The sequence below is a fragment of the Triticum aestivum genome, chromosome 7B, assembly GCF_018294505.1.
Source record: "Triticum aestivum cultivar Chinese Spring chromosome 7B, IWGSC CS RefSeq v2.1, whole genome shotgun sequence".
In the NCBI taxonomy this organism is placed as follows: domain Eukaryota; kingdom Viridiplantae; phylum Streptophyta; class Magnoliopsida; order Poales; family Poaceae; genus Triticum; species Triticum aestivum.
In genome coordinates, this window is record NC_057813.1 from 144581442 (window position 1) to 144653530 (window position 72089).

The window sequence follows — 72089 nt, forward strand, 5'->3', positions numbered from 1 at the left end:
CTTCGACTACGCCGCCAAGGGAGGAGTCCCCGGCAAGGGAGCGCTCTCCGGCAAGGGAGAACTCCCCGGCAAGGGACAGTTCTCCGGCAAGGGACGGTACCAGTGATCCTCCGGCGGTTGAGACCGCGACCGCAGATCCTAGTACAGGTAATCTTCTTGCCTGAAATCTTCCCTTGGGTTCTTCTTCTTCTGAATTCCCTTTCTTGGATTTTTTCTTGACTTTTCTTCCTTTTTCTTTTTCGTTCTTCAGATCCATCTGCTGCGGAGCCAATGGAAACCGAGGACGCCGGCGAGGAAGGCGCGCGCGGCAACAACGACGACGCCGCCGCCACTGAAGAAGAGGCCAGTGCTGATGAGCCCGCCGGCGAAGAGGCCGCCAAGGCTGCCGCCGCAGAAGCTGGCGAGGGGTCGGGCGATCGCACTGACGGCCCTGAGGCCGCAGGAGCGCCAGGTGCTGCGCCGACCGCCGATCCCTCCGCTGCTGCCGCGGAGCCAGGCTCCGAAGAGCCCCAGCCCGGCGCCTACTTGAAGGCCGGCGACGGTATCTTTATCAAGCTTCCCTGGGCGTCAAGCTCCAGGGCGCCGGTCGAAGGAGAAGCTTTTGACGAGGAGGTGCTCGCCTCTGCTGGGCTGGCGCTGGTCGATGCGCCAAGCAGCAGCGGCGAGTCTGAGGAGGAGCGGCTGCTGCGGAAGCTACTGTCGCTCTACCGCGCCCGACAAACCAAGCTAGCATCCCGAGAAGCACTCGTCGCGAGGGCGGGAGTCGACATCGAGAAGCGCGCGGAGGAGCTCCGGGGTCTCAGGCAGGAAACTCTCCGGAGCTTGGCAGAGGAGCGGGAGCAAGTCGCCGAGGAGAGGAAAGCCTTCCTCCTCGCGAAGGCTGAGGTTGAAGAGCAGCAGCGGCTTGCTGCCGAGAGGCTATCTGTGCAGGAGGGAGAGTTGGCGCAGTGCAAGGTCAACCTTGACAGCCACGAAGAGGAGCTTGCCGATCACGAGCAAGCAATTGGCGGGGCGCTCAAGGAAGCAAAGGACGCTGCCGCAGCTGCTGAGGCCGCCAAGAAAGAGCTGGAGGCGAAGGTGGCGCAGCTGGAGGCAGATCTCAAGGCGAGCGGCGAGGAGCTTGCCGTGCTTAAGCGCGAGCGCGAGAAGGACGCTGCCACTCATGGTGAGCTGCAGGGTCTTCTCGCTGAGAGGGGCAAGGAGCTCTGCGCCGCCAAGGATTCCAATGCAGACCTGGAGTTGAAGCTGGCCACGTTGACTCAGACGCTGGACGTCACCAGGGAGCGACAGGTGACCTTGTCGGAGAAGGTCAAGACCGACGAGGCGCTGCTGGCGAGTGCTGCTGCCGCCCATGACGCCTTCAGGGAGACAGTGGAGCATTGGACTGAAGGTCTTGTGGATGCTGCCGCTGCCATCGACGGGGAGTTGGCGCAGCTGGGGATGGAGGATTTTGGGTATCCCTCCGACGAGCATCTCCAACCCAGCGCCAAGCTTAGCCTGTTCTTCAAAGGCGTGGCGACGGCCCTCCAGCGACTCCGGGACAGGATCCCAAAGCAGCTGGCCGACGAGTCGCGCAAGATTTGCGCGGGAGTTCTTCAGAAGGTGTTGGTGAAGGTAGCCTTCCGCAACCCAGGCCTCAACCTCACCAACGTCCTCAAATCCTTGCCGCCGGACGCCGATCTGGATGCGCTCAAGGCCCTTGTCGCACCCATTGTGGACAAGGTGAGCGAGATCAAGAGGGTTGAGGGCGATCGCGTAGATTAGGCCGCCCATTTTTTCTTTCTCCTTGTCGCTGCTGGTCATATTACGAGATCAATCTGTTAGAGCTGCGACAAGTTATCTTGTAATATAACTTTATTTCTAGTATCGATTGCTACGTTATTTCCTTTACTAGATTCCTTCCTTTGTATGTTTTTACCCTATGCTTTTAGGGAACTTGTCGGCGCAGGCACCCGAGCCGCGAGCGCTGAGTGTGGGACATCAGCAGCCTGCTGGCGGTGCCGCTTCCGACAAGAAACCTTGTCGCGACTAGTTGCAGCGCACTTAAGTTGTTGAGCGGACTCGAAACAAAGTAAGGGCGCAACTAGCTATGAGTTGGTTCCTCGGCGCACAGGTTTTCCATACAAAGCACGGTCGTTCGAGGAAGATAACTTAAAAAATAAAACTGACTACCCAAACTTTGGCAACTTAGCTTTTCTGTCGTTCGCTTCCCGGCAAGGCGAAATTTGCTTGAACGATGCCTGGTCCACATCATAATCTTCTCCTTTCCCCCCGGCAAACTTGTGTGCGAGGGAACCTTCCTTTCCTTTGTTGAAAAAAAGAAAGAAGAGAAAATAAAGATATGGAGCCTTTCAGCTCGTTATTGCTTACCGGAGGTATGTGCTGCACAAAGTGTGAGATAACACATGCAAGAAATTATATAATGCATGAAATTGACAAGATGTGCGGAGCACATGAGCTTTACTTATGCACGGGATCTGCGCCCGGCTTTGTACAAAGGATTACATGCAACATCGGCAAGACTTGTACAAAAGGTGGTTGCCGGAACGGGTTCCAGCAACCGCGCCCTACGGGTAAAATTTACGAAGATGCTCAAGTTCCAGGAGTTGCTCACCGGAATGCCATCTTCGGTCTCAAGGCGGACAGCGCCGGGCCTGGTGACTCGTTTCACCCGGTAAGGGCCTTCCCACTTCGGCGTCAACTTGTTGGAATTCTTGGCGGACTGAACGCGCCGAAGAACAAGGTCGCCTTCCTCGAAGCTTCTGGCATTAACTTTGCGGCTATGGTAGCGGCGCAAAGCTTGCTGGTATCGAGCAGCTCGTATAGCAGCCTGAAGACGATCCTCCTGAAGGAGCAGCGCGTCATCTTGTCGCAGCTGCTCTTGCTCAAGCTCATCATAAGCGAGCACTCGAGGTGATCCGTATACGAGTTCCGTGGGGAGAACTGCCTCTGCTCCATAGACTAGAGCGAAAGGTGTCTGGCCAGTGGCTCGATTTGGCGTCGTCCTGATCGACCAAAGAACCACTGGCAGCTCCTCCATCCAGTTCCTTCCGCACTTGCGCAGCCTGTCGAAAGTCCTGGTCTTGAGCCCGCGCAGCACTTCAGCATTTGCCCTCTCTGCTTGACCGTTGCTTCTCGGATGAGCAACAGAAGCGAAGCAGACCTTGGCGCCAAGATCTTGGACGTACTGCATGAAGGTGCGGCTCGTGAATTGCGTGCCGTTGTTGGTGATGATCCTGTTAGGGATCCCGAAACGGCAAACAATCGACCTGAAGAACTTGACTGCTGACTGTGCTGTCACCTTCCTCACTGCTACCACTTCCGGCCACTTTGTGGACTTGTCGATTGCAACGTACAAGTACTCAAAGCCCCCGACAGCTCGGGGGAAGGGGCCGAGGATGTCGAGCCCCCAGACCGAAAATGGCCAGGATAAAGGGATCGTTTGGAGAGCTTGAGCTGGCTGGTGTATCTGCTTGGAATGGAACTGGCACGCTTCACACTTGGTTACTTGTGCAGTTTCATCCTGGAGGGCTGTCGGCCAAAAGAAACCTTGCCGGAATGCTTTGCCGGCAAGTGCTCTTGCGCCAATGTGGTGACCACATATGCCTCCATGTATCTCTGCCAACAGCTTTTGTCCGTCTTCCCGGTGAATACACTTCAATTTCACTCTGTTGAGTCTCCTTCTGTACAGTGTGCTGTCGACAAACTGGTACATACTTGACTGCCGGGCTATTTTTTCCGCTTCTTCTTGCTCTTCGGGAAGTTCTCCTGTCTGAAGGAAATGGACAATCTGCTGTGCCCATGCTGGAGCTTGTGGCTCGACAACAAGGACTAAAGGCACATCTGCTGCTGCGGGAGCATCCGCTTCTACGGCGAGAACCTGCGGCTCTGCCGGAGCTTGATGTTCCCCGGCAAGCTTGCCGGAGCAAAGCTTGTCGGGAGCGTCTGCTACGACGGAACAAACCATAAGGCTTGCCGGAGCAGACTGCTCCTCAGCATCCTTGGCATTGATCTTGGGGACCTTCTTGGCGGCGGCTTCAGGGAGCTCTGCCGGAAAATAGTCACCAGAAATCAACTTCCTCTTCTTGTTCTGTCCAGTTGATGGCGTTACGGACGGTTGAGTCAGCTTGAGCACAAAGATCCCTGGTTCCACAGGTAACTTAAGTGCGGCGCACTTTGACAGGCCATCAGCGATGTCATTCTGAGCTCTCGGGACATGCTCCATCTGTAGGCCGTCAAAGTGCTCTTCTAGCTTTCTCACTTCATCAGCATATGCTTCCATCAACGGACTCTGATAGTTCTTGTTCACTTGGCGGACGACAAGCTGTGAGTAACCCCTGACAATGAGCTTCTTGATCCCAAGGTCTGCTGCAATCCTGAGACCGGCAAGCAATCCTTCATATTCTGCAGTATTGTTGGTTGCTTGCTCCTTGGGAAAGTGCATTTGGACTATGTACTTGAGGTGCTCTCCGGTGGGTGCGACAAGTAGCACGCCCGCACCGGCGCCTTGCAGCGAGAAGGCACCATCGAAGTACATCAGCCATTCTTTGCTTGCCTCCTTGACGGGGATGCTCGTTTCTGGAATCTCTTCATCTTGTGTTGACGTCCACTCTGCTATGAACTCTGCCAATGCTCTGCTTTGGATAGTTGAAGTGCTCTCAAACTTGAGGCCAAAGCTTGACAGTTCCAGTGCCCACTCTACAATCCTGCCTGTTGCTTCGAGATTTTGCAGTATCCTCTTCAGTGGAAAACGAGTGACGACTGTGATCTCATGTGCTTGGAAGTAATGGCGCAGCTTTCTCGAGGCCATGAGGAGGCCGAAAAGCAATTTCTGCACACTAGAGTACCTTGACCTAGCCCCCTGCAGAAGGGAGCTGACAAAGTAAACTAGGCGCTGCACCATTCTCTTCTGCATCTTTTCATGCTCTTGCGCAGATCCATCCTTGTCGGGATCAGAGCTTGCCGGCGAAGCCCCCTGTTTGTCGCTGGATGCATCTGCCGTGGTTGCTGGCTCATCATCCGCCTCCCTCTCTGCCACTAACAAAGCACTAACCACTTGATTGGTTGCCGCTATATACAGTAGCAACTTCTCTTGTGGCTTAGGTGCGACAAGTGTTGGAGTGGAGGACAGGTATTTCTTCAAGTCCTGCAGCGCAGCCTTCGCCTCCGGAGTCCATTTCATTGGACCTGCCTTTTTCAATATTTTGAAAAATGGCAGGGCGCGCTCAGCAGATCTAGAGATAAACCTGCTGAGAGCAGCCACGCAACCGGCAAGCCTTCGTACATCCTTGACGCGCTTTGGTGCTTCAATCTGCTCAATGGCCTTGATCTTGTCGGGATTGGCTTCAATTCCCTGCTGAGACACGAAGAACCCGAGAAGCTTGCCGGAGGGAACTCCAAACACACACTTCTCGGGGTTCAGCTTGAGGTTGATCTTGCGCAGATTTGCAAATGTCTCGTCTAAATCTTGAATCAGGGTCGCCCTATCCTTGCTCTTGACCGCTATGTCATCCATGTAGGCTTCCATATTTCTGTGCATTTGTGGCTCAAAATCATGGTGGACTACCCTTGCAAATGTTGAACCAGCATTCTTCAAACCGAAAGGCATCCGTACGAAACAGTACGTGCCACACGGGGTGATGAATACGGTCTTCTCCTCATCCTCTTCTGCCATGAAGATCTGATGGTATCCTGAGTATGCATGAAGAAATGAAAGCAAATCACATCCGGCCATGGAGTCAACAATCTGGTCGATGCACGGCAAAGGAAATGGGTCTTTGGGACAAGCTTTATTAACATCGGTAAAGTCGATACAAAGCCTCCATTTCCCGTTTTCCTTGCGCACGACTACAGGATTGGCCAACCACGTAGGATGGAGCACTCCTCTGACAAGGCCTGCTGCTTCCAACTTCTTGATTTCTTCTGCAATAAATTCTTGGCACTCCACTGCCTGTTTCCTGACTTTCTGCTTGACGGGCCGCGCATGAGGACTGACGGCAAGGTGGTGCTCAATTACTTTCCTGGGAACAGTGGGGATGTCGGACGGTTGCCATGCAAACACGTCGACGTTCGCCCGTAGGAAAGCAACGAGCGCGCTTTCCTATTTGGGGTCGAGAGTGGCGCTGATGGTGAAGGTACCACCAGTGCCGTCCTCCTTGGCGGACACCTTCTTGGTCTCTGGCGGAGCTGCCATTGCCTTCCTACACTTGCCGGTGGAGCTCGATGGTGCGTCCTCGACGGTAGCGCAGCACTCCGAAGAGGTGCGCTTGCCGGAGTGGGCATCAGAGCTCTTGCCGGACTTGGTCTTCTTCTTCGCCCCGGGAGCTTCAGCGGCAAGTGACTTGCGATCTGCTGCGGCTGCTGCTTCCCGGTAGATCTTGTCGGCGCAGATAAGAGCATCCTTCTTGTCGCCAGGGACAGAGATGACACTTATCGGGCCTGGCATCTTCAGCATGTTGTAGGCATAGTGAGAGGCTGCCATGAATTTGGCGAGTGCTGGACGGCCGAGTATCCCATTGTAAGGCAATGGAAAGTCAGCAACGTCAAAAGTAACCCTCTCAGTCCTGAAGTTCAACTCGCTGCCAAATGTTACCGGCAACGTGATCTTTCCCTTTGGCTTGCTCCTTCCCGGATTGATTCCTTGGAACGTACCGGTTTCTTCGAGCTCGCTGTCAGGGATCTGGAGTTTCTGGATCACCGCGGAGGAGATCAGGCTCGAGCCGGCCCTGCCGTCAACTAACATCTTAGTGACCTTGAGGTTGCGGATAGTTGGTGAGACCAACATCGGCAAGCACCCGACCGCAGTTACGCGATCAGGGTGGTCCTCAATATCAAAGATGATAGGCATGCTGGACCATTTTAGAGGCTTGCGTGACTCGACGGGTGGTTCTGCTGCATTAACTTCCCGCACCCACTGCTTGAGCTGACGGTGCGAAGTATGCAGAGAAGCACCGCCATCAACGCACAGGACCTCTGTGGCTTTCTGGAACTCCTGCTCATCAGTCTCCTCATCATCCATGTCTTCATCGTCGTCATCATCTTCATCCTTGTCGCGGCCGCGAGGAGGTCTGTCTCCTTGCCGCTGCTTGGCCTTGCCGCGGCGCCCTCCTTGGCCGGGACGTTTCTTGCCGGATCCTCTAGCACCTTCCTGGGCTTTCTCCTTGTCGCGCCGCTCGTATTCAGCTTTCTGTTGCTCAACAAGCTGCTCGACTTTCTTACAGCTCTGGAGGTCATGGCCCTTAGTGCGGTGGATCTTGCAGTACTGCTTGTTGGTGTCGTCCTGCTTGTCGGCAACTGCCACGGCTGCGGCAACCTCCTTGCCGGAGTTACCAGCTTTGGCTTCTTTGCCGGACTGCTCAACGGCTAGCACCTCTTTGCCTTTCTTTTTCCTGTTATTCCGCCGCCGGTTTTTCTTTGCCGGGGCAGCATCATCACTGTCAGATCCTCCTGCTCCTATGTTCTCTCCGGGGAGTCTCCTCCCTTCCTCAGCATGCGCACATTTGTCGGCCAGGGCATATAGCTCACTGACGTCTCTGATCTTGCACATCGCCATCTCCTCCTGCATCCTGCGGTTTCGCACGTTCTGATGGAACGCGCTGATCACCACGGCAGGGTGGACGTCTGGGATGTTGTGTTGTATGCTGCTGAATCTCTGAATGTACTTGCGAAGGGGCTCTCCTTCCTTCTGGGCGAGCAGGTGAAGGTCACTCTCTTGGCCATGAGGCTTGTGGCCGCCTGTGAAGGCGCCGAAAAACTGATGGCATAGATCGGCCCAAGAGGATATGGAGTTGTCCCGCAAGTGCATGAGCCAGGATCTGACGTTGGGCTTGAGCACCAGCGGGAAGTAGTTGGCAAGGATCTTGTCGTCCCGTCCCCCGGCAGCTTGCACCGCAATGGTGTAGATGCTGAGGAACTCCGACGGATGCGTCTTGCCATCGTACTTCTCCGGTACATCTGGCTTGAAGTTCTTCGTGCTGGGCCACTGGACTTGTCGCAGCTCACGAGTGAACACAGGGCAACCTACCGTGTACGGCAAGTCGCCTGGTTCCCCTGGCGCATGCATGTCAACAGAAGGCCCAGCGCGCTGGTCAGATTGACGTCGCGCTTCTCTTTGGCGCTCGATGCGAGTACGAGCGTCTTCTTGCTGTCGATCGCGAAGAACTTGGCGTTGATCGCAACGAGCTCGTGGATCCGATGATGCGGTGGAGTCGCTGTCGAGGTGGATCCGGCGAGTCGGCGATCTTGGCCTTCGGGGTGGAGAGTGCATGGTGGTCACACCCTCACCGGTCTTGTCGCCATCGGCTCGCGCCTGGCAACCCTGCCGCGGCAGCGACGTGCTCGGCTGTCATGGAGTGTCGCCGTTGGCGAAGCCGATGAGACTCTGAATGGTGGCCCTCCATTGATCGGTCTTGTCCGCCGTTGGAGGGTAATCCAGGAGCAGTTGAGCTCATGCCAAAGCTTCTGCTGGAGTGGTGGGCGGCAGTGGCGAACGGTGCAAGGAGTGGGATGTGCTCGGACTTCTAACTATGTTAGAAGGAGCAGTACCCCGTCCAGGCGACCGTGTCTCGCTCGTGCCAGCACGTTGGCGTGCATGATGGTCTTGAGCACCCCGAGATCCACCAGCTCGATCTTGGCCCAACAAACGTATGGTACTGCGAGTACCATGACGCTGTCGGTCCTATGCCTCCTGAGATGGGCGCGGTACATGCACGGACGCTGAGGTCTGCGCGGCCCTTTCCTTGGATCTGGTAGCATCGTGAGCTTCCTCGTCGACGTCCGCTCTTCCGTCGGCGCCTACTCCACCACCCGTCTGCTCCGGTGGTGGTGGAAGTGACGTGGACGGAGCAGCTGCCGCCGAAGTCTTCTTCTTCGGTGGCATGTCGATGAAGAAAATGAAGATCTAGCTCGTGTGAACGCCGGATCGGGTTCACGCAATCTCGACGCCCCCTACCTGGCGCGCCAAAGTTGTCGGGGAAACTGATCCACGAACACCTATGGGGCCGGCGGACCGTGGCCCCTTTCGGTTCGGCGGGGGGCGGAGGTCGCACGAAGAGCGGATCGAGGCGAAGCACACGAGCAGTTTACCCAGCTTCGGAGCTCTCCGGAAGATAACACTCCTACTGCTGCTTGTCTGATTCTATTCTGTTTTTGCTCGAGGGTGAGCTAAGTGTTTTTCTGGCTTCCGAATGAGCCGAACCCCCTCTATGTTGCGCGTGGGCCTCCTTTTATACGCTAAAGGGGTCACCGACAAGTGGCAACGTAGACAAGGGTACAAATGTAAAAAGAGAGGTGGTTGGTACAGTTACTTGTATAGTGTATCCTACCTAACCCTGACGGCAGGGGACAAAGGCATTAAATGCCCATCTGTGTCGCCCAAACAGTGCAGAAAAAGGACCGTCAGGGGCGCCACCGCTCGCCACGATGGCAGTCTTGTCAGCTTCGCATGCCACCGTGCACCGCTGGCTGCACAGCCTCCCGCCACGCGCACCTGGAAAGGCCCCCAGAGCGACACCTTGGTGGATGTGCTGGAGCGTGGGTACAGAGTGGCCGCCTTCCGCGGCAAGCGCCTTGCCGTGGCCGTCGTCTTGTCGCGCCTGGAAGCTTGTCGCCCACCAGGCCTCGAGATGCCCTGGTCGGTCTTCCCGGCAAGCTCCTCTTGTTGGGGCCTTGTTGCCTTGCCAGGATGCGTGGCGCGTCGCGGCAAGTTCCTTAGGATGCCTTGGTTGGCCTTCCCGGCAAGCTCCTCTTGCCGGGGCCTCGTCTCACTGGCTTGAATACTTTGTTCTGGAATGGCTCCAAGGGAGCCACGGAGGACCTTGGCGGTCGCCCGACAAGCCTTGCTGCGGGGTGCTGCAACTGCCCGTGCACAAGTTCGGGGTACTAGGGTACCCCTATTCTAGTACACCGACATCATGCCCTAATCATGAGCTATCGAGAGAAATTATTGTTCAGAATTTTATGCTCGTCTTTCTCGTAATGATGAATCCATGCTCGATACTTCTTGTACTGGTTCTTTTATGAAAAAGACTATTGAATTCTGGTGGGATCTTTTAGAAATAATTAAATGCAACTGCGAAGATTGGGAACTCGACGAAGGTAAAGAGTCAGGTATTGAACCTAAGTTTGATTGTGTTAAATCTTTTATGAATATCAATGCTTTTCGAAAGTTTAGCACTAAATATGGACTTGACTCTGAGATAGTAGCCTCCTTTTGTGAATCTTTTTCTACTCATGTTGATCTCCCTAAGGAGAAGTGGTTTAAATATCACCCGCCAATTAAAGAAGAAGTTAAAGAACCAGTTGTTGGCATGCATGTTTTCTCAGTTAAGATAGGATATCACTTTTATCATGGGTTATGTGACCTAGGTGCTAGTGTGAGTGCTATTCCTTTCTCCTTATATTAAGAAATTAAAGATGAAATAGCACCTACTAAGATAGAAGACATAGATGTTACTTTTGAACTTGCTAATAGAGATACTATATCAACAATTGGGATTCTTAGAGATGTTGAAGTCTTGTTTGGGAAAATTTAATACCCAACTGATTTTCTTGTTCTTAGCACCCCACAAGATGACTTTTGCCCCATTATTTTTGGTAGACCTTTCTTGAACACTGTCAATGCTAAAATAGATTATGAGAAACAAACTGTCGGTGTTAGCTTTGGTGATGAATCTCATGAGTTTAATTTTTCCAAGTTTAGTAAACAACCTCATAAGAAAGATTTGCATAGTAAGGATGAAATTATTGGTCTTGCTTCTATTGTTGTGCCTCCAGTTGATCCTTTGAACAATATTTGCTAGACCATGAAAATGATTTGCATATGCACGAAAGAAATGAAATAGATAGAATATTTTTCCAACAACCACCTTTGCTTAAACACAATTTGCCTATTGAAACTCTAGGAGGTCCTCCTCCACCTAAAGGTGATCCTGTGTTTGAACTAAAACAATTGCCACACACTTTGAAATATGCATATCTTGATGAAAAGAAGATATATCCTATTATTATTAGTGTTAACCTTTCAAAACATGAAGAAGAAAGATTATTGAAAGTTCTAAGGAAGCACAGGGCTGCTATTGGATATACTCTTGATGATCTTAAGGGCATTAGTCCCACTCTATGTCAGCACAAGATTAATATGGAACCTGATGCTAAACCCAGATCACCAACGTCGGTTAAACCCGAAAATGAAAGAAGTGGTAAGAACGGAAATATTGAAACTCCTGGAAGCAGGTATAATCTATCCTAGTAGATGGGTAAGTCTTGTTCATTGTGTCCCTAAGAAGGGAGGTATTACTGTTGTTCCTAATGATAAGAATGAGCTTATTCCACAAAGAATTGTTACGGGCTATAGAATGGTAATTGATTATAGAACATTAAATAAAGCTACTAGAAAAGATCATTACCCTCTGCCTTTTATCGATCAAATGTTAGAAAGATTATCTAAGCACACACATTTTTGCTTCCTTGATGGATACTCTGGCTTTCCACAAATACATGTTTTACAATCTGATCAAGAAAAGACCACTTTTACTTGTCCTTTTGGAACATTTGCTTATAGACGTATGCCTTCGGGTTTATGTAATGCACCTGCTACCTTTCAAAGATGTATGACTGCTATATTCTCTGATTTTTGTGAAAAGATTGTTGAGTTTTTCATGGATGACTTTTCGGTTTATGGGAAGTCTTTTGATGATTGTTTAAGCAATCTTGATCGAGTCTTGCAGAGGTGTGAACAAACAAATCTCGTCTTGAATTGCGAGAAGTGCCACTTTATGGTTAATGAATGTATTGTCTTGGGCCACAAAATTTTTGAAAGAGGCATTGAGGTGGACAAAGCCAAGGTTGGTGCAATTGAGAAAATTCCATGTCCTAAAGATATCAAAGGTATTCGTAGTTTCCTTGGTCATGCTGGTTTCTATAGGAGGTTTATCAAAGACTTCTCTAAAGTTTCTAGGCCTCTTACTAATCTTTTGCAAAAGGATATTCCCTTTGTGTTTGATGATGATTGCATGGAAGCCTTTGAAACACTAAAGAAATACTTAATTACTGCACATGTTGTTCAACCACCTGATTGGAACTTGCCTTTTGAGATTATGTGTGATGCTAGTGATTATGTTGTTGGTGCTGTTCTAGGACAAAGAGTTGATAAGAAACTAAATGTTATTCATTATGCTAGTAAAACTCTAGATGGTGCTCAACGAAACTATGCTACTACTGAAAAAGAATTCTTAGTAGTGGTGTTTGCATGTGATAAATTCAGATCTTACATTGTTGATTCTAAAGTAATTGTTCACACCAATCATGCTGCTATAAAATATCTTATGGAAAAGAAAGATGCTAAACCTAGACTCATTAGGTGGGTTCTTCTGCTACAAGAATTTGATTTGCATATCACTAATAGGAAAGGAGCAGAGAACCCCGTGGCTGATAACTTGTCTAGACTTGAAAATATTCTTGATGACCCACAAACAATTAATGATAGCTTCCCTGATGAACAACTAGCTGCAATAAATGTTTCTCATAGTGCACCTTGGTATGCTGACTATGCTAATTATATTGTTGCTAAATACATACCACCTAGCTTCACATACCAACAAAATAAAAAATTCTTCTATGATTTAAGACAATACTTTTGGGATGACCCACATCTTTATAAAAAAGGAGTAGATGGTATTATTAGACGTTGTGTACCTAAGCATGAACAGGAATAAATCCTACGGAAATGTCACTCCGAAGCTTATGGAGGACATCACGCGGGAGACAGAACCGCTCATAAGGTATTGCAATCTGGTTTTTATTGGCCTACTCTCTTCAAGGATGCCCGTAAGTTTGTCTCATCATGTGATGAATGCCAAAGAATAGGTAATATCGGTAAGCGTCATGAAATGCCTATGAATTATTCACTTGATGTTGAACCATTTGATGTTTGGGGATTTGACTTTATGGGACCTTTTCCTTCTTCTAATGGGTATACACATATTTTGGTTGCTGTTGATTATGTTACTAAGTGGGTAGAAGCTATTCCAACTAGTAGTGTTGATCACAACACCTCTATTAAAATGCTTAAGGAAGTTATTTTCCCAAGGTTTGGAGTCCCTTGATATTTAATAGCTGATGGTGGTTCACACTTTATTCATGGCACTTTCCATAAAATGCTTGCTAAATATGATGTTAATCATAGAATTACGTTACCTTATCATCCTCGGTCTAGTGATCAAGTTGAACCTAGCAATAGAGAAATAAAAGTAATCTTACAAAAGACTATCAATAGGTTCCGGAAGAATTGGTCTAAGAAATTAGATGATGCACTTTGGACTTATGGAACAACATATAAAAATCCTATGGGTATGTCTCCATATAAAATGGTTTATGGAAAATCTTGTCATTTGCATCTTGAATTAGGACACAAAGTATTTTGGGAAATAAAAGAACTCAATTATGATTTCAAACTTGTTGGGGAAAAGAGGTTATTTGATATTATCTCATTAGATGAATGGAGAACCCAGGCTTATGAAAATGCTAAGTTATTCAAAGAAAAAGTTAAAAGATGGCATGATAAAAGAATCCAAAAGCGTTAATTCAAAGTAGGAGAATATGTTATTTTGTACAACTCTTGTTTCAGATTCTTTGCAGGAAAACTCCTCTCCAAATGGGAAGGACCCTATGTCATCGAGGAGGTCTAACGATCCGGAGCTATCAAAATAAATAATGTCGAAGGGACTAACCTGAAGGTTGTCAATGGGAAACGAATAAAACACTATATCTCAGGTACGCTCATTAATGTTGAAAGCAATGTTATCCAAACTTCGACACCGGAAGAACACATAAAAGATTCCTTCTGAAACACTCCAGAATCGTGAAAATAAGGAGGTACGTGATACGGTAAGAAAACGGACTCCAAAAAATCCGCAAAAATATTTTTTGTCAGTTTTGGAAATATTTAGAAAATTAGGAAAATAAGAAACTTCTAGGAAAGTGACCCTGCTGGGCACGATACACCAGGGCACGTCAGGCTTGTCTGGCGCGCCCAGGTGGGTTGTGCCCACCTCGGGTACTTTCCGGTCTCCATTTTTCTTCCATTCTGCTTGTTCCCCAAGATAAAAAATCTATATATACCTCTCGAACCTATTAACCTCTGTATCACGGAGAAATCTCATGTTTTCTTTTCTTGTTGTTTTATGTCAGATCCAATCCACCATGCACTCTTCAAGATCCTCCAAGGACAAGTTCTTCGTCAACGTCATCAACCCATATCTACGGGAGGTGATGCAGCACCCTCAAGCTATCCAGATGCACGATGGGGTGCTGCGCATTCGCGATGTGCAAGGACCCAGGGGGACTGGATCCATGGAGGCCAGGCTTGGAGCCATGGAGCAGGACATCTTCAAGTGAAAGGGGATGGTGGAGCGTGGACTCAATGCCAATCACCTCATGATCGCGGACTATACCCGTGATCTCAAGGTGGATGGCAAGCCCATAAAGGACATCATCTTCTCCCTCAACAAGCAAATCAACTTCCTCCATAGCCAGATCCACGACCTTCAGAGCCAAGTCTTTGAATATGAGGCAAGGTTTAAAGGTATGAGTTTGGCTACTAGTTGCAGGATCCGGGAGACTCACTCCTCCTCCTATGATGGTGAGCCTCTGTCGCGGAAACCCGAGGACAAGAAACCATCTACTTCATCACCACCATCTTCTTCATCACCACCAAAAGAAAATTGAGTATTGGGTATGGGCACTCCTCTTGGCTTTCGCCAAGCTTGGGGGAGGTGCCCCGGTATCGTATCAATCTCCACAACCTTTTGCCTTTATTTTCTTAGTTCGATCAATGGCTATCTTTTGCTATTAGATGAATAAAAGTTTAGTTTGATCCTTTCTTTTTATGAGTTTGCTTAGTGATCAATCCTTGTAATCGTGTGTGAGATATAAAAGTTTAGTTTGAGTTTTGCCTTATTTACTTTCTTGCTGCAATAAAAATAAAGGAGATAAAATAAAAAGATCATATGCTAATCTTATGGTGAGTGATGACATTACACAAGGAAAAGTGTAAGTAGAAAATTTTATTGTAGATTGACAAACATAGCATTGGTCAATGATGCAACACATGAAAGAATTAATAAGGGACGAGAAGATTCACATATAAATACACTATCATGGAAATCTTTTGTGATTGTGAGCACCCGTCAAAATATTATATGCCAACATTGTTGACGTTGGACAAGGAAGACAACTTAATGATTTATGTTTGTTCATATTCACAAAGAAGTCATATTGTCATAGATCCTTCAACATGTGGTGCTCTCCCCTATCTTTGCTAGCCAAAAACTCTGCACTAAGTAGAGATACTACTTGTGCATACAAAACCCTTAAACCCTATCTTGTTTGAGAGTCCACCATACCTACCTATGGATTGAGTAAGATCCTTCAAGTAAGTTGTCATCGATGCAAAAAGGGCAATAAAAATTGCTTATAAAAATGCGAGATCATTTAGTGTAAGGGAAAATTGAGCGTTGTACGAACTTGTGATGGTGAAGAATAAAAGCGAAAAACTGCATAATAATGGTAGCCATCACAAGGGGCAATATAACGTGATGTTCTCTTGCACTAAGGGGTTGAGCATACAAACAGAAAGCGCATGGCAACCTCTGCTTCCCTCTGCGAAGGGCCCATCTTTTACTTTCATGTATTTGCTTTTATGCAAGAGTCAAAGTTTTTCTCTCTATTCCATTTATTTTTCTCCTTTGGCAAGCATCATGTGGTGAGGAAAGATCTAGGCACATATGTCCAGTTGAATATGGGTGGCATAAGTTATTATTGTTGACATCACCCTTGAGGTGAGTGTGTTGGGAGGCAAACCTATAAGCCCCTATCTTTCTTTGTGTCCGGTTGAAACGTTTTGTTCATGTGTACGTGGTGAGTGTTAGAAATCATAGAAGACTAAATGATGGCTGAGTATGTGGACTTGCCTAAAGGCTCCGATATGTGACCCTTCTTGAAAAGATGATGAATTGTAGTTGCAAAGTTGACTGAGAACATAGTTTGTTGGTTTCCAATAGAGTTTACGCTTTATACTTCAACATTGTGATGAATTGTCACTTGTTCATGAGAAGTCTATGATAAAAGTTCTATAATAAAAGTTATATATTAAAGTTTGTTGCCGTTATAATAAGTAACATGATGCTGCTATGTCCGTATTTTTTTTATCGACACCTCTCTCTCTAAGCATGTGAACATGTTTTTCTATTTCGGTTTTTGCTTGAGGACAAGCGAGGTCTAAGCTTGGGGGAGTTGATACGTCCATTTTGCATCATGTTTTCCTACTGTTATTTATGTTGTTTTATTGTATAATAATGCTTTTTGGAGTAATTCTAATGCCTTTTATCTCATAATATGCAAGGTATGCACTAAGGAGGAGAATTCTGGCAGCTGGAAATTGGGACGTGAAAAAGCTATGTCAAGCCACCTATTCTACACAACTCCAAATGAGCTGAAACTCCCCGAGGATTTTTTATGGAGTATTTAATAAATATTGCAGCAAATAAGTACTAGAGGAGGGCCACCAGGTGGGCACAACCCACCTGGGCGCGCCAGGAGGCCTAGGCGCGCCCTGGTGGGTGCTGCCCTCCTCGGCCCACATTCGGCGCCCATATTCTGGTATATAAGTCATTTTGACCTAGAAAAAATAAGGGGAGGACATTCGGGATGAAGCGCCGCCGCCTCAAGGCGGAATTTCGGCAGGAGCACTTTCGCCCTCCGGCGGAGCGATTCCGCCGGGGGAACTTCCCTCCCGGAGGGGGAAATCATCGTCATCATCATCACCAACAACTCTCCCATCTTGGGGAGGGCTATCTTCATCAACATCTTCACAGCACCAACTCCTCTCAAATCCTAGTTCATCTCTTGTGTTCAATCTTTGTATCAAACTATAGATTGGTGCTTGTGGGTGACTAGTAGTGTTGATTACATCTTGTAGTAAATTACTATATGGTTTATTTGGTGGAAGATTATATGTTTAGATCCATTATGCTATTTAATACCCCTCTGATCTTGAGCATGTTTATCATTTGTGAGTAGTCACTTTCATCCTTGAGGTCACGGGAGAAATCATGTTGCAAGTAATCATGTGAACTTGATATGTGTTCGATATTTTGATGGTATGTATGTTGCCATTCTCTTAGTGGTGTCATGTGAATGTCGACTACATGACACTTCACCATATTTGGGCCTAAGGGAATGCATTGTGAAGTAGTTATTAGATGGTGGGTTGCGAGAGTGACAGAAGCTTAAACCCCAGTTTATGTGCTATTCCGTAAGGGGCCGATTGGATCCAATAGTTTAATGCTATGTTTAGAATTTATTCTTAATACTTATCTCGTAGTTGTGGATGCTTGCGAGAGGGTTAATCATAAGTAGGAGGTTTGTTCAAGTAAGAATAGCACCTAAGCACCGGTCCACCCACATATCATATTATCAAAGTACCGAACACGAATTAAGCCAACATGATGAAAGTGACTAGATGAAATTCCCGTGTACCCTCAAGAACACTTTGCTTATCATAAGAAACCGTTTTGGCCCGTCCTTTGCCTCAAAAGGATTGGGCTACCTTGCTGCACTTTTGTTACTACTATTGTTACTTGCTCGTTACAAATTATCCTGCTATCAAACTACTCCACTGCTCATAATTTTAGCACTTGCAGACATTACCTTGCTGAAAACTGTCGGTGTACTAGAATAGGGGTACCCTAGTACCCCGAACTTGTGCACGGGCAGTTGCAGCACCCCGCGGCAAGGCTTGCCGGGCGAACGCCAAGACCCTCCAAGGTTCCCTTGGAGCCATCCAAGAACAAAGTATATAAGCTAAAGAGACAAGACCCCGGCAAGAGGAGCTTGCCGGGAAGGCCAATCAAGGCGCACCAAGGAACTTGCCGCGACGCGCCACTCGCTCCGGCAACGCAGCAAGGCCCCGGCAAGAGGAGCTTGCCGGGAAGACCAACCAAGGTACCTCGAAGCCCGGCGAGCGACAAGCCTCCGGGCCCGACAAGATAGCAGCAGCGGCAAGACACTTGCCGCGGCAGGCGGCCACTCTGCGTTCACGCTCCAGCGCATCCACCAACGTGTCGCTCTGGAAGCCTCCCCGGGCGCGCGTGGCAGGAGGCTGTGCAGCCAGCGGTGCGCAGCGGCATGCGAAGCTGACAAGATCGCCATCGTGGCGAACGGTGGCGCCCCTAACGGTCCTTTTCTGCACTGTTCGAGCGACTCAGACGGGCATTTAATGCCCTTGTCCCCTGCCGTCAGGGTTAGGTAGGGTGCACTGTACAAGCAACTGTATCAACTACCTCGCTTTTTACGTTTTTACCCTCCTCTGCGTTGCCACCTGTCGGTGACCCCTTTAGCGTATAAAAGGAGGCCCATGCGCAACGTAGAGGGGGTTCGGCTCATAGGTTCGAAGCCTCAGACAGTTTGCATCGATCCATCCGTAGCCCAGAGAACATCACACTCTCGCTTTGGAGAGCAAGAACACCAGATAATAGAACCAGACAAGCAGCAATAGGAGTGTTATCTCTCCGGAGAGCTCCGAAGCTGGGTAAACTGCTCGTGTGCTTCGCCTCGATCCGCTCTTCGTGCGATCTCCGCCCCCCGCCGAACCGAAAGGGGCCCGGTCCTCCGGCCCCATAGGTGTTCGTGGATCAGTTTCCCCGACATCTTTGGCGCGCCAGGTAGGGGGTGTCGAGATTGTGTGAACCTGATCCGGCGTTCACACGAGCTAGATCCTTATTCCCTTCATCAACATGCCACCGAAGAAGAAGACTTCGGCGATAGCCGCTCCGTCCACGTCGTCTCCGCCACCGTTGGAGCAAACGGGTGGTGGTGTGGACGCCGGCGGAAGAACAGCCATCGATGAGGGTGCTCACAGTGCTGCCAAGTCCAAGGACAAGGCTGCACAAACCTCGGCAACTGTACATGTTCCGCGCCACTCTCAGGAGGCGCAAGATCAGCAGCACCATGGCGCTCGCAGCACCATGCGCATGTTAAACCAAGGCCAAGCTGGTGGATCTCGGGGCGCTCAAGACCAGCATGCACGCCAGCATGCTGGCACGAGCGAGGCGCGGTCGCCTGGGCGGGATACTGCTCCTTCAAACATAGTTAGAAGTTCGAGCACGTCCCGCTCCTCGCGCCGTCCGCCACTGCCACCCACCACCCCAGTAGAAGCTTTGGCGCGAGCTCAACTTCTCCTAGATTACCCTCCAACGTCGGACAAGATCGACGAATGGAGGGCCACCATCCAGAGTCTCATCGGCTACGCCAATGGCGACACTCCACGGCGGCCGAGCGCGTCGCCGCCGCGGCAGGACCGCCGAACGCGAGCCGGTGGCGACGAAATGGGCGGAGGTGCAACTACCATGCAATCACTGCCCCGAAGGCCAAGATCGCCGACTCGCCGAATCCACCTGGACAGTGACTCCACTGCATCGTCGGATCCACGAGCTCGTCGCAATCAGCGCCAAGTTCTTCATGATCGACAACAAGAGGACGCTCGAACCCGCATCGAGCGCCGAAGAGAAGTGCGACGTCAATCCGACAAGCGCGCTGGGCCCTCTGTTGACATGCATGCGCCAGGGGAACCAGGCGATCTACCGTACGCGGTGGGTTGTCCTGCGTTCACTCGTGAGCTGCGGCAAGTCAAGTGGCCCAGTACAAAGAACTTCAAGCCAGACGTACCAGAGAAGTACGACGGCAAGACGCATCCGTCAGAGTTCCTCAGCATCTACACCATTGCGGTGCAAGCTGCCGGGGGACGAGATGACAAGATCCTTGCCAACTACTTCCCGCTGGTGCTCAAGCCCAATGTCAGATCCTGGCTCATGCACTTGCCGGACAACTCCATATCCTCTTGGGCTGATCTGTGCCATCAGTTTGTCGGCGCCTTTACCGGCGGACACAAGCCTCATGGCCAGGAGAGTGATCTTCATTTGCTCGCCCAGAAGGAAGGAGAGCCCCTGCGCAAGTACATTCAGAGATTCAGTAGCGTGCAGCACAACATCCCAGACGTCCACCCTGCCGCGGTGATCAGCGCGTTCCATCAGAACGTGCGGAACCGTAGGATGCGGGAGGAAATGGCGATGTGCAAGATCAGGGATGTCAGTGAGTTATATGCACTGGCCGACAAGTGCGCGTGTGCTGAGGAAGGGAGGAGACTCCCTAGAGAAAATATAGGAGCGGGAGGATCCGATAGTGAACATGCCGCCCCGACAAGGAAAAACCAGCGGCGGAACAACAGAAGGAGGAAAGGCAAAGAAGTGCTAGTTGTTGAGCAGTCCGGCAACGGTGGCGGCACCAAGGAAGCCAAAGCTGGTAACTCTGGCAAGGAGATTGCCGCGGAGGTGGCGGTCGCCGACAAGCAGGACGGCACCAACAAGCAGTATTGCAAGATTCACCGCACCAAGGGCCATGATCTTCAGAACTGCAAGAGGGTCGAGCAGCTTGTTGAGCAATAGAAAGCTGAATACGAGCGGCGCGACAAGGAGAAAGCCCAGGGAGGAGCTGGTGGATCCAGCAAGAAACGTCCCGGCCGAGGGGGACGCCGCGGCAAGGCCAAGCAGCGGCAAGGAGACAGAGCTCCTCGCGGCCGCGACAAGGATGAAGATGACGGCGACGATGAAGATATGGATGATGAGGAGACCGATGAGCAGGAATTCCAGAAAGCTACGGAGGTCCTGTGCGTTGACGGTGGTGCTTCTCTACATGCCTCGCACCGCCAGCTCAAGCAGTGGATGCGGGAGGTTAATGCAGCAGAACCACCCGTCGAGTCACGCAGGCCTCTGAAATGGTCAAGCACGCCTATCATCTTTGATATTGAGGACCACCCGGATCGCATAACTGCGGTCGGGTGTTTGCCGATGTTGGTTTCACCTACAATCCGCAACCTCAAGGTCACTAAGATGTTAGTTGACGGCGGGGCCGGCTTGAACCTAATCTCCTCCGCGGTGCTCCAGAAGCTCCAGATCCCTGACAGCGAGCTCGAAGAGACCGGCACGTTTCAAGGAATTAACCCGGGAAGGAGCAAGCCAAAGGGAAAGATCATGTTGCCGGTAACATTTGGCAGTGAGCTGAACTTCAGGACTGAGAGGATCACGTTTGACGTTGCCGACATTTCATTACCTTATAATGGAATCCTAGGCTGTCCGACACTCGCCAAGTTTATGGCAGCCTCTCACTATGCGTACAACGTACTGAAAATGCCAGGCCCAATAAGTGTCATCTCTGTCCCTGGCGACAAGAAGGATGCTCTTATTTGTGCCGACAAGATCTACCGGGAAGCAGCAGCTGTAGCAGAACGGAGGACACTTGCCGCTGAAGCTCCTGGGGGAAAGAAGAAGACCAAGTCCGGCAAGAGCTCTGATGCCCACTCCGGCAAGCGCACCTCTTCGGAGTGCTGCGCTACCATCGAGGACGCACCATCGAGCTCCACCAGCAAGTGCAAGAAGGCGATGGCAGCTCCACCTGCGACTAAGAAGGTGTCCGCTAAGGAGGATGGCACTGGTGGTACCTTCACCATCAGCGCCACTCTTGACCCCAAATAGGAAAGCGCGCTCATTGCTTTCCTGCGGGCGAATGTCGATGTGTTTGCATGGCAACCGTCTGATATCCCCGGTGTTCCCAGGAAAGTGATTGAGCACCACCTTGTCGTCTGTCCTCATGCGCGGCCCGTCAAGAAGAGAGTCAGGAAGCAGGCAGTAGAGCGCCAAGAATTCATCGCAGAAGAAATCAAGAAGTTGGAAGCAGCAGGCCTTGTCAGAGGAGTACTCCATCCCACGTGGTTGGCCAATCCTGTTGTTGTGCGCAAGGCTAATGGGAAATGGAGACTTTGTATTGACTTCACTGATGTTAATAAAGCTTGTCCCAAAGACCCATTTCCCTTGCCGCGTATTGACCAGATTATTGACTCCACAGCCGGATGTGATTTGCTTTCATTTCTTGATGCATACTCAGGATACCATCAGATCTTCATGGCAGAAGAAGATGAAGAAAAAACCGCATTTATCACCCCGTGTGGCACGTACTGCTTCGTACGGATGCCTTTTGGTTTGAAGAATGCTGGTTCAACATTCACAAGGGTAGTCCACCATGCTTTTGAGCCACAAATACACAGAAATGTGGAAGCTTACATGGATGACATAGTGGTCAAGAGCAAGGACAAAGCAACCTTGATTCAAGATTTAGATGAGACATTTGCAAATCTGCGCAAGATCAACCTCAAGCTTAACCCCGAGAAGTGCGTGTTTGGAGTCCCTTCCGGCAAGCTTCTCGGGTTCTTCGTGTCTCAGCGGGGAATTGAAGCCAATCCCGACAAGATCAAAGCCATCGAGCAGATCGAAGCACCAAAGCGCATCAAGGATGTATGAAGGCTTGCCGGTTGCGTGGCTGCTCTCAGCAGGTTTATCTCTAGATCTGCTGAGCGCGCCCTGCCGTTTTTCAAAATTTTGAAAAAGGCAGGTCCAATGAAATGGACTCCGGAAGCGGAGGCTGCGCTGCAGGACTTGAAGAGATACCTGTCCTCCACTCCAACACTTGTCGCACCTAAGCCGCAAGAGAAGTTGCTGCTGTATATAGCAGCAACCAATCAAGTGGTTAGTGCTACGTTAGTGGCGGAGAGGGAGGCGGATGATGAGCCGGCAACCATGGCAGATCCATCCAGCGACAAGCAGGGGGCTTCGCCGACAAGCTCTGGTCCCGACAAACATGAGTTTGCGCAGGAGCATGATAAGATGCCAAGGAGAATGGTGCAGCGCCCAGTTTACTTTGTCAGTTACCTTCTGCAAGGGGCTAGATCAAGGTACTCTGGTGTGCAGAAGTTGCTTTTCGGCCTCCTCATGGCCTCGAGAAAGCTGCGCCATTACTTCCAAGCACATGAGATCACAGTCGTCACTCGCTTTCCGTTGAAGAGGATACTGCAAAATCCAGAAGCAACAGGCAGGATTGTCGAGTGGGCGCTGGAACTGTCAAGCTTTGGCCTCAAGATTGAGAGCACCTCAACTATCCAAAGCAGAGCATTGGCAGAGTTCATAGCAGAGTGGACGCCAACCCCAGATGAAGAAATTCCAGAAACGAGCATCCCCGTCAAAGAGGCAAGCAAAGAGTGGCTGATGTACTCTGATGGTGCCTTCTCGCTGCAAGGCGCCAGTGCAGGTGTGCTCCTTGTCGCACCCATCGGAGAGCACCTCAAGTACGTAGTCCAGATGCACTTTCCCAAAGAGCAAGCAACCAACAATACTGCAGAGTATGAAGGACTGCTTGCCGGTCTCAGAATCGCAGCAGACCTTGGGATTAAGAAGCTCATTGTCAGGGGTGACTCACAGCTTGTCGTCCGACAAGTAAATAAGAACTACCAGAGTCCGTTGATGGAAGCGTATGTCGATGAAGTGAGGAAGCTAGAGGAGCACTTTGACGGCCTACAAATGGAGCATATCCCAAGAGCTCAGAATGATATTGCTAATGGCCTGTCAAAGTGCGCCGCACTAAAGTTACCTGTGGAACCAGGGATCTTTATGCTTAAGTTGACTCAACCATCCATAACACCATCAATTGGACAAAGCAAAAAGAGGAAGATGGTTTCTGGTGACTACTTTCCGGCAGAGCTTCCCGAAGCCGCCGCCAAGAAAGTCCCCAAGATCAACACCAAGGATGCTGAGGGGCAGTCTGCTCTGGCAAGCCTAATGGTCTGTTCCGTTGAAGCAGATGCTCCCGACAAGTGTTGCTCCGGCAAGCTTGCCAGGGAACACCAAGCTCCGGCAGGGCCGCAAATCCTTGTCGTAGAAGCAGATGTTCCCGCAGCAGCAGATGCGCCTTTAGTCCTTGTTGTCGAGCCACGGGCTCCAGCATGGGCACAGCAGATTGTCCATTTCCTTCAGACAGGAGAACTTCCCGAAGAGCAAGAATAAGCGGAAAGAGTAGCCCGGCAGTCAAGTATGTACCAGTTTGTCGATAGCATACTGTACAGAAGAAGACTCAACGGTGTGAAATTAAAGTGTATTCGCCGGGAAGATGGACAAAAGCTGTTGGCAGAGATACATGGAGGCATATGTGGCCACCACATAGGCGCAAGAGCACTTGCCGGCAAAGCTTTCCTGCAAGGTTTCTTTTGGCCGACAGCCCTCCAGTATGCAACTGCACAAGTAACCAAGTGTGAAGCGTGCCAGTTCCATTCCAAACAGATACACCAGCCAGCTCAAGCTCTCCAGACAATCCCTTTATCCTGGCCATTTTCGGTCTGGGGGCTCGATATCCTCGGCCCCTTCCCCCGAGATGTCGGGGGCTTTGAGTACTTGTACGTTGCAATCGACAAGTTCACAAAGTGGCCGGAAGTGCAGCCAGTGAGGAAGGTGACAGCACAGTCAGCAGTCAAGTTCTTCAGGTCGATTGTTTGCCGTTTCGGGATTCCCAACAGGATCATCACCGACAATGGCATGCAATTCACGAGCCGCGCCTTCATGCAGTACGTCCAAAACCTTGGCGCCAAGGTCTGCTTCGCATCTGTTGCTCATCCGAGAAGCAACGGTCAAGCAGAGAGGGCAAATGCTGAAGTGCTGCGCAGGCTCAAGACCAGAACTTTCGACAGGCTGCACAGGTGCGGAAGGAACTGGATCGAGGAGCTGCCGGTGGTTCTTTGGTCGATCAGAACGACGCCAAATCAAGCCACTGGCCAGACACCTTTCGCTCTAGTCTACGGAGCAGAGGCAGTTCTCCCCACGGAACTCGTATACGGGTCACCTCGAGTGCTCGCTTATGATGAGCTTGAGCAAGAACAGCTGCGGCAAGACGACGCGCTGCTCCTTGAGGAAGATCGTCTTCAGGCTGCTATACGAGCTGCTCGATACCAGCAAGCTTTGCGCCGCTATCATAGCCGCAAAGTTAAAGCTAGAAGCTTCGAGGAAGGCGACCTTGTTCTTTGGCGCATTCAATCCGCCAAGAATTCCAACAAGTTGACGCCGAAGTGGGAAGGCCCTTATCGGGTGAGACAAGTCACAAGGCCTGGCGCTGTCCGCCTTGAGACCGAAGATGGCATTCCAGTGAGCAACTCCTGGAACATAGAACATCTTCGTAAGTTTTTCCCATAAGGCGCGGTTGCCGGAACCCGTTCCGGCAACCACCTTTTGTACAAGTCTTGCCGCTGTTGCATGTAATCCTTTGTACAAAGCCGGGCGCAGATCCCGTGCATAAGTAAAACCCCATGTGCTCCGCACAGCTTGTCCATTTCATACGTTAGTTCCTTTCTTGCATGTGATTATCTGACACTTTGTGCAGCACTTACATCCGGTAAGCAGTAACGAGCCGAAGTGCTCCATATTATTATTTTCTCTTCTTTCTTTTTCTTTTAAAGGAAAAGAAGGTTCTCTCGCACACAAGTTTGCCGGGGGGAAGGAGAAGATTGTGGTGTGGGCCAGGCGTCGTTCAAGCAAAGACTTGCCTTACCGGGAAGCAAATAACAGAAAAGCTAAGTTGTCAAAGTTTGAGCAATCACTTTTTTAAAAAAAATTGAGTTATCTTCCTCGAACGACTCTGCTTTGTATGGAAAACCTGTGCGCGGAGGAACCAACTTGTGGCTAGTTGCGCCCTTACTTTGTTTCGAGTCTGCTCAACAGCTTAAGCGTGCTGCATCTAGTCACGACAAGGTTTCTTGTCAGAAGCAGCGCCGCCAGCAGGCTGCTGAAGTTCCGCACTCAGCGCTCGCGGCTCGGGCGCCTGCGCCGACAAGTTCCCTAGAAGCGTAGGGTGAAAACTTACAAAGGAAGGAATCTAGTAGAGGAAATAACATTGCAATTGATAACGGAAATAAAGTTATATCACAAAGATAACTTGTCGCAGCTCTAACAGACTGTTTTCATAACATGACTAGCAGCGGCAAGGGAAAAGAAGAAATGGGCGGCCTAATCTACACGCCCGCCCTCGACTCGCTTGATCTCGCTCACCTTGTCCACAATGGGTGCGACAAGGGCCTTGAGTGCGTCCAGATAGGCGTCAGGCGGCAAGGATCGGAGGACGTTGGTGAAGCTGAGGCCTGGGTTGCGGAAGGCCACTTTCATCAGCACCTTCTAGAGCACCCCAGCGCAGATTTTGCGCGACTCGTCGGCCAGCTGCTTCGGGATCCTCTCCTGGAGCCGCTGGAGTGTCGTCGCCACGCCCTTGAAGAATAGACTGAGCTTGGCGCTGGGTTGAAGGCTCTCGTCGGAAGGATACCCAAAGTCCTCCATCCCCAGCTGCGCCAGCTCCTCGTTGATGACGGCGGTGGTGTTCACCAGACCCTCGGTCCAGTGCTCCACTGTGTCTCTGAAGGAGTTCTGGGTGACTGCAATGCTCTCCAGCAGCGCCGCATCAGCCTTGACCTTCTCCGCCAAGGTCTTCTCCCGCTCCTTGGCGGCCTCCAGCGTCTGCGTCAGCGTGGCCAGCTTCAGCTCTAGGTCTGCCTTGGAATCCCTGGCGGTGCTGAGCTCCTTGCCCCTCTCAGCGAGAAGGCCTTGCAGCTCACCATGGGCGGCAGCATCCTTCTCGTGCTCACGCTTGAGCGCGGCAAGCTCCTCGCCACTCTTCCCAATTTCGGCCTCCAGCCGCGCTACCTTTTCCTCTAGTTCCCTCTTGGCGGCCTCTGCAGTTGCCGCGGCATCCTTTGCCTCCTTGAGCGCCCCGCCAAGTGCTCGCTCGCGCTTGGCGAGCTCTTCCTCGTAGCTGTCGAGGTGGACCTTCCGCTGCACTAACTCGCCTTCCCGTGCGGACTGCTTCTCGGCAGCAAGCCTTTGTTCGTCCTCAGCCTCGGCCTTCTCGAGGAGAAAGGCCGTGCGCTCCTCGTCTACTCGCTCCCGCTCCTGCGCCAGAGACCGGAGAGCTTCTTGATTTTGGCCCCGGAGCTCCTCCGCGCGCTTCTCCATGTCCACTCCCGCCTTCGCGACAAGCGCTTCCCGGGAAGCCAACTTGGCTTGCCGGGTGCGGTAGAGTGACAGCAGCTTCCGCAGCAGCTGCTCCTCCTCAGGCTCGCCGCTGCTGCTGCCAAGCGCGTCAACCAATGACAACCCAGCAGAGGCGAGCACCTCCCCGTCAAAAGTCTCCCCCTCGACTGGCGCCCTGGAGCTCGACGCCCAGGGTAGCTTGATGAAGATGTTGTCACCGGCCTGCAAGTAGGTGCCGGGCTGGGGCTCCTTGGAGCCCGGCTCCGCGGAAGCGGCAGAGGGTTCGGTGGTCGGTGCAGCGCTCGGCGCTCCTGCGGCCTCAGGGTCGTCAGTGCGATCGCCCGATCCCTCGCCGGCTTCCGCAGCAGCAGCCCCGACGGCCTCCTCGCCAGCGGTCTCATCAGCACCGGCACCTTCCTCACCGGTGCCCTCAGTCTCCATTGGCTCAGCCGAAGATGGGTCTGAAGAACGAAGAAGGGAGGAAAATCAATTAAAAATTCAAGGAAAGAAAAACAGAAGAAGCAGAACCCAAGGGAAAGTTTTTGGGAAAGTGGATTACCTGCGCCAAGATCTTCAGTAGCGGCCTCGGTCACCGCAGGATCAGCAGTGCCGTCCCTTGCCGGAGAGTCCCCCCTTGCCGGAGAGCGCTCCCTTGCCGGGGACTCCTCCCTTGGCGGCGCAGTCGAAGCAGGTGGCACTTCGGGACCGGCCTCCGGGCGCTCCTGATGAGGCTGCTCTGCTCCTACACAAGTCAATAAGCAAGATATCAACAAAGGAAAAGGCACTCAAGCGCGCCCGACAGCAGAAGGCTAAACTATGAACTTACGCTGGGGGCTGCGCTGGGGGCTGCTCCGAGGGGTGATTGCCAGGTCCGTCAAGGTGGTCTCGGACCCACCGCCTGCCGACGCGATGGGATCATCCTCGATGACGATCACCGCGGCCTTGGCCCTCTTCGCCGCTCTCTGGGCCAGTGTTCTGGAAAGAAAGGAGTCCAGATTGGAGCAAGTCAGATACAAGATATAAACAGCAAGCTTGAAGGATTATAAGGGCGTCAAAGAAACTCACTCTTCTTCCTCCTCATCGGAGCTGAGCGCGGAAAGATCGAAGTCCGGCCCTCCTCCGGTGCGGCGAGGTGGAAGAGTAGGATCCCTTGCCCGCTTGGCGGGGGCGGCGGCGGTGGCCCGGGAAGATCACGCTCCAGTTGTTGCTGTCGCGTGAGGCGCTCCCGCGGTAACATTGCTTGCCGCGGTAGAGCGCGTCGCGCGGCTCGATGGCTGTGGAGCCGGCTGCCGCCCTGCTGCGTCCCCGGCCCTGCGAAGGCGCCTCCTTGGCGGGGCCGGGGGCTCCGCCTGCGGCAAGCTCTCTGAAGGCTCAGCCTCCTCCTCGCCGGCCTCGCTTGACTCGGCTTCGGAACCAGCAGGCTCGTCCTCGCCCATGAACTCCGCACGTTCGGCAAGGTTTGCCGCCTCTGCGGCCTCTGCCTCCTCCACGGTAAACCCAAACACACCCGCAGCAGCTGCGGCCGCAGCCTCTTCCGCCCTGGTAGCAATAAGCTGCAGCTCCTCGTCGGTGGTGTCACGAGTGAGGCTCTTCTGCTCGTCAGCGCGGACCGGCAACTCCTCCAAGGTGTCGAAGAACGCTCGCACAACGTCGTACGCAGGCTCTTGCCAAGTCGGGACGATGCCGTGTGAATCGCACAACGGCATCATGGCGCGGATCCGGTCAAGTGAAGAGTTATTGCACAAAGGAACTACGCCCCTCAGCAATGTGAATGGATGCTGGGGGTCGCGTTTGAATAATTTCAAGAGCATTGCGTCCAACTCCAAGACAGTGAAGTTGTAGTTGAGGCCCGGCCGCAGCCTCATGATGTCCGCTGAATTCTTGAATTCCCAGGCGGGCCTCCTCCTCTCCTGCAGGGGGGCAATGCGGCGGCGGAGGAAATCTGCCTCGACAGCACCTACGGTGAGCCCGGCAAGCCTGAGGCGAAGAATCCTAGTGATGGCGATCTTCAGCCTCTCGTCTTCCGGGGCCATGTTGCTCCAGTCATTGCCGTGCACTATTGGAGTTTGGCGCACGGTGGTGAAGGGCTGCGGATCCTCCTCGACGATCCAACACCACTCCGCTCTCCACTCCTCCCACTTGCTGCAAAGCTCACCCTCCAAGTACGCCTCTTTCTTGCCGACTCTCGAGACCCAGGCAATCCCTCCGGCAAGCGGCTCTCCTCTCTCTACCCGAGGTATGAAGAAGTGGCAGAAAAGGGCTACACTAGGGTGGACTCCGACAAAATTTTCGCACAAGTGTGCGAAAACTACCATGGTCAAGACAGCATTGGGGGTGAAGTCGAGGAGGCGGAAGCCATACGTGTTCGTAATGTCGCAAAAGAATTCCGAGAAGGGTGGGCAGAGCCCGCAGTAGAAGAATAGCGGGAAGAACGGGTACCCATTTGGAGCCGACTCCGAGGCAGCAGCCGGCAGCACCCTCGTGCGCGGATGTGCACGCGTCTCCGTCGCCCAAAAGAGGTAGAAGTACTCCCTCAGCTCCTGCACTCCGAGCTGGGGGGTGAAGATCGCCCGCTCCTTCCGCAGCGCCGCGAGCCGTTGCGCCTCGGCCGACTTCACGCCCTTTCCCTTGTCGCCTTTCGGAGCCATGGCGGAGGTGGTGGAGAAGGTCGACGGCGTGGTGATGCTGGTGGCAATGGGGGGGGCGGAGCGCTGCTCTCTCGGCTTCGAGAAGAAGAGGGGAGCGGCGGAGTTTGTGAAGAAAGAGTAGCAGGAAGCAGCGAGGGGGAACGAACTGCCCCTTTTCCTCTACTTATAAAGAGGGATAGGGCGGACGTTTCGGCCTTCCACTTAAACAACCACCCACGATCTCTCCCACGATGCCGCAATCAACGCATGCCATTATGGGTGAGCGCGGTGGATACGGAGCGAGATTTGGTGTAGCCCAGCCCGCGTGTGCCCGTGCCCTGTCTTGGGCCTGGCCCAACAGCGCTCGGCACCGTGTCTGGCCTAGGCCCGGGGGCTCCTGTCGGTGTACTAGAATAGGGGTACCCTAGTACCCCGAACTTGTGCACGGGCAGTTGCAGCACCCCGCGGCAAGGCTTGCCGGGCAAACGCCAAGACCCTCCAAGGTTCCCTTGGAGCCATCCAAGAACAAAGTATATAAGCTAAAGAGACAAGACCCCGGCAAGAGGAGCTTGCCGGGAAGGCCAATCAAGGCGCACCAAGGAACTTGTCGCGACGCGCCACTCGCTCCGGCAAGGCAGCAAGGCCCCGGCAAGAGGAGCTTGCCGGGAAGACCAACCAAGGTACCTCGAAGCCCGGCGAGCGACAAGCCTCCGGGCCCGACAAGATAGCAGCAGCGCCAAGACACTTTCCGCGGCAGGGGGCCACTCTGCGTCCATGCTCCAGCGCATCCACCAACGTGTCGCTCTGGGGGCCTCCCCGGGCGCGCGTGGCAGGAGGCTGTGCAGCCAGCGGTGCGCAGCGGCATGCGAAGCTGACAAGATCGCCATCGTGGCGAACGGTGGCGCCCCTAACGGTCCTTTTCTGCACTGTTCGGGCGACTCAGACGGGCATTTAATGCCCTTGTCGCCTGCCGTCAGGGTTAGGTAGGGTGCACTGTACAAGCAACTGTATCAACTACCTCGCTTTTTACGTTTTTACCCTCCTCTGCGTTGCCACCTGTCGGTGACCCCTTTAGCGTATAAAAGGAGGCCCATGCGCAACGTAGAGGGGGTTCGGCTCATAGGTTCGAAGCCTCAGACAGTTTGCATCGATCCATCCGTAGCCCAGAGAACATCACACTCTCGCTTTGGAGAGCAAGAACACCAGATAATAGAACCAGACAAGCAGCAGTAGGAGTGTTATCTCTCCGGAGAGCTCCGAAGCTGGGTAAACTGCTCGTGTGCTTCGCCTCGATCCGCTCTTCGTGCGATCTCTGCCCCCCGCCGAACCGAAAGGGGCCCGGTCCGCCGGCCCCATAGGTGTTCGTGGATCAGTTTCCCCGACAAAAACCACTTGGCATTTCCTTCTGCTCCTCGTTGGGTTTGACACTCTTAGTTATCAAAAAGGGCTACAATTGACCCCATATACTTGTGGGTCATCAACATGGCCTTGTGATAGGGCATCATGGCCTTGAGAAACTTGTGCTATCCAATTGTCATATGTATCCTTGCTCCCATGATCTCGGAGTGAGACCGCGAGAGTGGTTAATCTCCGGTAGAGCTCATGAGGTTCTTCATCTTCATTCATCACAAACTCATCAGCTTCATCTTGCACCACTTCAAAGTTGGAGCGTTGAATGCTTGCGCTTCCCTTGTAAATGGAAACAATATGTTGCCATGCTTCCTTGGCCATGGTGAAAGTTCGTATATGCGCAATATCTTCGGGTGGAATTGCATCTTGAATAATGAAGAGAGCAGACTCGTTGAATTGATGATCCGCGGCTTCTCTAGGAGTGAGGTTTCTTGGGTCATGCGGGTAGAAACCTTGCTCAATAATTCTCCAAAGATTAGTAGAACTATGATTTAAATGACGTTTAAAACGGTAGACCCGAGAAGCAAAATCCTCAATTTTTACAAACTTAGGAGGAGGACCAACATAATTCAAATGAGTGAAGGAACCGGTCCTCCATAAGTAAGAGGTGGTTCAACATGGGCAAAGATGCCATTTCCACTTCTACCACTAGGCAAAGGAATTTTATCACTAGAAGCTTCCCCCTTATCGGAGTTAGCATCCGTCACCTTGTTAGTGGGAGCGACCACTTCCAACGATGCGGTGGATAACTTAAGACCATCAAGAAACTCCTTGAACATGCCTTTGACCTCGGTCATCATGGAGGTTTTCAATGTGTCCAAAGCCGCATTGAATTCCCCACGAGAGACCAAGGATCCCCCATCGGTCGTAGACGAGGATGGATTCACACCGTGGTGCTCCTCCTCACCGTCTATGGTGTCAACCATACTCTTTGGACGGTGAATTCCTTAATAAAGAGACGAGGCTCTGATACCAATTGAAAGGATCAATATATTTGACTAGAGGGGGGTGAATAGGCAACTAACAATTTTTAGCTTTTCTTTACCAAATTAAACTTTGCATCAAAGTAGGTTGTCCAGATATGCAACTAGGTGAGCGACCTATATGATGCAACAATAACAAGCACACAAGCAAGCAAGGGACACAACACAATACAAGCTTGCACAAGTAAAGGTGAGAGATAACCAAGAGTGGAGTCGGTGGAGATAAGGATGTGTTACCGAAGTTCCTTCCCTTTGAGGGGAAGTACGTCTCCGTTGGAGCGGTGTGGAGGCACTATGCTCCCCCAAGAAGCCAGTAGGGCCACCGTATTCTCCTCACGCCCTCACCCAATGCGAGATGTCGTGATTCCACTATTGTTGCCCTTGGAGGCAGCGACCGAACCTTTACAAACAAGGTTGGGGCAATCTCCACAACTTAATTGGAGGCTCCCAATGACACCACGAAGCTTCACCACAATGGAATATGGCTCCACGGTGACCTCAACCGTCTAGGGTGCTCAAACACCCAAGAGTAACAAGATCCACAAGGGATTAGTGGGGGAATCAAATTTCTCTTGATGGAAGTGTAGATCGGGGCCTTCTCAACCAATCCCTAGAGAATCAACAAGTTTGATTGGCTAGGGAGAGAGATCGGGCGAAAATGGATCCTGGAGCAACAGTGGAGCTTACGGATGGAAGAGGTGGTCGACTTGGAGAAGAAGACCTGATGACCCACAAGTGTAGGGGATCTATCATAGTCCTTTCGATATGTAAGAGTGTCGAACCCAACGAGGAGCAGAAGGAAATGATAAGCAGTTTTCAGTAAGGTTTTCTCTGCAAGCACTGAAATTGTAGGTAATAGATAGTTTTGTGATAAGATAAATTGTAACGAGTAACAAGTAAATAAAGTGCAGCGAGGTGGCCCAATCCTTTTTGTAGCAAAGGATAAGCCTGGACAATTTCTTATAATAAGAAAAGAGCTCCCGTGGACACATGGGAATTATTGTCAAGCTAGTTTTCATCACGCTCATATGATTCGCGTTCGGTACTTTGATAATTTGATATGTGGGTGGACCGGTGCTTGGGTACTTCCCTTACTTGGACAAGCATCCCACTTATGATTAAACCCTATTGCAAGCATCTGCAACTACAAAAGAAGTATTAAGATAAACCTAACCACGGCATTAAACATATGGATCCAAATCAACCCCTAACGAAGCAACGCATAAATTAGGGTTTAAGCTTCTGTCACTCTAGCAACCCATCATCTACTTATTACTTCCCAATGCCTTCCTTTAGGCCCAAAATAATGGTGAAGTGTCATGTAGTCGACATTCACATAACACCACTAGAGGAAAAGACAACATACATCTCATCAAAATATCGAACGAATACCAAATTCACATGACTACTAATAGCAAGACTTCACCCATGTCCACAGGAACAAATGTAACTACTCACAAAGCATATTCATGTTCATAATCAGAGGAGTAATAATATGCATTAAGGATCTGAACATATGATCTTCCACCAAGTAAACCAATTAGCATCAACTACAAGGAGTAATCAACACTACTAGCAATCCACAGGTACCAATTTGTGGTTTGGATACAAGATTGGATACAAGAGATGAACTAGGGTTTTGAGATGAGATGGTGCTGGTGAAGATGTTGATGGAGATTGACCCCCTCCTGATGAGAGGATCGTTCGTGATGACGATGGTGACGATTTCCCCCTCCCGGAGGGAAGTGTCCCCGGCAGAACAGCTCCGCTGGAGCCCTAGATTGGTTCCGCCAAGGTTCCGCCTCGTGGCGGCGGAGTTTCGTCCCGTAAGCTTGCCCACGGTTTTTTCCAGGGTAAAAGCCTTCATATAGCAGAAGATGGACACCAGAGGGCCACCAGGGGGCCTAGGAGACAAGGGGCGCACCCAGTAGAGGTGGGTGCGCCCCCACCCTTCTGGCCAGGGTGTGGGCCCCCTAAGGTGTTTCCTCCGCTCAATAATTCTTATAAATTCCAAAACTAAGTTTCGTGGAGTTTCAGGATTTTTGGAGCAGCGCATAATAGGTTTCCAATGTTTGCTCCTTTTCCAGCTAGAATTCCAGCTGCCGGCATTCCCCCTCTTCATGGTAAACCTTGTAAAATAAGAGATAATAGCCATAAGTTGAGATATAATGTGTAATAACAGCCCATAATGCGATAAATATTGATATAAAAGCATCATGCAAAATGGACGTATCAACTCCCCCAAGCTTAGACATCGCTTGTCCTCAAGCGGAAGCCGAAATCGAAAAATATGTCCACATGTTTAGAGATAGAGGTGTCGATAAAAATAAAATACGGACACGAGGGCATCATGATCATTCTTATAACAGCAACATAAATAGATTTTATCATATGATTTCTTATGCTCAAGTAACGATCAATTCACAATGTCAAGTACGGTTCAGAAACTTCATTGGGAACTAACAAACTAAAATCTCAGTCATTGAAGTAATTGCAATTTATCATAACATCAGAAAGAGTCAAGAATAGAGCTTTTCAGCAAGTCCACATACTCAACTATCATGTAGTCTTCTACAATTGCTAACACCCACGCAATACTTGTGGTTATGGAGTTTCAACCGGACACTGATAAAGATAAGGGCTTATTCTGTTGCCTCCCAACGTATTCACCTTTAGGTGATGTCAACAATAATAATCCATGCTAACTTACATCCAATTGGATATATATATATATATATATATCATGATCTTTCAAACATGAGGAGCTTGCCAAAGGATATAAATGAAAAAGGGAAAGGTGAGGATCACCATGACTCAAGCATAAAGTAAAAACATAAAGTAAAAGATAGGCCCTTCGCAGAGGGAAGCAGAGGTTATCATGTGCTTTTAGGGTTGGATGCATGAAATCTTAATGCAAAAGAACGTCACTTTATATTGTCACTTGTATGTGGACCTTTATTATGAAGTCCGTCGCTTTTATTACTTCCACAACAAGATCGTATAAAGCTTATTTTCTCTGCACTAATAAGTCATACATATTTAGATAGCAATTTTTATTACCTGCAACACGACAACTTACTTGAAGGATCTTACTCAATCCATAGGTAGGTATGGTGGACTCTCATGGCAAAACTAGGTTTAAGGATATTTGGAAGCACAAGTAGTATCTCTACTTGGTGCAAGGAATTTGGCTAGCACGAGGGGGAAAAGGCAAGCTCAACATGTTTGGAAGGTTAATGACAATATACTTTAACTGAGATGTGAGAAAACATAAACCATTACGTTGTCTCCTTGTCCAACATCAACTCTTTTAGCATGTCATACTTAATGAGTGCTTCACAATCATAAAAGATGTCCAAGATAATATATTTGTATGTGAACCTCTCTTTCCTTATTACGTCCTACTAATTGCAACGATGACCAAAACTACGTTTATTAACTCTCAACAACTTTTATGCCTCATACTTTCTATGTGTGAAGTCATTACTATCCATAATATCAATATGAACTCTTTTATCTACTTTCTCAAGATCATAGCAAGATAGCAAAGCCCTTGACTCAACACTAATATTTATTATAGATAGCTCACGGACTCAATTACATAAAGAGATCACAAAGCAAAACTCAAAACTACTTGATACTAAAAACTTCAATCTACTAGATCAAGATACTACTAAAAGGATCGAACTAAATAAAACGGTAAAGGTAGGAGTGTGATGGTGATACGATACCAGGGCACCTCCCCCAAGCTTGGCAGTTGCCAAGGGGAGTGCCCATACCCATGTAATTATGTCCTTGGAGGTGATCGAGGTGGTGATGATGATGGTGGATAATCGCACATCGAGCGCAAAAGCTCCACCAACTTGCGGATAATGCCCTTGAGTCCGGTGATATGATCCTTCGGCAAAATATTCTCCTGTGTGAGATACTTATTCTGTATGCGAGCTAACTCAATCATCTTGAAAACTTCAATCTCTGTTGGAGTAAAGAGGTTAGGTAAGGGTTGAGGGATGTCTTCTTCTTTCACCGCCGGAGCTTGAACCTCCATGGCCTTCTTGATCCCTTCATCCTTGTTGATCTCTTCCGGTTCTTCTCTTTTCAGCTCTATCTTCAATAGCCAAGCATCCTTGTCTTCATTGTTGAAGGAGGGCGACGTCATGGTGCTCTAGATCTGCAACAAAAACGGCTCGAAACGAAAACAGAGGATATTTGACGATGGTCAAAACCTTCGGGAGTTTATATAATGAATTTTTACCGACCAAAATACGTAACGTGCAAGAAAACAGAGTCCGGGAGGCACACGAGGTGGCCATGAGACAGAGGGCGCGCCTAGGAAGGGTGGGCGCGCCCTCCACCCTCGTGGAGGCCTCGTGTCCTTCCCGGACTACCTCTTTCTTCCTAAAATTCTTAAATATTCCAAAACTGATAAAAATTGCCATTAGAATTGTTTTGGAGTCGGTTTAATTACCGTACCACATACCTATTCCTTTTCGGAGTCTGGAACATTCTGGAAAGTGTCCCTTATGTATTCCTCCGGGGTTACGGTTTCAATAATATTAGTTTCAACATTGATAGGATTACTTGAGATATAATGTTTAATTCTTTGACCGTTCACCACCCTCGGACTCGTGCCTTCGAAATTGTTGATTTTTATGGCACCAGAACAATAGACCTCCTCGATAACAAAAGGACCTTCCCATTTAGAGAGAAGTTTTCCTCCAAAAAATCTTAAACGAGAGTTGAATAATAACACATAATCACCTACGTTAAACCCACGCTTTTGTATCCTTTTGGCATGCCAGCGTTTGACTTTTTCTTTGAATAGCTTGGCATTCTCATAAGCTTGGGTTCTCCATTCATCAAGTGAGCTAATATCAAACAACCTCTTCTCACCGGCAAGTTTGAAGTCATAGTTGAGCTCTTTAATAGCCCAATACGCTTTATGTTCAATTTCAAGAGGTAAATGACATGCTTTTCCATAAACCATCTTATATGGAGACATACCCATAGGATTTTTGTATGCAGTTCTATAGGCCCATAATGCATCATCAAGTTTTGTGGACCAATTCTTTCTAGATCTATTGACAGTGTTTTGCAAAATTAATTTGAGCTCTCTATTGCTCAACTCTACTTGACCACTAGACTGCGGATGATAAGGAGATGCGATTCTATGATTAACATCATACTTAGAAAGGATCTTACGGAAAGCACCATGAATAAAATGTGAACCATCATCAGTCATAAGATATCTAGGGACTCCAAACCTCGGAAAAATAACTTCTTTAAGCATTTTAATAGAAGTGTTATGATTAGCACTACTAGTTGGAATAGCTTCTACCCACTTAGTAACGTAATCAACAACAACTAAAATATGTGTATAACCATTAGAGGCAGGAAAAGGTCCCATATAATGAAAGCCCCAAACATCAAACGGTTCAATAAGAAGAGAATAATTCATAGGCATTTCTTGACGTCTACTAATATTACCAATTCTTTGACATTCATCACAAGATAAGACAAACTTACGAGCATCTTTGAAGAGAGTAGGCCAATAAAAACCAGATTGCAGTACCTTATGTGCAGTTCTATCTCCAACGTGGTGTCCTCCATAGGATTCAGAGTGACACTTGCGTAGGATCTGTTCCTGTTCGTGCTCAGGTACACAATGTCTAATAACACCATCTACTCCTTCTTTATAAAGGTGTGGGTCATCCCAGAAGTAATGTCTTAAATCATAAAAGAACTTTTTTCTTTTGCTGGTATGTGAAACTAGGAGGTATAAATTTAGCAACAATGTAATTAGCATAATCAACATACCAAGGAGCAGAATGAGAAGCATTAACGACCGCTAATTGTTCATCAGGAAAGCTATCATCAATAGGTAGTGGGTCATCAAGAACATTCGGTAACCTAGACAAGTTGTCTACAACGGGGTTCTCAGCTCCCTTTCTATCAATAATATGCAAATCAAATTATTGGAGCAAGAGAACCCATCTAATGAGTCTAGGCTTCGCATCTTTCTTTTCCATAAGATATTTAATAGCAGCATGATCTGTGTGAATAGTAACTTTGGAATCAACAATATAAGGTCTAAACTTATCACATGCAAACACAACTGCTAAGAATTCTTTTTTAGTAGTAGCATAATTTCTTTGGGCAGTATCAAGAGTCTTACTAGCATACTGGATAACATTCAATTTCTTATCAACTCTTTGCCCTAGAACAGCACCTACGGCATAATCACTAGCATCACACATAATTTCAAAGGGTAAATTCCAATCAGGTGGCTGAACAATAGGTGCAGTGATCAAAGCTTTCTTAAGTATTTCAAATGCTTCTACACAATCATCATCAAAGATAAAAGGAATATCTTTTTGCAATAAATTAGTCAGAGGCCTAGAGATTTTAGAAAAGTCCTTAATGAACCTCCTAAAAAAACTGGCATGACCAAGGAAACTTCTTATACCTTTTATGTCATTGGGACATGGCATCTTTTCAATAGCATCAACTTTGGCTTTATCAAGTTCAATACCTCTCTCGGAAATCTTATGCCCCAAAACAATGTCGCATAAAAATCAATGGAATTTAAAATCTTGTAATGAAAAAAAATGAAACTAATTCCCGGTTTGATATGTTTTAAAAATGTGCAGCCCATTTCTGGGCAAACCGAATGAAACTCTCCTCGTCTTGAAAGATTTGCAGCCCAGCAGGGCCGATAAAGCAAGTAGGCCTTGTTTGGGTATTTCTTTTAAAAAATAGAACTGGGCTAGCCATTTTCAACAAGAAAAAAACACAACTGGGCTCATGATGTGGTAAACATAAATAAAACCCTGGCTAGATGGGCCACAGCCCCCGCACAGCCCCGTTGTTACCTTGATCTGTCGCTAAAACTAGTATAAATAACAAATGCATGTTCCTCAAAAAAATGCGCAACCTGCTAGGTCCCTGGTGTCAGCCGCTCGTAGTGTAATTCTCTCATTTATTGACTACGTTGACAATGGCATGAGCCCCAGATTTCCAACCATTAGGAGGAACCATATTTTTGGGCTTGTAATATAGAGGCACTTGCTTGCGTACTGCCATGACGCTGGTGGGTCCCTACTGTCATCCTCTCCAACAGTCATCTCCTTGTTCCTCTCGGTTGTTGACGATGTTGACAACACAAGAGGGCGGCGCACCGCGCACGGCGAGCGAACCAAGGCCGCAAGGCGGAGGACGATGGCGAGGCCTCGGACGGAATGAACAGGAGCCGTGCAAGATGCGTCGGTCCAGTCGCAGGCGGAGGGGAGTATGAGGGTTGACTGGTTCAGGTGCGGGTGCGTGTTGGAGCTGACGTCGCCGGAGAATAATAGGACATGTGGGGGAATAGAGGGAGGGACTGGCCAACATTGGAGGGTATGTACGGTAGGGCGGCAGAGGCGCAGCCAGCCATGGGAGGCGGGAGCAGGCGGAGCCGACTGGGTGGTTTCGTTTGGGCGGCTGGAGGAAGAAGAAGACAAGAGATAGAAGATACACGACAGATGTTGGATGTCAATCCAACGGCTGGTAGGCAGAATCATTTGTTGACTGGCTAGTAAGTCGACACCACCTTGGATAGGCTATTTCCTCGCGGGTCCCAGATGTCAGAATCCAAATCTGTCACGGTCATGCAGCCTTTCCTATGAAAATTTACAGCCCATTTGATGTGCTAGTTCGAAATAAGTTTGTGGGTGCTGGTGGGGGCTAATCACTTGGCTTCTGTAATGCACAGTGAGCTCAAGCAGCCGGCGAGAGTGATGTTATTTCCCTTGGTTGGGATTTGTTACAATATTTCACTCTAAATTAAATGAATGGCAAGCCATTTGCCTTGTTTCAAAGAAAATATGACAGTCACAGCCGAGTTGAAAAGGGCAGGAACATCTAACTCCAGCTTACAAACTGTACAAAAGCACGAGGGTTAATTGTTCATCAGGTTTACAAAAAAACCCAGGTTGAAAAGGGCAACAACATCTAACTCCAGCACTGTTTTCGGCAGTCACAGTCAAATGGATCGGTCAGGTCCATAGAATGAACATCCTGGGTCGTAAAATTTACTGGATTATGACCACAATATGTTGTAAATAGAAGCCCGGCACGTTCAGAAGCTCTTTTGCCCACCTGAAACTCCTTTTTTTGCTCTTCGACATACCCATCCGTCAAAACCATGCTGCTGATAAACTTAAGCCTGATGGACAATAGTAACCTCGCATTCAGCAGGAAGAATGTGACAAATCTAGTGTTTGCACGGTTGGCTACATATCGTTCTAGCGTTATTGTCTTCAATCGAATCTCATGAGAAGTGAGAAAATCCCGATGCTTACGAATCCACCGATTGGTTATAACTTTCTTACCCCGTCCTGTTGCCTAAATAGACATGAAGATTGAAAACAGTTAAGGTCTAAAAGAAGAGTGTCGAAAGAGCAACAGCTGAACGGTTAATTCTAGTACACTATATGCGGGCTTCCAATGTGCGTGAAATTATCACCTTTATATACAACTTCTCCAGACATGGAAAGCATTGCAGCAAGCCAATAATCTTGTTCAGATCAAAACTATTCATTTGGATATATAAGATCTTGACAGAATCCAGCACCATTGATAGGCCATCCATGGAGAAACTCTTCATTGAGCATAGAACATAATATTAGTACAAAATGTGTACTCCAAGATGATATATAACTTATGCGCAGAAATTTAAAATGCAGCTTATGGTTACAAGTGTAGATGATAATATAAAGTACCTGAAGAACTGTGGAGCCAAACACCATATTGAAATGAGCACAGAGATCATGTATTACACCCAAGGTCTCCAGTTTAGGCGCAGAGAGGACGGTTATTTGCAACGGTGAATAACTAGAATCAAGGATCAACCTTTGAAGTGAAGGGGCATCTTGGATGATGAGCTGCCTTCCGTCAAAAGAAATTCCAATTCTTACAAGGTTAGGCGACTTTATTTGGAGACAACCGATTCTAACTGTGAAAACAAGCACCAAGCACTCCAGGGCAGGGCAACTGGAGTGGATGATGTTGTGCAATGAGGCCTCCGATATACGAACCCGCACAAGTGAAAGTTTCTTGAGAAATGGGAGTCGAAGGTTTAGTACCAGATTGTCTGGTAGGTAGCACAGCGCAAAGGTGGCGGTGTGGAGAGAGGAGGAAAACCGCGAGATGGACATCGGTGCTGAGGGCACAAGTTCATGGCGTTCGGTATGTGGTATGTGATTTCCAGGGGAATAGTAGAACTCAAGCAGCTGTAGTTCTGTGAATTCAGGGGATTTCAGCCAGGCGTCCACCGTGCAGGGCATGGTATGCTTGCTCAGGTAGCATGACGGGATGCAGAGGCTTTGAACGGAGCCCTGGTGGGAGGAGATGATGGCTCTGGGGATTTCAAAATCATTGAAGAGAGATAGCTGACGACAGTCGAGATTAAGGGGCACGACGCGCCATAGAGGGCGCCACCGAATTGAGAGGACTTGGGTGCGGCAGCAATCCTTGGTGGGGAGAAGCGAGATGATCTCCCCAAGGACGGCGTCCGGGAGATCGCTGATGCGGTCCACCCGAGATTCTACGGGTTCCTGGGATCCGGTGGGGGCGGGGTCGCCGCTTCTCCCCGCGCTGCCGGGTGCGGGATCTACAACAGGCGTCGCCGCTGGCGGGAGCCTCATCTTCTTGGCGCTAGGGTCAGCCGACTCCATTTTCCTCGAGGGCGTCGCGTCGTGCTCACGGATTTGAGCAGAGTAACGAATGACGAGCCTAGTTGTAGTGCGAGTGAAGAAGAAGGGGAGCTGGGGTTTTCTGTAGGAGTGAGGAAGAAGGGGAGCTGGGGTTTTCTGTAGGAGTGAGGTGAGGAATTTGGGGGTACGAGTGGAGCGAGCTGACGTGAGGTGGGTGGGAGCGAGTAGGAAGAAGAGCGCCCAGGTTTTTTTGGGGGGCGGTGTGCTGGGTGTGGGTAGCGCCTCTCATTCAGTAAATATATGGGCTTTTGAATTGATTTTACTATTTACTAGTGTGGATGGGCTGTTTTGTCTTGGGCCCAGAGAAACAATTACTACTAGTACAGTGGAGACACTCTACAGCTACCCAGAAAAACAATTACTACTAGTACAGTGGAGACACTCTACCGCTTCTGGCTCCTCCTAGGTCATTGAAACGTCTCCCTCTACTGAATGCCGTTATACTTTTGTTCACCGACATGCGGCCATGCAGCGCGGCCCAAATGCCATCCACCAAATTAGAAGGCAGTATGCAGGCGGAGAGTCACCCCGGTCGTAGCGCGGCAGTAACGAGCCGTCGTATCACAAAACCCCACCTCCCCGCAGTCTAAGTTTGACGGACGAAGCAACCATCATTTCACTCTTCGTTGAATCCCCTTCTCCCTCACCGTCTTCAAGAAAGGCAACACTCGCATCTGCCACTGTTCTTCTCTCCCAACGAAGGGAAGGTAAGCGGATCCGTGATGTTGGTATATTTTCGTTCAGAGAAAAAAAAGAACTTTTGCAAAGCAGTAACCGATCCTCACTCTCTTTTTTGTTTCATTGTCATTGCGATTGTGTTTTCCTTTCAGTGGTCTCCTAGTATTCGTCAGTTTCATGATGGACCAAGGAGAACCAGGCAAAGATCTGCCGATATTGGAGCAGACGCGGGAGGCTGATCCCCACGAGACAGAGAGCTCCAAGAAGATGGAGGCAGCCACCGAGCCGACCCCAGATACGCTCACGGCCACTACTGAGATTGTCAACGCCCCGTTTGAGGTTACAGCCCCCGTGGCACTGCAGGAGCAGTTTTCCCCCTTCGAGGATGTGTCCCCCCCCCCCGCTGAGCTGCCCAAGGTGATTTTCTTCTTTGCCGATCTCGATTGTGGTTTTTCATCTAAGTATGTGGTGATTAATAATGCAAAATTTTATTAGCTTCGATGCCATGCTATACATAGTGGTTTAAATAACTTGTGTTTCTTATACTGAAAAGTAATTCAGAATTTGTTTCTGTTTCAATTAGAGCCCTGATGCAGACAAGGATTGTGTGGTTGTACATGTCACTCGCTATGAGGCGGATGACCTGAATATACGCACTGGGAAAACAGAGTTCTTAGGCTGTTGGATCCTGGAAGCCATTTGCGGTTATACCAATGAAGAGTTGTATTCCAGCCTCACTGTTGTCAGGCGTGTTGTCCAGGGTGTACTGAAGCACAAGAAGTTCAAAGCTACTCCTTCGTTTGTGAGGCATACTGTTCTTGTCAAGCTTACGCAGGAAGATGACGTGGCATGCCTCCACAAACAAGTTTATCAGTGGCAAGGCCACAAGGTTGTCTTCATGAAGGTTCACAGGATTGAGCTGCTGCGGGACGTCCTCGATGATGTTCATGGCAAGGTCCGTCTTGTGTCCAGCCCAAATTAGATCGAGGCATGAAATAGTTGCCCCAGCTAGTGTTTAATAGTAGTTTGGATTGTGTCTAATTATCCGAACCTTGCCTGTTATCGACCCCTCTGGGGCTAGTACTCTGTTTGAATCCGTCTATGGGAACTGCTGCTACTTTTGTGTGCCCGTGAATCATGTGAGAACCATCGTAATTGTTGCCGAAACAGATGCGTCCTCGCTAGTTTTTTCATGAATATGGCATGGTAAGACATAAGTTGTCACGGTTTATCATACGAGCAGTGTGTGTTTTGATGAAATAGAGCACTCGTTCGAGAACTGTGCGCCGACGTATACATAAGTACTTGTAAACACTGTTGGTGCTACCCCACTTGTAAGCAGTTGTGCAAAACACGGCACATTGGCTCAGCTCGCTTCAACACTAGGCTATCGACCAGCTAACAATCAACAATCTGTTGTCTGACATATAAGCAACTATGTATCTTGTTACAGTGGTTCATGCAGTTAACTGAGGCCACAATGTAAAATTCCAAACGTTCACACGCTAGTCCAGCGCTCATGTGGAACACTCACATTAAACTCGTCTTCATAAAAAACTTGAAAAGCATAAGTTAAGCAATTTTATACATCTCAATGATTCATAGAACATAACAAACATATACTAGTTCACAGCAAAAGACAAAGTTGTGAGAAGGTTTACAATTCAGGAAAAAACAAGCAGGGCTTCTCTGAGCAAAGGGCCTCCCGGCAGGCTTAAATTTCCTGGAGTTCACTCTGGTTTTTCTTGTTGCCACCATCCAGGGTTAGGTTCTCTCATTCCAGAATAACCAATTATAATTGTGGTCTCAGCTGGAATGCTGAACTGAACCATGCAGTGTACTGACCAGGTGAAATTCTTGTGCATTCCACTAAATTTAAGCACCGCTATTTGCAGAAATAAGCAGACCACAATGCCTCTTGTCCGCGCACCTGTCCAAAAACCGCCGTGCAGCCGTGCCAGCTAGTCCTTGGTCCATGGATGAACTTGTAGAAAGTGCATTCCGGACTAGGATGCAGTTGTTTTTGCTCCTCCCTGCACTGCAATCAGGAAGTAAAACGTACGAATCAGCTTCTTTTAGATTGCGTTGGTCATTCTACCTTAGTTACTACCAATGTAGGAATACCTTGAAGACGGGAGGTTAGACGATGGAAACGGGGGACAGCCATCTCATTTTGCGTAGTTGTACTAAAACTGAGGTGTGTGCTTTTGATTGCGCGGATAGAAACGATACAGAGACAGCATCCCAAAATGATTTGGAGACAGACATTTAAACAGTGACAGATATTTAAATAGTGACAGATATTTGCAGTGGCGTATGATTAATAGCAGCATCTATTGTGTTATAATTGGCACTAGATTGACAGTATGAAGAGTCCTTAAGTAAGTAGCATCACGTCACATCAACAATGCCACTAGATTAACATGCAGAAATAGCATTAGTATTACTGTCATGAGAGTAGCACATGGTCAATAAATGTGCAATCAAATCTGTGAAGTTCCACTGGGATGAAGCAATGTTAGCGCTGTGAGATTTAAGTGTAACTGCAAAAACACAATTCATGGGAAATAAAGCAAGATGGAAGCACTTCATCAAATTGTGGTGGCATTGCTTCAATTTATCGACGGCACTAGACCATTACTTATAGTGACATTAGGTGGCATTGCTTAATGCTTCATGTGATTTTACATTAACGGTAGCGATATGGGCATAGGGACAGCAGGGACATAAAGTGGTGAGGCAGATGTGGCTGCCGAGAGCGGCAAACACTCAGGCAGCATGTCTACATTTGTCCCATTTTTTATCTCCTCGGCCACATTTTCCTATGTGAGCACAAGAAATCTAGACCTGCTCATTCTCATTTGCGTTGTCCCCCAACACCCGTCACTTTCTTTCCTTTTTCAACCAAGAGATAGGTCCACTTCCCCCCACCCTTCACCACCCACCATGCTTTCTTCGTCTTTTCAACCAAGAGACTGGTTGGGTAGCCAGTATCTACTACTTTCCCCCGTTTTCTCTTAGAACCAAGTCCTAGATTCATGCTACAGCTTTCCCACTTTCTTCCCTGTTTGAACCAACGCTTAGAGTCGACTGTATGAACTAGCTTTACCTCTAATAATAGTAAAAGTCTAGGTGGCTTTGGAACAGCGGACGGAAGTAGAAAAAGATCCACACGAAGGGAGCTGGGGCAGTAGAGCAAGGCAGGTTTCGAAGGAATATATACCTGAGGGTCGTCGGCATGTGGCAAAGACGGCGTCGGGAGGCCGCATCTTGGCCACAATACCGCAGGGAGGAAGAAGGGGTCGGAGGCCCTCCCGAGCCGGCGCTCTCTCGGAGAGAACGGCACGGCCGCCGATCGGGACGCGCGGGCAGCCGTTGGTCTCCTCCCTCGCCGCCGACGACAGCGTGAACGATGCACCTACACCCCTGCCCCGGTCGAGGTTGTCCGGCCGGATTTGTGACCAGCCGTGAGCTGAGAGAGAGTGTGGCCACCTATGTCTTGCTTAGATCTGGAGAGCATGAGAGAGTGAACGAGAGGAACCCTAGTAAAGCAAGCGCTAAGGCTCCTGCTTATATATATAGTGGAGTGATTTTGTTGTACCAGCTTCAAAAAAATGCGCTCCTACGTGTACCCGCGAGTGGGTGTGAGAGAACTAGTGCGTGCGTGCACCGCTTCTCTTCGTGAGAGTACAATATACTATGCCCAAAGAACGTTCGCCGCAAGAGTAATAGTATAAGTGTGTGACGTGTGAGCTAAAATAAAATGTGCGCGACGTCTTTTGTTTTTTAGAAGTTCTGAGGGTAGGGTGTGAAGAGCACATATGTGCGTGACGTCTACCTGCAGATAGACGGTGGGTGCGACGTGCGAGTCTGCGAGAGGACTCGGGAGAGTCGTGACTCGTGAGGGTGCGTGTGCGTGAGAGAGAGGGGGGCACGTATCAATGCAATGCATGTGTCCGTAAATCATTATCCGACAAACGTTCGCCACAAGCCTTTTCCTGACGAACGCCGTAAGAACCGTTAGATCGGCATCCGACAGTGTCAGTTTTGCCATGTCATTTAACAGAACAGCCACTCCTCCTACACACAAATCTTCCACGTGAGTGTTAGCAACTGCCGTATGCTCCCTCCGTTCCGAAATGCAGTGCATATAGCTTTATTGAAAATTCGAACCTCGCAAACTTTTACCGAGTTTTCGTGTACCAAATTGCACATGTAGAATACCCTGTATATATCATTTCATTCATCTTCGAGAGGTAACTATAAAGATGGGGAGGAGTCTACAAAGAAAGACCATCGTATCACCCGCAGCAATTTCAACCATCCTTTGGTGTCGAGGAATATCATAGGAACTCTATATGATATGATTTTTATAGGATTTTTTCCTTTAGAGCCAATTGGTTCATAGGAATAGATTCATATACTCCACATTTCAAAGGAAATAAACATGATATCATTTCTATAGCTTTAGAGCCACTTGGTTCATATGAATGGATTCCTATACTCCCTTAATTTCAAAGGAAAATAAACATTAGCGTATATTCAATAGAAAAGTTCCTATGATATGAACCAAATTACATCTCTTTTCTAATCCCTCCTCATAGGAATTGAGATACATGTCATCTCTAGATTCAATAGAAAAGTTCCTATGATGTGAACCAAATGACATCTCTTTTCCAATCCCTACTCATAGGAATTGAGATGCTCCATGTCATCTCTTTCCCTACAACTTCCATGTATACATCTTCTATTCCTAAATAGATAGTACAACCCACTAGTAGCTTTTTTCCAAAACATGCAACTATGGCACAAGAACTATATAGTGTGCCAATAACTTTGAAAGATGGTCGCTGGATGAAGCTAATCCGACAGTGCAGAGATGGCAAATCCGAGCACTACTGGCCGTTGGATATCATCAACATTCCACCAGATCTGCCACATGTACAATTTAGAAGACTCCATGGTTGAACTTAAGCATAATGCACAAACCTCAAAACACAAGCACTTCTCCTTTGTTCTAGAATCTTCTGTATCATAATTGATTTTTTTCTAAATGAATTGCCATTATTTGTTTTTTACTTTATGCTTTACAATGCACAACCCCATGAATCTTAACATTTTTATAAAACTAATTGATTTTGAATGAGATGAACTATAAGAACTAAACGAACATCTACATCATGCATATATGACTCAAAGCTTTACATGCTATAGTGTGTATTTATTCATAATTTGGTTTCGAAATCTCATGCGTTCAATGCATGTGTACCTTACTAGTTTTGAGTAGAGTAGCAAATTTCACGCGGCCCCGGGTATATCAAAATGCAGGGCCCATGCATCATTGCCTTTCGGTCGAACCTACGTCCACAATTTTTTGTACGTACTATATCTCCACTGGTCCCCGAACCCAAAATGCTGCCTCGTTCCCGTAAAACCAAGCGGCCCACACATATTTAAGGCGTCGACTCGAACCCGTTTACTACGACGTGGCCCCGCACGCCGTAGTACTCCTACAAACCCTACCGCCGCACTCATCATCGGTTTTCTTCAAGAGGACGAGGGAGAAGCCGATTTGTAGTGGAGGCGCTTTCAAAAAAAGGATCTGTAGTGGAGACCCCTACCCTAGGGTGCCCTAGGTAGCTGCCGCACGCATCATTGTTTTCTCTTTTCTTTATGCTCTTGCGCCCTAGAGTGAAATGATGGTTGCTTCGTCCGTCCAGCTTAATGCGGGAAAGGTGGGGCTTTGTGATTTGACCCCTCATCGCTCATTTTCTACTACTGCGGCGCTACGACCGGGGTGCCTCCAATTCCAACCGCTGCTCCGAACTGTAATTTGGTGCATCACACGTGGAACAAGACGGTGGATGAGCCACATGTCGGCCAAAGGGGTCCTGTTAAGTGTGTCGCCATTTCGTGTGCGGACTGACCCTGCTTGAGTTGCTACGCCAACACGACAGGAGCAGCCTACCACTTGGTTTTGCTCCTTGGTGAATCCCGACTATATTGATCTAAAAAGATACGTGCTGAACTACCCTCTCCGTCTCGGTTTTTTATTTTTAGGCGTCTCGGTTTATAGGGCGTGCACGTAGTTCTAGGTCATCCATTTGACTAACTAAATATGAGTTACTATGTCACAAAAAGTATATCATTGGATTCTTAAGCGGATGTAGTTGTATTTAAAAGTCGAGGGCGGGGCTTTTCCTGCGCGGTAGGTGGGGCAGTTCCGCCTAGTCGGTTCGACAGAGACGCGAGAAGACGAGGGAGTAGGCTGCTGCAAACGTAGGGCTGTGTGATTTGACAGCGAGTTACTGCTGGACAGGTGGGGCCCCGTGATTTGACTTGCCATTATCATTTTAACTGCGGCGCTACGACCGGCGTGAGTCTTCTGATTCCTGACCACCTCCATACAGGTGCCTCTCCCAATGCTCCACCATGTAGTAGAGGCTGGCTCTTGCATGAGAGCCCACTTCTCCACTTTTTCCTTGCCTCTCTTTCCTCCACATATGCAAAAATGCCATGTAAAGCGCACTATTGTACTTACTTGCTCCTACAGGTGCTAAGCTTGCCACATAGGCATAAAGTCTGATGTGGCAAGTTAATCAAGAAGAGAGAGACTAGTTTGGTGACCCAAGGAAGAAACGGTGCTAAGCGCGTGTACCTAGGTGAAAAGACAATTTTGAGTCTATAGCTAATTAAATGAAGCAAACTTAGCAACAAAAAACTAATAAGCACACCATTTCATTGGAAGAGGTCACTCCTTGGCAAATGCAATAAATACTAGTACTCCCTGTGTCCCATAATATAAGAACGTTTTTGGCACTACACTAGTGTCAAAAACGTTCTTATATTATGGGACGGAGGGAGTACGAAGAAAGAGATAGAGAGAAGTAAAAAAACACTTATAGCCAACCTTATAGCTAACCTTGTTGTAGTATGAGTGACTAAGTGATGACTATGTATGACATGCCAACATCAGATAGCCTAACGCACCGTGTTAAATCTCCAAGGGCGCGACCGCGCGAGCGACGCGACGGTCGTGGTAGGCGCGACCATGATACGGGCTGCTGGCAGCCCTTGGATCTGAGATCAAACGGTCGCATGCTAAGTTGCTGAAAATTTGCAGAATAACCCTCCAGGATAGGATATTCACCCATAGGTCTAGAATCACGCCATGCAACCGTTCGATCTCAGATCCAAGGGCTCTCGGAAGCCCGTATCATGGGAGAATGGAAAGCCACTACCCTGCCGTTCGCACGCTGGCAGTTCGCTCCTACTCGTCCCCGCACGTCCTTTAATACTACGGCGGTTCGCTCCTAGTCGTCCCGTCCTTTCACATTACGGCAGTTCCACTAATCCTAACCCTCCTCCCAAATCCATGGCGTCCCAAATCTCCATGATCGGCGGTGAGTACAAGGTTAGAACCATCACCGGCGATGAGTTCGACGTCATCTACACCCGTTCTTCCGCGACGGTGAAAGGATGCCTTTCTCGCTTCAGACGCATGTTCGAAAACTCAGATGATGAGTGGGTCGCTGGGCTAGATGTTGAGTACACCACAGTCCTGGGACGAGAGAAGGATCTAAAGGACGAAGAGAGGAAGAAGCCCGCCGTGATCCAGGTTTGCGTGCATGACTTATGCTTGGTCTACCACATCTGCCATGCCGACATTGAATGTCTAGATTTTAAGAACTTCCTCGAGAGCAACCTAGTCAAATTCGTTACTGTAGACTTTAGGAACGACAAAGAAGTCCTGGGTCGGATAGGCCTCGTTGTAGGCAACCCCTTCGACCTCCAGAAGAATCGGCTGCTGCCCTCTCGTGCAGCCTTCAATGCTGACCCTGGCAGGAGCCATGGTTCATCCTTCATATCGTAAACTGGAGAAACCTCATTACACGTTTCATCGTCATGCATGGCAGCGGAATGTACTAGATATAGACCACATCCACTACGCTGCAATGGATGGCTACCTTTGTTTCAATATCTACAAGGGTTGGATGAAGAGCAAGAGCCAAGTGTGCGGTTCAAGCAAAGAAGTATCGGCCAAGAGGAAGAGGGACAAGGACGAAGTCGAGGACGTGGACGAGGACTCCGAGTGAGTAAGGTGTCAGTATCGTTGCTCATGGTGGTTCTAATGCAGTGTCTACCGGATTAGTTGCATAGTTTAATTTCAGGTGTGCTTAGTTTAATTTGAGGGGTGTGTTGTGCTGAGCCCCCAGCAGAACTATGTTATGTTTCTTCTCGTTACTTTAACTCTTCAGTATGTACATACTACTAGTATTTCTTTAATAGAATTTAGCACCCCAATTAAGCACGTACTAGCTTTTTTAATAGTACTATATGCATAATTTGGCGACGAGCGCTCTCTATATGTACCACCTTTTTTTAATTTCAATTTTTGCTCCATGGCGCAATCCATCGATACTACTACTGTACAAAAGTATACATTTTTTAAAAGGCTAGAGTACTGTTCATCACATATATAGCCAGTTAAATTCTCAACCTAGAACGACGTGCATGCCATGTAGTAAACCGATACGGAGGAAGTATAGTAAAAATGAGGTGATTTTACCGAGCGATCGGCGGGGGAGCATGGCCTGTCATGCGGTCCCACGTGTCATGATGTACCAAGGCGATGCGCGTGTCCCTCTTGAGGCAGAAGCAATACTACGTGGTTTGAGATGATGGCGAACCGAAGTGTGAAATAATGGTTGCTTCGTCCGTCTGGGAAGGTGCGGCATTGTGATTTGACGTCTCATTGCTCATTACTACTACTGGGCCGGTACGAGTGGGGTGCGTCCCCCTGCTGTTCTGCACTGTTATTTGGTGCTTGACACGTCGACCCGGTTGCTATATGTCCCACATGTCGGCGACAGGAAGTACAAATTCATGAAAGGGAGCGTCGACGGAGGAGTATACTACAGAATTCATGAAAGGGAGCGACTTAGTTTTGGAAAAATCTGTTTTTACGGAGTACGTACCCACTAGGGTTTATAGGGCTCATCTAAAAAACATTCGTTTTTCCGTTTGATAAGTCTCAATTCTACTACTAGTAGTAGTACCATTACATGTTGGATTTCGAGGTGCGTTAGATCACCCGATGCAAGCAGTGTCAAGAGGAAACTCACCAATGCATGTAGAAGTTCATGGAAATTTAGTGGTCATTCATGCATTCGTTCTAATTAATGCCTCAGTAAACATAACTCTTGAGAAAAACGGGCGTACTAATTACTTGTGCAAACTACAAAATTAATTCGACCACTCACCGTCTACCTTGGTTGGAGAGATTTTGAAATTGAGCCATAAACTGGAAAGGAGGGAGTAGTAACTTTTGTCTCGATTACTATTTGTGGCCTTGTATAGATGCAAAATGTATTTTTTATAGTGGCCTTGTATAAGTAAATGGAGGGAGTAGTAAAGACATATATATTCCAAACAATATGATAATCTCTCTAACCAAGGTACATAGTAGGGACGAGAAGTAAACGGAGGGAGTAGTAAAATTTTCTCCTCATGCTGCGAGCCACCGCCGCGTGGGCGAGGGAGCGGGCGTAAGGCGTACAGTAGTACTACTACTACTCGTAAGCAAGCTTCACCTCATCCTGCGAGCCACCGCGCCCGTGGGCGGGGGAGACGGTGTACTAAGCAAGCTTCTCCTCGTTCTGCGAGTTGACGGGACACATCAAAAGTACTCCAGTGTATAGAGCCTTGCCTCTAAGGTAGGCCCCACATGGTTTGCCTCTTTTTTAACATAACACGTCAAGTCGCAATTTGTTTGTTCACCCGTGGTAGACGATCCTCCCTCCACCAAGTGGATAACAGTACACGTGTCAAATTACCACGTGGGCTGCCTTTTCGTACAGAAATGAGCTCCACCGTGTACCCGCGCGGGTGTGGTTGGGAAAGAGACGGGAGTACGTGCACCGTGCGTGCACCTCTTCTCTTCGTGCACGTCCCCCACCTACGTGGGTGTGTGTGAGAGAGATACAAACCTAGACATAATGCGCCGTCCATCCCCATGCCTCCGCCCAGTCCGACCACCAGTCACCACCACGCCCCACTCCTCCTCACCTTATCTCTCATCTTTCTCCCTCCATTTTTATATACAAGGGGCCACTATCAAAATTACAATTTGCAGATATACAAGGCCACTAACACTAATCGATGCAATATTAATGGTGTTTGCCTCGTGGTACTAGCAAAGGAGGACATTAATTATCCCTTGCATGCATGCGGGAGTTTGTAAAAAAATGCATCTTGATGTTCCGTGCAATGCACGGGCATCTTGCTAGTCCATGAAAACAACACATGGCAAAATTCCACGGCGAACGAGGGATTTGAATCTGTTGGGAGGGGCTGTTTGGATCTTGCCCGGGGTAGCCAAAATATTGGCGACCCTTTTGTCCACCGGTGCCTTTGCCACCGATGAACGAGGAATGGCTCGGGTGCTCATGCATCCTCCAGCGCGCACGTTGGAGACGAGCTCGCACGAGCTGTGTTTTTTTGTCCCACAACGCCGCCCGAGCTGCCCGCAGACCGACCGGCGACCCGCAAATTACGCCATCCAACCGTAGCCGCACACATTATGACAGCAACTCAACCAACCGGACGAAATTCACGCAAACACGTAGACAAACTGATATTTCATATAACAACGACGGAAATCATATAAAATACCGGATTTTCATACAAACATGACGGATTTCATTACATTCAAATGAACTACGGGGTGCTAGTTCTGGACAGCACAGGTATATAATACCTGGCCTAAATGGTCGCCCACCGATCGATTTGTGTTCCTCATGTCCGGCAGCACGATCACCGGACTGCCGGGAGCCCCGGAGGTATATGCTTCAGCGCAAAGGACGGCTCGCTTTCCCACTGCCCAACTGATATCATTAGATGATGCCGAAGATGATGGTGGTCGGCACCGGTTCGAGTTCATCACCGGCCACTACTTCGCCATGGCCAGCACCAGCTCGAGTTCATCCTAACATTCCCCTCTTCTGTGGAGCCCATGCGGGGTTGACGAAGGTCCTCGGAACAAAAGGATCCGGCAAGACACCTGTTGTGTATGCCGGCGTCGCCTCTGCGGTGGCCTTCATGGGACCCAAGCGGCGGCGGCCTCCCGTGTTCTACTTCTCCTCGATGATGGTGGCGAACGCGGAGGCGCTGGCCACCGACTCGTCGCTCTCCGTGCACCCGGCTTCTGTCGCTGCTTGCATGGCGGCCGCCGGCATGGGAGTCTCGGCCACAAAAATGGGAGACGCGGTATGAGGCGGCGGCGTGGACGGCAGCAACGACGCCCGTGCGCCGCTCCTCGTCGAGCTGGCCTGGAGAGGCGAGTTGCTGCGTGCCGGCTTGGGGCAGCAACTGGCTCCGTCGGGCGAGGGGATGGAGGTGGATCAGTGAGCTGCATAGCTCGTATCCGGCGGGCTACCCAGCCGGCTTGGATGCGGAATAACTACTCTTCATAAGCCATTGTAAGAGTGGACAAAATGGTGAAGGAGGAGATAGGGGAGCGGCGGAGGTGTGCGATTCTTGGCCGGTGTTTGGCTCGTTTAAATAGGAGATTAAATAGAAGGCGGACAGGAGGAGCTCGGCCGGCGTTGCGTTTAATGTCGGCCCGGTCATGAACGAACATGTGTCCAGAGTGGGTTTCTCGGCTTCCACACGGGCGGGTTTCATGGAGGCGTTTGAATGCGGGAAGGAGGCGTGTTCAGCCGGGCGTGCAGCGAGTGGCGCCCTCGACTGTGACCTAGGACACCGCGCCATTCTTCCACTAACGTGTGGGCTCTTTGGGTACATGGCCTGCATGTCAGTGACCCAATGCAGGCAGCGCATAGCAGAGGAACCTTTGGTGGGCCAGGGCGGTCAGAAGCGGGAATTTCATAAACCGATGATTGTTCATGGAGTGTGACGTCATCTTTTTCATGTAGATAAGCCTACTATGTTGATAGCCCGTTCGATACGTTGTGATTCATAAAGACCGCTGCAAACATCAATGCTCTTCTTATCATAGATAAGATTGATTAATACCCGTAACAATCCATGTCCTTAACAAAGGGTGCATGCACGTATAGGTTGAGCGTGTGTCTTGCGCCGTGTGTTGTGTGCATGCAGGCATGCAAGTGTTGCGTGCGTGCAAGGGTACGTTTCAGTGTTGCATGCATGGGTGCGTACGTGCGTGTGTTCGTGAGTGCATGTGTACGTGTCAGTGTTGCACGCCAGCATGCGTGTGTGTGTATGTTATGTGTACGTGTCAGTGTTGCACGCCTGCATGGGTGTGTGTCTTGCATGCGTGCATGTGTACGTGCGGGGTGAGGCTACACGTCAGTCGACTGACTTTTTAATCTCTGGTCCATAGATTTTCCAGCCGTTGGATACGAAATCAAGGGCCTCCAGTTTATCATCAAACTCCACCCCCCTGAGCTGCCAGACACCACCGGCCGAACCCCCGGCCCCCGCCACCCGCGGCCAGCCCGCGCCGCTATGCCGCCCCGCCCTCCCCGAAACCACTCCCCACCGCCGGTCCGCCGCCGCACGGGCCATCCCTCTAGCCCCCCCCCCCCCGTGCGCCGAGCTTTTTCTCTGACGATCCCCACCCCACCACGCAATTAACGCGCCCTCAACCAGAGGTCTCACGACTTCAAATACCCACCGACCACTAATTTATTACCATTTCTGTCCTTCATATACGCGCTGACGGGTGGGCCCTATGGTAATGTGCGCTGCTAAATGTGGACCGTTTAACTGGTCAATTGATCGTGTTATCAACAAATTACGGAGTTGTATGGTGAGCCAGTGACCGTATGATCACCCTAAAATGTACTCCTATTTTATTAACACAGTACAGACTCAAACTACCATTTTCTTTCTTTCATATACGGGCTGACAGGTGGGCCCCACGGTTACGCACCCCGATGGTGCAACACTAGTTGCGCCACGTGGAATGTTTGACTGGTCAATTGATTGTGTCATCAACAAAATACGGAGTTGTACGGGTGAGCCAGTGACCATATAATCATGACATGTATTTGTTTAACACGGTACAGATGCAAGGGCTCATATATATGCGCAAGCACTCACCACTATAAGCGCACACACGCGGACCCTACCCCTATGAGCACCTTCGAGAGAGTGGGCCAGCATATATGATCTTGAGATTTTATGAAGTCACCATAGGTGCCTCATAGTCGAGTGGAACGTCTCCTCCCACTGAACGCACATCGCCAGAAAATACTGAAACTAACACAAGATAAATGCGAGCACCGGGACTTTAACCTTGGTGGGCTCGAGAAACCATTGTCCTCCTAACCATCCAACCACATGTTGGTTAGCATGACAAAATTGAAGGAAATATGCCCTAGAGGCAATAATAAAGTTATTATTTATTTCCTTATATCATGATAAATGTTTATTATTCATGCTAGAATTGTATTAACCGGAAACATAGTACATGTGTGAATACATAGACCAACATAACGTCACTAGTATGCCTCTACTTGACTAGCTCATTAATCAAAGATGGTTATGTTTCCTAACCATAGACATGTATTGTCATTTGATTAATGGGATCACATCATTAGGAGAATGATGTGATTGACATGACCCATTCCGTTAGCCTAGCACTTGATCGTTTAGTATATTGCTATTGCTTTCTTCATGACTTATACATGTTCCTGTAACTATGAGATTATGCAACTCCCGTTTACCGGAGGAACACTTTGGGTGCTACCAAACGTCACAACGTAACTGGGTGATTATAAAGGAGTACTACAGGTGTCACCAAAGGTACATGTTGGGTTGGCGTATTTCGAGATTAGGTTTTGTCACTCCGATTGTCGGAGAGGTATCTCTGGGCCCTCTCGGTAATGCACATCACTATAAGCCTTGCAAGCAATGTAGCTAATGAGTTAGTTACGGAATGATGCATTATGTAACGAGTAAAGAGACTTGCCAGTAACGAGATTGAACTAGGTATTGGATACCAACGATCGAATCTCGGGCAAGTAACATACCGATGACAAAGGGAACAACGTATGTTGTTATGCGGTTTGACCGATAAAGATCTTCGTAGAATATGTGGGAGCCAATATGAGCATCCAGGTTCCGCTATTGGTTATTGACCGAGAATAGTTCTAGGTCATGTCTACATTGTTCTCGAACCCGTAGGGTCCGCACGCTTAAGGTTTCGATGACAGTTATATTATGAGTTTATGAGTTTTGATGTACCGAAGGAGTTCGGAGTCCCGGATGAGATCGGGGACATGACAAGGAGTCTCGAAATGGTCGAGACGTAAAGATCGATATATTGGACGACTATATTCAGAGTTCGGAAAGGTTCCGAGTGATTCGGGTATTTTTCGGAGTACCGGAGAGTTACGGGAATTCGCCGGGGAGTATATGGGCCTTATTGGGCCATACGGGAATAGAGGAGAGAGGCCAAAAGGAAGGAGGCCTGCGCCCCCCCCCCCCTGGTCTGAATTGGACAAGGGGGCCGGCCCCCTTTTCCTTCTCCCTCTCCTCCTCTTTTCTTCTCTAACAAGGAAAGGAGGAGTCCTACTCCCGGTGGGAGTAGGACTCCCCCCTTGGTGCGCCTCCTCCATAGGCCGGCCGCCTCCCCCCTTGCTCCTATATATATGGGGGCACGGGGGCACCCCAAAGACACAACAACAATTGATCCTTGAGATCTATTAGCCGTGTGCGGTGCCCCCCTCCACCATAGTCCTCCTCGATAATATCATAGTGGTGCTTAGGCGAAGCCCTGCGACGGTAGAACATCAAGATCGTCACCACGCCGTCGTGCTGACGGAACTCTCCCTCGACACTCGGCTGGATCGGAGTTCGAGGGACATCATCGAGCTGAATGTGTGCTAGAACTTGGAGGTGCCGTAGTTTCGGTGCTTGATCGGTCGGGCCGTGAAGACATACGACTACATCAACCGCGTTGTGCTAACGCTTCCGCTTACGGTCTACGAGGGTACGTGGACAACACTCTCCCCTCTCGTTGCTATGCATCACCATGATCTTGCGTGTGTGTAGGATTTTTTTTTTGAAATTACTACGTTCCCCAACAGTGGCATCCGAGCCTAGGTTTTATGCGTTGATGTTATTTGCACGAGTAGAACACAAGTGGGTTGTGGGCGATACAAGTCATACTGCTTACCCGCATGTCATACTTTGGTTCAGCGGTATTGTTGGATGAAGTGGCCCGGACCGACATTACGCGTACACTTACGCGAGACTGGTTTTACCACCGTGCTTCGCACACAGGTGACTAGCGGGTTTCTGTTTCTCCAACTTTAGTTGAACCGAGTGTGGCTACGCCCGGTCCTTGAGAAGGTTAAAACAGCACTAACTTGATGAACTATCGTTGTGGTTTTGATGCATAGGTAAGAACGGTTCTTGCTCAGCCCGTAGCAGCCACGTAAAATTTGCAACAACAAAGTAGAGGACGTCTAACTTGTTTTTGCAGGGCATGTTGTGATGTGATATGGTCAAGACGTGATGAGATATAAGTTGTTGTATGAGATGATCATGTTTTAGTTGAAGTTATCGGCAACTGGCAGAAGCCCTATGGTTGTCTCTTTGTTGCATAAGATGCAAGTGCCAAATAATTGCTTTACTTTATCGCTATACGATAGCAATAGTTGCAAGAGCAATAGTTGGCGAGATGACCATGTGACGACACATTGATATAGATCAAGATGATGAAGATCATGGTGTCGTGCCGGTAACGATAGACATCATGACAGTGCTTCGAAGATGGAGATCACAAGCACAAGATGATAATGGCCATATCATATCACTTATATTGATTGCATGTGATGTTTATCCTTTATGCATCTTATCTTTCTTTGATTGACGATAGCATTTTAAGATGATCTCTCACTAAAATTTTCAAGAAGTGTTCTCCCTGAGTATGCACCGTTGTGAAAGTTCTTCATGCTGAGACACCACGTGATGATCGGGTGTGACAAGCTCTACGTTCAAATACAACGGGTGCAAAACAGTTGCACACGCGAAATACTCAGGTTAAAACTTGACGAGCCTAGCATATAACAGATATGGCCTCGGAACACGGAGACCGAAAGGTCGAGCGTGAATCGTATAGTAGATATGATCAACATATTGATGTTCACTGTTGAAACTACTCCATCTCACATGACGATCGGACATGGTGTAGTTGATATGGATCACGTAATCACTTAGAGGATTAGAGGGATGTCTATCTAAGTGGGAGTTCTTAAGTAATATGATTAATTGAACTTAAATTTATCATGAACTTAGTCCTGGTAGTATTTTGCAAATTATGTTGTAGATCAATAGCTTGCATTGTTGCTTTCATATGTTTATTTTGATATGTTCCTAGAGAAAATTGTGTTGAAAGATGATGGTAGCAATGATGCGGATTGGATCCGTGATCTGAGGTTTATCCTCATTGCTGCACAGAAGAATTATGTCCTTAATGCACCACTAGGTGACAGACCTATTGCAGGAGCAGATGCAGATGTTATGAACGTTTGGCTAGCTCAATATGATGACTACTTGATAGTTTAGTGCACCATGCTTAACGGCTTAGAATCGGGACTTCAAAGACGTTTTGAACGTCATGGACCATATGAGATGTTCCAGGAGTTGAAGTTAATATTTCAAGCAAATACCCGAGTTGAGAGATATGAAGTCTCCAACAAGTTCTATGGCTAAAAGATGGAGGAGAATCGCTCAACTAGTGAGCATGTGCTCAGATTGTCTGGGTACTACAATCGCTTGAATCAAGTGGGAGTTAATCTTACAGATAAGATAGTGATTGACAGAGTTCTCTAGTCACCATCACCAAGTTAGTAGAACTTTGTGATGAACTACAGTATGCAAGGGATGACGAAAACGATTCCCGAGCTCTTCGTGATGTTGAAATCGACGAAGGTAGAAATCAAGAAAGAGCATCAAGTGTTGATGGTTGACAAGATCACTAGTTTCAAGAAAAGGGCAAAGGGAAAGAAAGGGAAACTTCAAGTAGAATGACAAGCAAGTTGTCACTCCCGCGAAGAAGCCCAAAGCTGGACCAAAGCCTGAAACTGAATGATTATACTGCAAAGGAAATGGTCACTGGAAGTGGAAATGCCCTGAATATTTGGTGGATAAGAAGGATGGCAAAGTGAACAAGGGTATATTTGATATACAGGTTATTGATGTGTACCTTACTAGTGTTTATAGTAACCCCTGAGTATTTGATACTTGTTCGGTTGCTAAATATTAGTAACTCGAAACAGGAGTTACAGAATAAACAGAGACTAGTTGAGGGTGAAGTGACGATATGTGTTGGAAGTGGTTCCAAGATTGATATGATCATCATCGCACACTCCCTATACTTTCGGGATTAGTGTTAAACCTAAATAAATGTTATTTGGCATTTGCGTTGAGCATGAATATGATTTGATCATGTTTATTGCAATACAATTATTCATTTAAAGTCAAAGAATAATTGTTATTCTGTTTACATGAATAAAGCCTTCGATGGTCATACACCCAATGAAAATAGTTTGTTGGATCTCGATCGTAGTGATACACATAATCATAATATTGATGCCAAAAGATGCAAATTTGATAATGATACTGCAACTTATTTGTGGCACTTCTGTTTGGGTCATATCGGTGTAAAGCGCATGAAGAAACTCCATAAATATGGATTTTTGGAATCACTTGATTATGAATCATTTGATGCTTGCGAACCGTGCCTTATGGGCAAGATGACTAAAACTCCGTTCTCCGGAACAATGGAACGAGCTAGTGACTTATTGGAAATAATACATACTGATGTATGCGGTCCAATGAGTATTGATTCTCGTGGCGGGTATCGTTATTTTCTGACCTTCACGAGATGATTTGAGCAGATATGAGTATATCTTCTTAATGAAACACAAGTCTGAAACATTTGAAAAGTTCAAAGAATTTCAGAGTGAAGTGGAGAATCATCGTAACAAGAAAATAAAGTTTCTACGATCTGATCGTGGAGGAGAATATTTGAGTTACGAGTTTGGTCTTCAATTAAAACAATGTGGAATAGTTTCACAAACTCATGCCACCTGGAACACCACAATGTAACGGTGTGTCGGAACATCGTAACCGCACTTTATTGGATATGGTGCGATCTATGATGTCTCTTATCGGTTCACCACTATCATTTTGGGGTTATGCATTAGTGACAGCTGCATTCACTTTAAATAGGGCACCATCAAAATCCGTTGAGACGACGCCTTATGAACTGTGGTTTGGCGAGAAACCAAAGTTTTCGTTTCTTAAAGTTTGGGGCTGCGATGCTTATGTGAAAAAGTTTTCACCTGATAAGCTCGAACCCAAATCGGATAAGTGCGTCTTCATAGAATACCCAAAGGTAACTATTGGGTACACCTTCTATCACAGATCTGAAGGCAAGTTATTCGTTGCTAAGATGGATCCTTTCTAGAGAAGAAGTTTCTCTCGAAAGAAGTGAGTGGGAGGAAAGTAGAACTTGATGAGGTAATTGTACCTTCTCCCTTATTGGAAAGTAGTTCATCACAGAAATCAGTTCCAGTGATTCCTACACCAATTAGTGAGGAAGTTAATGATGATGATCATGAAACTTCAGATCAAGTTGCTACCAAACCTCGTAGGTCTTCCAGAGTAAGATCCGCACCAGAGTGGTACGGTAATCATGTTCTGGAAGTCATGTTACTAGACCATGATGAACCTACGAACTATGAGGAAGCGATGATGAGCCCAGATTCCACGAAATGGCTTGAGGCCATAAAATCTGAGATATGATCCATGTATGAGAACAAAGTATGGACTTTGATTGACTTGCTCGATGATCAGCAAGCCATGTTAAATAAATGGATCTTCAAGAGGAAGACGGACACTGATAGTAGTGTTACTATCTACTAAGCTCGACTTGTTGCGAAAGGTTTTTGACAAGTTCAAGGTGTTGAATACGATGAGATTTTCTCACTCGTATCGATGCTTAAGTCTGTCTGAATCATGTTAGCAATTGCCACATTTTATGAAATCTGGCAAATGGATGTCAAAACTGTATTCCTCAATGGATTCTTTAAAGAAGAGTTGTATATGATGCAACCAGAAGGTTTTGTCAATCCTAAAGGTGCTAACAAAATGTGCAAGCTCCAGTGATCCATCAATGGACTGGTGCAAGCATCTCGGAGTTGGGATATACGCTTTGATGAGTTGATCAAAGCATATGGTTTTATACAGACTTTTGGATTTACAATAAAGTGAGTGGGAGCTCTGTAGCATTTCTGATAAGTATATGTGAATGACATATTATTGATCGGAAATGATGTAGAATTTTCTGGAAAGCATAAAGGAATGTTTGAAAGGAGTTTTTCAAAGAAAGACCTCAGTAAAACTACTTACGTATTGAGCATCAAGATCTATTGAGATAGATCAAGACGCTTGATAAGTTTTTCAATAAGTACATACCTTGTCAAGATTTTGAAATAGTTCAAAATGGAACAGTCAAAGAAAGAGTTCTTGCCTGTGTTGCAAAGGTGTGAAATTGAGTAAGACTCAAGTCCCGACCACGGCAGAAAATAGAAAAGATAATGAAAGTCATTCCCTATGCCTCAGTCATAGGTTCTATAAAGCATGCTATGGACCAGACCTATTGTATACTCTGCCCTGGTTTGGCAAGGGAGTACAATAGTGATCTAGAAGTAGATCACTGGACATTGGTCAAAATTATCCTTAGAGAAACAAGGAGATGTTTCTCGATTATGGAGGTGATAAAAGAGCCCATCGTAAAAAGTTACAACGATGCAAGCTTTTACACCAATCCAGATGACTCTAAGTCTCAATTTGGATACATATTGAAAGTGGGAGCAATTAACTAGAGTAGCTCCGTGCAGAGCATTGTAGACATAGAATATTTGCAAAATACATACGGCTCTTAATGTGACAGACCCGTTGACTAAGCTTCTCTCACGAGCAAAACATGATCACACCTTAGTACTCTTTGGGTGTTAATCACATAGCGTTGTGAACTAGATTATTGACTCTAGTAAACCCTTTGGGTGTTGGTCACATGACGATGTGAACTATGGGTGTTAATCATATACAGATATGAATATTGGTGTTAAATCACATGGCGATGTGAACTAGATTATTGACTCTAGTGCAAGTGGGAGACTGAAGGAAATATGCCCTAGAGGCAATAATAAAGTTATTATTTATTTCCTTATATCATGATAAATGTTTATTATTCATGCTAGAATTGTATTAACCGGAAACATAATACATGTGTGAATACATAGACCAACATAACGTCACTAGTATGCCTCTACTTGACTAGCTCATTAATCAAAGATGGTTATGTTTCCTAACCATAGACATGTGTTGTCATTTGATTAACGGGATCACATCATTAGGAGAATGATGTGATTGACATGACCCATTCCGTTAGCCTAGCACTTGATCGTTTAGTATGTTGCTATTGCTTTCTTCATGACTTATACATGTTCCTGTAACTATGAGATTATGCAACTCCCGTTTACCGGAGGAACACTTTGGGTGCTACCAAACGTCACAACGTAACTGGGTGATTATAAAGGAGTACTACAGGTGTCTCCAAAGGTACATGTTGGGTTGGCGTATTTCGAGATTAGGTTTTGTCACTCCGATTGTCGGAGAGGTATCTCTGGGCCCTCTCGGTAATGCACATCACTATAAGCCTTGCAAGCAATGTAGCTAATGAGTTAGTTACGGAATGATGCATTACGTAACGAGTAAAGAGACTTGCCAGTAACGAGATTGAACTAGGTATTGGATACCGACGATCGAATCTCGGGCAAGTAACATACCGATGACAAAGGAACAACGTATGTTGTTATGCGGTTTGACCGATAAAGATCTTCGTAGAATATGTGGGAGCCAATATGAGCATCCAGGTTCCGCTATTGGTTATTGACCGAGAATAGTTCTAGGTCATGTCTACATTGTTCTCGAACCCGTAGGGTCCGCACGCTTAAGGTTTCGATGACAGTTATATTATGAGTTTATGAGTTTTGATGTACCGAAGGAGTTCGGAGTCCCGGATGAGATCGGGGACATGACGAGGAGTCTCGAAATGGTCGAGACATAAAGATCGATATATTGGACGACTATATTCGGAGTTCGGAAAGGTTCCGAGTGATTCGGGTATTTTTCGGAGTACCGGAGAGTTACGGGAATTCGCCGGGGAGTATATGGGCCTTATTGGGCCATACGGGAATAGAGGAGAGAGGCCAAAAGGAAGGAGGCCTGCGCCCCCCCTCTGGTCCGAATTGGACAAGGGGGCCAGCCCCCTTTTCCTTCTCCCTCTCCTCCTCTTTCTTCTCCAACAAGGAAAGGAGGAGTCCTACTCCCGGTGGGAGTAGGACTCCCCCCTTGGTGCGCCTCCTCCATAGGCCGGCCGCCTCCCCCCTTGCTCCTATATATATGGGGGCAGGGGGGCACCCCAAAGACACAACAACAATTGATCCTTGAGATCTATTAGCCGTGTGCGGTGCCCCCCTCCACCATAGTCCTCCTCGATAATATTGTAGCGGTGCTTAGGCGAAGCCCTGCGACGGTAGAACATCAAGATCGTCACCACGCCGTCGTGCTGACGAAACTCTCCCTCGACACTCAGCTGGATCGAAGTTCGAGGGACGTCGTCGAGCTGAACGTGTGCTAGAACTCGGAGGTGCCGTAGTTTCGGTGCTTGATCGGTCGGGCCGTGAAGACGTACGACTACATCAACCGCGTTGTGCTAACGCTTCCGCTTTCGGTCTACAAGGGTATGTAGATTACACTCTCCCCTCTCGTTGCTATGCATCACCATGATCTTGCGTGTGCGTAGGAATTTTTTTTGAAATTACTACGTTCCCCAACAAAAATGTATGGGGTGACCATGATGAGCTTATTCTGAAGTCCAGTGACCATATCGTGCTTTCGCTTCAAATACAATGACCGTAACTGTTGCCAACAAAATATGGATCACGCATCAAATGCAAAGTCCGTAAGTGTCATCAACAAAATGTGGAGACGTATCATGAGCTAGATATCGGTGTACTATTGTATATGCTTATTTTCTTAGTGGCCGATTGCATGTGTGGTGTGGTGGGTTGTAGGATCGAAAGTATGTCTAGAGGGGGGTGATTAGACTACTTGACCAAATAAAAATCTAGCCTTTTCCCAATTTTAGTTCTTGGCAGATTTTAGCAACTTAGCACAAGTCAAGCAATCAACCTACACATGCAATTTTAAGAGTATAGCAGCGGAATGTAAAACAATTGCATATGAAGATAAAGGGGAGGAGTTTGAGAAGGCAAACGCAATTGGAGACACGGATATTTTTGTCGTGGTTCCAATAGGTGGTGCTATCATACATCCACATTGATGGAGACTTCAACCCACAAAGGGTAACAGCTGCGCGAGTCCACGGAGGGCTCCACCCACAAAGGGTCCATGAAGAAGCAACCTTGTCTATCCCACCATGGTTGTCGCCCACGAAGGACTTGCCTCACTAGGGTAGATCTTCACGAAGTAGGCAATTTCCTTGCCCTTACAAACTCCTAGGTTCAACGCCACAATCTTGTCGGGGGCTCCCAAGCGACACCTAGCCAATCTAGGAGACACCACTCTCCAAGAAGTAACAAATAGCGTGTTGATGATGAACTCCTTGATCTTGTGCTTCAAATGATAGTCTCCCCAACACTCAACTCTCTCTCACAGGATTTGGATTTGGTGGAAAGAAGATTTGAGTGGAAAGCAACTTGGGGAAGGCTAGAGATCAAGATACATATGGTAGGAATGGAATATCTTGGTCTCAACACATGAGTAGGTGGTTCTCTCTCAGAAAATGAATGCTGGAAGTGTAGGCACGTTCTGATGGCTCTCTCCATGAATGAAGAGTGGGTGGAGGGGTATATATAGCCTCCACACAAAATCTAACTGTTACACACAACTTACCAATCTCGGTGGGACCGAATCGTTAAACCCGGTCGGTCCGATTTAGCAAATAATGTGACCATTGGGGTTTTCGGTGGGACCGACATGTCAACTCGGTGGGACCAATATGGTTAGGGTTAGGGCATAACATCATCTCGGTGAGATCGATTACACAAACTCGGTGGGACCGATTTTGGTAATAAGCTAACCAGAGAGTTGGTCAGGCAAACTCGGTAGGACCGATTCGCTCATCTCGGTTGGACTGAAATGTTATGAAAGGGAAACAGAGAGTTTGCATTGCAATCTCGGTGGGACCGATCGCTCATCTCGGTTGGACCGAAACGTTACGAAGGGAAACATAGAGATTACAATCCCATCTCGGTGAGACCGAGATCCCTATCAGTGAGCCCGACTTGACTAGGGTTTGTGGCAGTGGCTATGACATCTGAACTCGGTGGCGCCGGATAGAAAGAATCGGTGGGGCCGAGTTGGACTTTTGGTTTGGGTCATATGTGGATATGAGAAAGTAGTTGAGGGCTTTGGAGCATATCACTAAACATTTGGAGCAAGAAAGCCATTAAGCAACACCTCATCCCTCCTTGATAATATTGGCTTTTCCTATAGACTAAATGTGATCTTGGATCACTAAAATAGAAAATGTAGAGTCTTGTGCTTTGAGCTTGAGCCAATCCTTTTGTCCTTAGCATTTTGAGGGATCCACTTTTCTCATCCATGCCATGCCAATCATTGAGCTTTCCTAAAATACTTATCTTGAAATAGCATTAGCTCAATGAGATATATGTTGTTAGGAATTACCAAAACCACCCAGGGATAGTTGCACTTTCAATCTCCCCCTTTTTGGTAATTGATGACAACATATAGATCAAAGCTTCGACAAATAATAATAAGATTGAAAAACATTTTCGCTTTGAGAAGTATGTGAAAAGTAAGAGCTCCCCCTAAATTTTTGCATTATTTAAAATTTGCTTTGGACTGCAAATGCACAATGAGTTAGGATCATGGGTTACTCTTCCATGTCACATACATCTTGGTGGAGCACTCAAAATGATAATAATTAAACACATGCACTCATAACCAAGCAAAGTGAATGATCATATGAGAATATAATAGATAATATCAACAAGCATTAATGTAGCATAGCATATGATCAAACACATGATCATCCAAGTATCTCACAAAAGCATAATGTATCAAGCAAACACACAAATAACGAAGTTCAACCACCAAAAAAACAAGAGAGATCAAAAGCAACTCTCTCTCTTGAAGCCTATGATCTATACATTTTTCTCCCCTTTGGCAACAAGTTACCAAAAAGTTCACAAAAATGCATAGTGCTAAACGACTCTCAGGCTTGGTCTTCATGTGATGGTGTAGAGATGGCTCCGAGGACGAAGGCTTCTGTTGATGTAGCTGGAGCTGGTGGAGTGGCTACTGGAGCTAGAGGCACTGAAGTTGTAGCTGGTGCATATGTAGCTCTGGTGTCTGGAACAAGCACTGCAGCAGATATCTGTCCTTTGGGCACTCTAGCAAAAGCATCAGTAGTAGACTTTCCCTTCTTCTCCTCCACATCCTCCCGAAGTTGCTCAATTGCAGTTTGGATCTCAGTAACTTTGACATCAAGAGCATACAACTTCTGCTCTATGATTCTCTCCAAGCTCTCCTGGTTTTGAGTCAGGGTGGCCAAGCCCTTCTCTATCCTCAAGGTGGAGGCAATCAAGTAGCCAAGCTGATCTTTCTTGCTCTTCAGGAAAATCTGAGATGCCTCTTCAGCAGTTGGCATCTTTGCAGCTTTCTCAGCCCTTGCTTTCTCTTTCTTCTCTTGTGCTTGCATAGATGATGGTTCATTTTCATCCATCACAATGGTGTTGTCCTCGAAATCAGGGTAGATGGGCAGGTACTCCTTGTCCAAAAGATATGTGCCAGTGCCCATCTTGGAGTTTATGTGCTCCTGAATGTGTGGGGCATACCCACAACTCCTCTTCTGATCAGCAGCAGTCCTTTTGATTGTTTCCCCAATCAGGCTCATGAATTTGAATTTCTGAGGCACATCAAATATATGCAGCAAGTTGATTGCATGGCCTCTTATCATCTTGTGATCACCTGACTTGGGCAGCAAAGTGTGCCTTAAGATCGAGTTGATAGTAGGCAATCCTGACAACAGGTAATGTATAGATCCAAACTTATGTGTCTCTAGTGCAGCATCTGGGATCTCTCTGTACATGTGAGCCATAGAGTTGTGGTCTTTCTTCTTGTTGGCACAGACATCCAAGTCATCCTCATTCTCTTTTGGAGCATTTATCAACTCAGACCATTCTTCAACTGTTGATTGGTACCTAGTACCCTCAGACATCCGGACTATCTTCCCATCTGGGTAGAAATGAGCTGTGGAGTAAAACTGCATAATAAGCTCATCATTCCACTTTGTGAGCTTCTAGCCAACAAAGTCATCTACTCCACAAGCATTGAAGCTGTCATACACTCCTGGATAGTGCTCTTCATTCTTCCTGATATACTCCCAGTCAACCCATCTCATGTCACATACTATGGGCTTCTTGTCAAGCAACATTGTCTCATAGAAATCTTGTTGTTCCTTAGTGTGGAACTAGTAGTCCACTGTAGTTCTTCTTCTGACAGCGTAGGGATCAGTCTGTCTCAACAGTCTCAGACCTGCATCGTTCCTAAGCTTCATATCTTCTGCAGCTGGATGAGCATTATTATGATCAGGAATCTTGGGCTTCAACTTTTTCAAGACAAGTGAATCTTCATCTTCTTCAGCAGCTTCAGGCACTGGGCCTTGTTCTTCTCTTCAGCTGGAATACTCCTGGTGTTTCTCTTAGGTGCAGACTTGGGCTTAGGAGCAGCAGCCTTGGGAGTATCTTTGGGCTTAGATGGAGCAGCCCCTGATCTTATAGCATCTCCCATTAGCTTCTGAGCTTTAGGTGCTGGTGCAGCAACCTCTTCCTCTTCTTCTTCAGAGTCTCTCCTCATAGAGGGCTTGCCAAGTACTTTGGCAGTAGTAGTTCTGAATCTCTTCTTATTCTTCTTCTTATCTTGGCCAGCAGCTTCATCATCAGACTCAGTGGTGAACTTCATGGTTTCACCAGTGGAAACCTTCCTAGGTTTGGAAGTGGGAATTCTCCTGGTAGGTGCCTTCTTTTGCACACCTGGCTTTGTGGTAGCAGTTGTGCCATATTCCTTCTTCAGCACCTTCTTCTTAGAAGTGGCCTCATCCTCAACAGCCACATAGTCCTCATCTTCAGAATCTAAGGTTTTCTTCTTCCTTGCCCTGGTGGCTGCCTTGGGCAAATTGCTGGGTGTGCTCCTGCTACCCTCATCATAACTACTAGAGGGACTAGTGCCCTCACTCATATGAACTTGCTCCTCAGACTTGTTCTGACTGTCACTCTAATCTGACATGATGCAAACTCTGACAGCAGACCCTGTGAATAGATGTAGATGAGCATCACAAAGCATAGAGGTTTTTGCAAAAAAATGAGTCAAAAACTTTGTTTTAGTTTTCCATAGAAAGCATATCGGAGCTACCGATTTGTAAACTCGGTGATACCGAAGCAGCTTTTGGAACCTAAACTAGTGATCTCGGTCAGACTGAGTCACAGTTTGGTGGCACCGAGACTTCTAGGGTTTCACAAAGAATCGAACTCGGTCAGACCGAAAATCGCTTGTGCAATGGCCTAAGCCAAATCGGTGAGACTGATTTCAATAACTCCGTCGGTCCGAGATGAATTCGGCGGAAACCTAACCCTAAATTTTCAATCCAAGACTAATCTAAGGAGTAGTTTTGCTGGATAGGAAGATTTCAAACATGGCAAGATTCATGGCAATGAAATGTGCTAGGAATCGGAGTTAAGAGTAGCACAAAGTTCAAATCCATACCCTAATGCGGCGATGGATTTGCTACAGCGACAACGGCGGAGCAGAATCCCGGTGACAGCAGCGGAGACCAGCGGTGGGAGGTCGCTGGCGATGAGGAGGACGATCCGGAGACCCAAAGACGCAGAGCAGGCTGTGCACGGGCGAAGAGTTTCGGAAAAAATTCCAAAATTTGGCCCGGGGGTATATATAGCCTGACCCTATCGGTGTGAACGAGTGGAACAACTCGGTGGCACCGAGATGCATTACTGCAAGCAGTTATTGCAACTCGGTGTGACCGAAAAGTTCAAATCGGTTGCACCGAGATTGAAAACCTAGATCAACTTAGTGATCTCGGTATGACTGAAAAGGTGAATCGGTCAGACCAAAATGCACAAAGAGGTTTTGGAAGTTTAAGTCTATGACGAATCGGGGACTCCAAGTGCTCCTCACATAGAGTGGTTCGAATCTGACTTGATCAAACTTTGTGATGTAGCATGAATAGAGTTTGAGACAAGAAAAGCATAGATAGCTAGAGAAGGTTCTTAGGCATTCTTGTCCATCCACTTGGCAAAAGAAAAAGAAACCAAACAATCAAAACTACAAGTGGATGTCCTCGAATGAGTAAAATATGCAACCAACATGCTCACCCAATAAAATGGCAAATGAAATATGTGACAAAGCATGCACACACAATTCTAGCATCTATCAAGCAATTGGCGATGACTAGGTCATCTATATATGAGTATATTGACTTAGGAGTCAAATGAGAACATTTGATCATAGGTCATACTCATTGTTTAAGCACAGGTGGGGTTACCACTTTTACATAAAGCATTGTTGTGTTCACACCATTAGAGTTGCTTTGGCTCAATTCTTTGAGTAAAGCTCCCCCTAGATGTGAGATCCCCCCTAAGAGGGATGAACTAACCTTGGGTTTTGTCGATGATGACTTCATGTAGGTGTTGAAGATGTGGATGCTCAATGTTGATGTAGATCATTTGGAGCAATCCATTGGAGTGAGTTGCACTTTCAATACCTACACGGGTTAGTCCCACAAGGAACAAACAAGGATATCCATAGACATAGAGTGATGCACACACACAAGATGATGTCTATGAAAGCATTAGGTTACCTTGTCTCTTGTCTTACCAACAAGAGGATTTGTGACTCCTTGAAATAGTGCAAGATGTGTAAGTTGATTGCACTTGTCTTTGCCAAAATGATAAGAGTGAAATATGTTGGCGGAGTCACTCTCAAGAAATCTCTAGTTCTTCTTCTTCGGGATCCACATCATCTTGATGGGAATCCTTGGAGTTGTAGTTGTACTCGATGAAGTAGAACTTGATGTAGTTTTGGGAACCCACTTGACCAAGGCCTTAGGAGCTTCTTCAAATGCATCAATCTCCTCTTGACGCTTATCCTTGCCTTTTTGCTTGTGGTCTTGTGGTGGAAGATCATCTTGAGCTTGTGTCCCTTTGAAAGAAGTAGGATCATACTTCTCTTGTTGAGGAACAAACTTCGTCTTGGGGTATTGATCTTCTTCCCACTCAACTCCATTGGCATTGAACTTTTGTTCAAAACCAACACCTTGGTTCTTCCGGTGCCATCCTTGCTTGCGTACAATTTCCTCGAATTGCTTACTCCCGGCAAGGCTCTTGTAAACACCTTTCTCTATAATTCCCTTCAATAAGCTATTTCCTTGCTCAAGTGTAACTTGGCTAAGAGAATCATTACTGTAATCAAGAGAACTACTAGAAGCAACAACATTGGATTTAGCATGATTATTGTTACTACTAGAGGAAGAATCTTTCTTGTTCTTGTTACTAGACTTGACTTGAGGCATGTAAGTAGATAAGAGTAAACGCTTGGCAATGTAAGAAGAACTTTTCTTGTGAAGATCATTATTGATTGCTTTTAAAAACTCATGTTCTTGCTCACGGTTGAGCTTTTCAAAGCATAACTTCTCATGAGTCCTTAAAAGTTCTCGATGATCTCCTAAGATAGTTTCATGATCTAACTTAAGAGTGTTTAGTTCTTTAGTTAGGAGCACAATCTTCTCCTTATCATTGTCATTCGTTTTATCTTGATTAGCATGATTAATTGACGTTTCATCATAGTATTCATCACTAGAGTTGTCAACAAGTAAATCATCATCACCTAGCAAGTCATCTTCATCACTATTGAAATCAACATACTCGGGGTGTGATACCTTTGGACCTTTAGCCATGAAGCATCTTCCAAGTCCTTCATTTGGTGAATCAAATATGTTGTAGGAGTTGGTTGACACAAGTGCTAGACCGGCAACACCTTCATCTTGAGTATACTCGGAGTTGGAGTGATAGCTTCTCTCGGAGTGATTGTCGGAGTCGGAGCCGGATACCCATTCACCAACACGAGCTTGATGTCTTCGTTTTGTGTAGCTCCTTGATGACTTGTCCTTCCTTTCCGAATCCTTGCTTCTCCGGGATGTTCTTCGTTCATAACAATCATCTCTACTCCTTCTCTTTCTTGATGGCGATTCTTCTCTTCTACTTCTTCTTTTTGGAGAATCTTCTCTTCTTTTGTAGGGTGTCGTACACTCATTGGAATAGTGTCTGGGTCTTCCACAATTGTAGCAATTACGCTCACGACTAGAAGATCTTTTGTCATTGTAGGACCTTGACTTGGAACTTCTTTCCTTGCTCCTACTCTTGTAAAACTTGTTGAAGTTCTTCACCATTAGGCTCAATTCTTCATTGAAGGTTTGTTTCTCTCTTGATGATGTGGGAGCTTCACATGAGGCTTTGTAAGCACCACTTGACTTGTTGTGGAGCTCCTCCTTATCCTTGAGTGACATCTCAT